This window comes from Saimiri boliviensis, chromosome 1 (assembly GCF_048565385.1).
Source record: "Saimiri boliviensis isolate mSaiBol1 chromosome 1, mSaiBol1.pri, whole genome shotgun sequence".
NCBI lineage: Eukaryota > Metazoa > Chordata > Mammalia > Primates > Cebidae > Saimiri > Saimiri boliviensis.
Window position 1 is genome coordinate 182,914,688 of NC_133449.1, and position 60,124 is coordinate 182,974,811.

Consider the following 60,124-nt stretch of genomic DNA (forward strand, 5'->3'; position numbering starts at 1 on the left):
TCTCCTTTGCCTGTGTTCTATGTTTATCTCTTTCTCTTATATCATTATTCTCTCCTTTTTTGTGTCTTTTTTATTTATAAAAATTTCCTCTTTCCACCTCTCACTTAAGACATTATTAGTTATATGCACTTGCCTTTTAAATAATTTTTTAGCTATATTTCCAACTTTTTACTGAGTCATCTCTCTTTTCAAGGCATTTTTTTCTCAATGGCCACATCTTTAGTGTCTCTCATTCTCTTTTATGTTGTTGTTTAAGTTTCATCATTTTTCAAATTTCTGTATCTCCATTTTAAATATTAGGTAGAAATTTTAATTTATTTTCATCTCCATTGGCATGCTTTCCCTGTCTGTAGAGAGGTTATTCTGCTCCTTATTCTTTTCTTTTTATAATTTTGCATAAGATGTTATTGTACCTCTAGCTAGCACTACCTTTGTGCTTTGTGCTTTAACTAGGATGACCTTTGTATCTTTGTGGCTACATGTTTTGAAACTTAGTTCTCTGCTACCTTCACTTATATCTGCATCCTTTTTTTTCTCCCTATTGTTTCTGTTCACCTTGATTTATATTGCATTTGTATCAGTTTCTTCTAAGTGTAGAGTTTTGTTTTGAAAGGAAACTTCTGTTTATTAATTTCAAGAGTTTATAAACCAGGTACCTCAAGAATAGTTAGACTTCATTGTAATTATAGCATGCTTGCATTCTCTTGCAAATTGAACCTTGTAGAATGTTGCCTCTCCCATCCCCAATTTTAACTTCTCTTCCCTTCTTGCCTCACTGTGCTTTCCAATGAGTACATCATGGCAATCTGATGCTTTTCCTATTTATAGGACCATTAGAAACCCAGTTGCCTTTCCTTCACTGTATTCTACTCAGATACTGATACACAGGACTGGGACAATGGTGGTTTGTCCCCATAATTTAGAGGGTCATCAGGATACCTTGTCATCTAGTTGTATTTTAGATATTGTCTGTGAGTCTTTAGTTTAGATGTTACTGTTCCTCTGTCTAGTTTTATGATGCAATATGGACAGAGTCAAAGTTATGCGGCCATCTTCCCAGAATACCAACCACAATTCTTACTGGAGAAACCTTAGGTGTATTCCTTTTAAGATTGGGAACACAATAGGAATGTGCTTGGTTACCACTACTGCTTATTGTAACTCTAGAAGTTATGACCAAAATATAAAGAAAATAAGTACAAAGTGTAAAAAAAAAAAGAAAAAATTTTTGGTAAACATGCCATCATCTACCTATAAAAATCCACAAGAATGAATAAAATGATTACTATAACTATTCAGATAGTTCAGCATGGCTGCCACATACTTACTGTAAAAATTTAAAACTTACAAAATCACAAAAGGCATATTAGAAAATTTAAAAGATAAACCACCACTTACAATTTAAAACTACATAGTACTTAGGAATTAATTTAACCAAGACTATGCAAGACTACTATGGAGAAAAAATAAAACTACAATGAAGAATATAAAGGTAACCTAACAAAAAGACAATTCATATTCTTGGATGAAATGACTAAATATTATAAAGATGATAATTATCTCCAAATTGATCCACATATTCAATGCAATACCAATCAAAATCAAAAAATGCCAGTTGCATTCTTTGAGGAATTGATAAAGTTTTAAAATTTTATAGGAGAATGAATGTTCACAAATATTTGGATAAATGATGAAAAAGAACACTTAAAAAAAAACTTGCCATACAAGTTTTTTTTTTTACAAGTACATCATCAGATATACAATGAAACAATTGTTAAAAAAGAAAAAGTGTGGTATGCACTTCAAGAACAGGCATGCATATAGACCAAAAAGCAACCAGATAGAATGCTCAGAATCAGACACAGATCTGCTCAGAGTCAGATCTAGCTATATACTCACTTTATTGCCAGTTTGGGTGGCATCACAAACCAAATAGAAGGGAACTCATTATTTTAGAATCAGTATGGGGAAAATTGAGTTATTACATGAAGAAAAACGAAGTAATTCTTGGACCAAAAGTGGTCATTGGGGTATTAAATATCTAAATATAAAAATAAAACTATCAAGTTAATAGGAGAAAATGTAGGAAAATATCTTTGTAACTTATAAGAAAAAAGAACTTTTTAAACAAAACCCAAAGATACAAACCATAAAGTAAAAAATTTATGCATTTGATTAAAGTAAAACTAAGGATCTCTAGTAAGTGAACAAAATCATGAATAAAGTTAACAGACCAAAACTGGGGGGAAGATATTTGCAAAATGTAAAATTAATGAGAGACCAATATGCAGAGTAGAAATTCTGTTAAGCAATTAGAAATCCTGCAAAGCAACTAAAAAAAGATAGGTTCCCCAGAATAAAATGGGCAGAGGATACAGCAAAGTGATTTACAAGAAAGAAAACCAAAAGACTAAGAAGCACATGAAGAAATATTCTACTTAATTAGTACTCATAGAAATGGAAATTAAACTAAAATGAAGTCAGATCTTCCCAACTTGATCTACTGATTCAATGCAATACCAACCAAAATCTCAGCAAGTTGGACAATCTGATTGTAAAATTTATATAGGGAGGCAAAAGACCCAGAATAGCCAACACAATATTGAAGAGAACAAAGTTGCTGGACTGACATTACCCAACTTAAAGGCTTAACTATAAATCTAACAGTAATCAAGACACTGTGGTATTGAAGAAAGAATAGACGGATCAATGAAACAGAATAGAGAGCCCAGAAATAGACCCAGATGAATATAGATAGTCAGCTGATCTTTGACAAAGGAGCAAAGGCATTCACTGGGGAAAAGATATTATTTTTCAAACAAATGGTGCTGGAACAACTGGATATTACATGCAAAAAAGAAAAAATGAATCTAGACACAGATTTCTATACCTTTCACAAAAATTAACACAAATTGGATTATAAACAGATATGTGAAATGCAAAACTATAAAAACTCCTGAAAGATAACATAGGAGAAAATATAAATTTGGTTTTTCTTTTTAGATACAACACCAAAGGCACAGTTCATGAAATAAATAATTGATAAACTAGACTTATTAAAATTAAAAACTTCTGCTCTGTGAAAGACACGGCCAAGAGAACTCAAAGACAAGCCACAGGCTAGGAGGAAGTATTTGCAAGACATATTTGATAAGGACTTGTTATCCAAAATATACAAAGAACTCTTAAATCTAAAATTAACTAAACAATTAAAAAAAAAAAGAAGAAGAAAATAAGAGGGGGATAAGGCCAAGATGGCTGATTAGAAGCAGCTGGGGTCCATGGCACTCAAACAGAGGAAGGCAAGGGCCAAGTGAATATGGCACCTTCAATCAAAATATTCAGGTACCCACTTGGGTCTAATCGGGGAAACAACTCAACCCACAGAGAATGAAGTAAAGCAGTGTGGGGCTATGGCACCAAGGGAACTCCCACCCCCAGCCAAGGGAAGTGGTGAGTGATCCCCAAAACCATGCTTCTCCCATGATCTTTGCAATCCATGGATCAGGACCCTTCATGGTCCCACCCCACTAGGGCCTTGGGTCCAACGCACAGAGCTATGTGAAGTCCAGCACAGCAGCTTCTCAGGAATGCACAGAGAGACCCAGGAGCTTTACATACTTCCGCCCTGGGATTCCTAGCAAGGATGTCTGCAGCTCAGACAAGGTGGGAAGTCATGCATACCCCTAGGAAGGAGGCTGAAATCAGGGGTCCAAACAAGGCCCCACTTCCAAGGTACCTCACAAGATAAGACCCACTGGCTTAGAATTACAGCCAGCAACCAGCAGCAGGGTAGAACCTGCCTGAGAAGGGATGGAGTCCCGGGAGGAGGGGTGGGCTGCCTTCTCTGCTGTTTGACCAACTCAGCTGTTCCAGCCTGAGGGCTTTAGAAAATCCAAATGGTTTAGGCAAGGAAGGGTCCCCACAGCACAGCACAGCTGATTTACCAGAATGTGGTCAGACTGCTTCCTGAAGCAGGACCCGATCCATTCACTGGGCCCAGCCTCCCAGCCAGGGACTCCAGCCACCCTGCCTGTAATCCATGAACAGAGCTCTGATCTCTCACTGAGATGAAGTGTGTGTGTGTGTGTGTGTGTGTGTGTGTGTGTGTGGTGAGAGGGGTGGGTCATCACCTTGTTTGTTTGGAGGATTCAGCCATTCCAGCCTGCATGCTTTGGAGAGTTCCAGCCAATGGGATCAGATGCTGTTCCCCAGTACAGCATGGCTGTTTTGTCCAGATGTGGCCAGGCTACTTCTTTAAGCAAGGCCCTGATCTATTTCTCCTCACAGGGCAGGTCCTCCCGGCCAGGGTCTCCAGCCACCACCACCTGTGTTCTATACAGTTTTAATGTCTCCCTGGATCAGAGTGCTGGTGGGGGGAGGTGTGGGGAAGCAGGGCAGGTTGCCACCTTGCCTATTCAGGCATCTCAGCTTGTCCAGTTTGTGGGCCTTGGAGAGCCCAGACTGATCGGGGACTAAAGGAATCCCCAACACAGCACAGCTGCTCTACCACAAAGTAGCCAGCCTGCTTCTCTAAGCGGGTCCTTGATCCTGTTCCTCCTAACAAGGTGAGACCTCCCAACTGGGGTCCCCGGCCACCTCCTACAGGTGCCTTCCAGTTGGCAACAGGTCAGTACCTGCCTGGGACAAAGCTTCCAGGGGAAAGGGCAACCTGCCATCTTTGCTGTTTTGAAGGCTTCACTGGTGATATCTCGTGGTATGGGAAAAACTAAGATGAACAGAGTCTGGAGCAGACCCACGTGACTGTTAAAAGAAAAACAAACAAGAAACAATAACAACAAAACACACACAAAAACCCCATCCAAAGGTCATCAGCCTCAAAGATCAAAGGTAGATAATCCCACAAAGATGAGAAAGAATCAGTGCAAAAGCAATGAAAACTCAAAACACTGGTGTGCCCTTTTTCCTCCAAATGACCACAGTACCTCTCCAGCAAGGGCTTAGAACCAGGTTGAGGCTGAGGTGGCCGAAATGACAGAATTAGGCTTCAGAATGTGGATGAAAACAAACTTTGCTGCACTAAAGGAGCATGTTGTAACCCAATGTAAAGAAGCTAAAACTCATGATAAAACAATGCAGGAGCTGACAGCCAAAATAGCCAGTTTAAAGAAAAATACAACCGACCTGATAGAGCTGAAAGATATACTACAAGAACTTCACAATGCAATCACAAGTATTAATAGCAAAATAGATCAAGTGGAAAAAAGAATCTCAGAGTCTGAAGACTATCTTTCTGAAATAAGACAGGCAGACAAGAAGAGAGAAAAAAGAATGAAAAGGAATGAACAACACTTCCAATAAATATGGGATTATGTAAAGAGACCAAATCTGTTACTGATTTGGGACCTGAAAGCGACAGAGAGAATGGAACCAGTTGGAAAACATATTTCATGATATTATCCAGGAAAACTTCCCCAACCTAGAAAACAGGCCAACATTTAAATTCAGGAAATGCAGAGAACCCCAGTAAGATACTCCATGAGAAGATCATCCCGAAACACATAATCCCAGATTCTCCAAGGTCAAAATGAAAGAAAAAATGTTAAGGGCAGCCAGAGAGAGGGGCCAGGTCACCTACAAAGGGAAGCCCATAAGACTAACAGCAGACCTCTCCATGGAAACCCGACAAACCAGAAGAGATTGGGAGCTAAGGTTCAACATTCTTAAAGAAAAGAATTTCCAACCCAGAATTTCCATATCTAGCCAAACTACGTTTCATAAGAAAGGAGAAATAAGATCCTTTTCAGACAAGCAAATGTGGAGGGAATTCTTTACGACCAGATCTGCCTTGCAAGAGCTCAAGAAGGAAGCATTAAATACAGAAAGGAAAGACTCTTACCAGCCACTACAAAAACACACTGAAGCATACAGACCAGTGACACCATGAAGCAACCACATAAACAAGTCTGCAAAATAACCAGCTAACATCATGATGACAGGATCAAATCCACATGTAACAATACTAACCTTAAATATGAATGAACTATATGCCCCAATTAAAAGACACAGAATGGCAAGCTGGAAAAAGAACCAAGACCCATCAGCATGACATCTTCAAGAGACTCACTTCCATGCAAAGACACACATAGGCTCATAATAAAGTGCCACTGCACTCCAACTCCATCAAAAAAAGAAAAGAAAAGAAAAAAGGAACTGGAGAATCAAGAGCAAATAAACCCCAAAGCTAGCAAAAGACAAGAAATAACCAAGATCAGAGCTGAACTTAAGAGATGAGACATGAAAAACCCTTCAAAAATTCAATAAATCCAAAAGCTGTTTTTTTGAAAAAATTAATAAAATAGAAAGACCACTAGCTAGACTAATAAAGAAAAAAGAAAGAAGATTCAAATAAATATATTCAGAAATGATAAGGAAGATATCACCACTGACTCCACAGAAATACACACAACCACCAATACTATAAGCACTTCTAGGCACAGAAACTAGAAAATATAGAAGAAATGGATACATTCCTCGACAGATACACCCTACCAAGACTGATGGAGGAAGAAATTGAATCCCTGAATAGACCAACAATGAGTTCTGAAATTGAGGCAGTAAAAAATAGCTTATCAACCAACAAAAAAAGCCCGGCACCAGAAAGATTCACAGCTAAATTTTACTAAATGTACAAAGAAGAGCAGATACATTCCTACTGAAATTATTCTAAAAAATTGAAATGGAGGTATTCTTCCCTAACTCATTCTCTGAGGCCAGCATCATCCTGATACCAAAACCTGGCATAGATACAACAAAAAAAGAATATTTCTAGCCAATATCCTTGATGAATATCCATGCAAAAATCCTCAACAAAATACTGGCAAACCAAGTCCCACCGCACATCAAAAAGCTTTTCCACCGCAATCAAGTAGACTTCATCCCTGGTATGCAAGGCTGGTTCAACATATGCAAATCAATAAATGTGATTCATCACATAAACAGAACTAAAGACAAAAACCACATGATTATCTCAATTGAAGCATAAAAATCCTTTGATAAAATTCAACATTGCTTCATGTTAAAAACTCTCAGTAAACTAGGTATTGAAGGAACATACTTCAAAGTAATAAGGGCCATCTGTGACAAGCTCATAGCCAATATCATACTAAATGAGCAAAAGCTGGAAACATTGTCCTTGAAAACTGGCATAAGACAAGTCTGCCCTCTCTTGCCACTACTATTCAACATAGTATTGGAAGTTCTGGCCAGAGCAATCAGGCAAGAGAAGGAAATAAAGCATATTCAAATAGGAGGAGAGAAAGTCAAACTACTGTTTTATAGACAACATGATCCTATATCTAGAAAACTCCATTGTCTCAGCCAAAAAGCTGCTCTTTTCTTTTTCTTTCTTTTTTTTTTTTTTTTTTTTTTTTTGTGTGTGTGTGTGTGTGTGTGTGTGTGAGACAGACTCTTGCTCTGTCATCCAGGCTGGAGTGCAGTGGTGTGACCTTGGCTCACTGCAATCTCTGCCTCCTGTGTTCAAGCAATTCTCCTGCCTCAGCCTCCCAAGTAGCTGAGATTACAGGCAGACACCACCATGCTGGCTAATTTTTGTGTTTTTAGTAGACATGGGGTTTCACCATGTTAGCCAGGCTGGTTTCGAACTCCTGACTGCAGATGATCCACATGCCTTGGCCTCCCAAAGTGCTGGGATTACAGGCATGAACCATGATGCCTGGCCTCAACCCAAAAGCTTAAGCTGATAAGCAACTTCAGCAAAGTCTCAGGATACAAAATCAATGTACAAAAATTGGTAGCATTCCTACACACCAATAATAGGCAAGCAGAGAGCCAAATCATAAAGTCCCATTTACAGTTGCCACAAAATGAATAAAATAATTAGGAATACAGCTAACAAGAGAAATGAAGGACCTCTTCAAGGAAAACTACAAACCACTGTTCAAAGAAATCAGGGATGACACAAACAAATGGAAAAACATTTGATGCTCATGGATAGGAAGAATCAATATCATAAAAATGGTCATACTGTCCAAAGCAATTGATAGATTTGATGCAATTTCTATTATACTATGATTGACAGCCATCACAGAATTAGAAAAAAAAAATTTTAAAATTCATATGGAACCAAAAAGAGTCCAAATAGCCATGGCAATTTTACTAAAAAGTACAAAGCTGGAGGCATCATGCTCACTGACTTCAAACTATTGGACAGGGCTACAGTAACCAAAGCAGCATGGTACTAGTACAAGAACAGACACATAGACCAATGGAACAGAATAGAGAACCCAGAAATAAGACCACACACCTATAACCATCTGATCTTTGACAAACCTGGCAAAAGCAATAGGAACGGATTCCCTATTTAATAAATGGTACTGTGAGAACTGCCTAGCCATATGCAGAAAATTAAAACTGGACCCCTTCCTTACACTGCATGCAAAAATCAACTCTAGATAGATTAAAGACTTAAATGTAAAATCTGAAACCTTAAAAATCCTAGAAGAAAACCTAGGCAATACCATTTAGGAAATAAGCACAGGCAAAGATTTCATGATAAAGACACCAAAAGCAATTACAACAAAAGCAAAAAGTGACAAATGGGATTTAATTAAACTTAAGAGTGTCTGCACAGCAAAAGAAACTTATCAACAGACTAAACAGACAACCTACAGAATGGGAGAAAATGTTTACCATCTGTGCATCTGACAAAGGTCTAATATCCAGCATTTATAGGGAACTTAAACAAATTTATGAGAAAAAAGAAGACCTTATTAAAAAGTGGGCAAAGGACATTAACAGACACTTCTCAAAAGAAGACATACAGGTGGCCAAAAAACATATGTAAAGAAGCTCACTATCACTGATCGTTGGAGAATTGCAAACAAAACCACAATGAGATACCATCCCATACCATTCAGAATGGCTACTATTAAAAAGTCAAAAAACAATAGAAGCTGGCAAGGTTGTAGAGAAAAAGGAACACTTTTACACTGTTGTATGAGTGTAAATTAATTCAACCAATGTGAAATACAGCGTGATGATTCCTTAAAGACCTAGAGACAGAAATATCATTCAACCACACAATCCCATCACTGGGTTATATACCCAAAGGAATATAAATCATTCTGTTCTAAAGATACATGCACACGTATATTCATTGCAGCACTATTCACAACAGCAAAGACATGGAATCAACCTAAAAGGCCGTCAATGATAGACCGAATGAAGAAAATGTGGTACATATACACCATGGAATACTATGCAGCCATAAAAAGAAATGAGATCCTGTCCTTTTCAGGAACATGGATGGAGCTGAAGGCCATTATTCTTAGCAAACTAACACAGAAGCAATAAATCAAATACCATGTGTTCTCACTTATAAGTGGGAGCTGAATGATGAGAAAACATAGAGGAGAACAACACACTCTAGAGCCTGCTAGAGGGTGGGAGGTTGGAGGAAGGAGAGGATGAGGAAGAATTAATGGATGCTGCACTTAATACCTGGGTGATGGGATGATCTGTGCAGCAAACCACCATAACACACATTTACCTATGTAACAAACCTGTACATCCTGTACATGTACCCCTGAACTTAAAAGTTGGAAATTTTAAAAAAGAAAGAAAATAACCAATAAGAAGCAATAAGAAAGCTAAACAATAAGAAAATAACCAAGCAGGCACAGTGGCTTACACCTGTAATCCCACCACTTTGAAAGGCCAAATTAGGAGGATGGCTTAAGTCCAGGAGTTTAAGCCTGCAGTGACCTATGATCATGCCACTGCACTCCAGTCTGTGTGACAGAGCAAGTTCCTGTCTCAAAACACACACACAAAAAAGAAAGAAAATAACCAACTTGATTTTAAAATGGGGCTTAGAGCAGTGGCTCATGCCTGTAATCCCAGTGTTTTGGAAAGCCAAGGTGGGCAGATTGCTTGAGGCCAGGAGTTCAACACCAGCCTGGCCAACATGGTGAAACCCCATCTCCAGTAAGAATACAAAACTAAGTGGGGCATGGTGGCCTGCACCTGTAGTCCCAGCTATTCTTGAGGCTGAGGTGGGACAATCACTCAAACCCAGAAGACAGAGATTGCAGCGAGCCATGATCACACCACTGCACTCTAGTGTGAGCAACAGAGTGAGACCCTGTCTCAAAAAAACATAAATAAATTAAAAATAAAAATGGGCAAAAGACCTGAACAGACACCTCACCAAAACATACACAGATGTCAAATGAGCATATGAAAATATATTTTATATGTCATTAAGGAAATACAAATTTAAATAATATTGAGATACCAGTATGTACCCATAAAAATGGCCAGAGTTCAGAACACTGGTAACACCAAATGCTGGGGAAGATGGAGGAACAGGAACTGGCATTGAGAATGCAAAATGGTATAGCCACTTTGGATGACAATTTGGCTCTTTCTTTAAAAACTAAACATACTCTTACTATGCAATGCAGCAATCATGTTCCCTGTTATTTATCCAAATGAGTTGAAAATTTATATCCACAGAAAACCCCATACACATATGTTTATAGCTGTTTTTTTCACAAGTGCCAAAACTTAGAAGCAAACATGACATCGTTCAGTAGGTAAATGGATAAATAAACTGTAGTATATCTGTTATGGTTTGGATATCATTTGTCCCCATCAAAACTCATGTTGAAATTTGATCCCCAATGTGGTGGTTTTGGAAGATGAGGCCTAGTGGGAGGTGTTTGAGTCATGGGGAAAATCCCTCATGAATGACTTAGTGCCATTCTCACAGGAGTGAGTGAGTTCTCATTCTAGTGAGACTGGGTTACTTCTCCAGGAATACATTAGTTCCCTCGAGAGTGGGTTGTTATGAAATCAGAAAGCCCCTCGATTCTCTCTCTTTGCATGTGCCCCTTCCTCTTTGAACTTTTCCACCGTGTTATGATGTGACATCCAAGTCCTCACCAGAAGCCAGGTTAGTGCCTTAAACTTCCCAGCCTGAAGAACTGTGAGCTAAATAAACCTCTTTTCTTTATACATTCTCAGTTATTCTGTTTTAGCAACACAAAATGGACTAAAACAACATCTAATTAAAGGAAAATTATTCAGCACTAAAAATAAAAAAAAAAGGAGCTCTCAAACCATAAAAGTTAATGGAGGAAACTCAAATGCATATTACTAAGTGAAAGAAGCCAATCTGAAGAGGCTGTATATACTGTATGATTCCAACCGAATAACATTTTGGAAAAAACAAACCTACAAAAACAGCAAAAAGATTAGTAATTGCCAGAGAATAAGGAGGCCAACCACAGAGAATTTTTAAGGCAATGAAACTATTGCGTATGATACTATAATGGTGAATACAGGTCATTGTACATTTGTCAAAACTTATAGAACATGCAACACCAAGAACAAACCCTAATGAAAACTACTGACTTTAGGTAATAATGATGTGTCAGTGCAGGTTCATCAGTTGTAACAAATGTACTATTCTGGTGCCAGATGTTGATTATGGGGGAGAACGGTGATGGGTGGGGGAAGCTATGAGAACTTTCTATGCCTTCTGCCCAATTTTACTACGAATCTGAAACAGCTCTAAAAACTAAATCTACTTAAAGAAACAAAAACAAAACAAATAAGGCATCACTTGACTCCTGTAATATGGGCAGATATTAGGAAGCTGGGAAATGCCAAGGGTCAGAGGAGAGGTGAGGATACCATGCACTGCTAGAGGGCGTGGAAAACAGCCCACATTCTGCATCACAATTTGTTACCTCTGTAGTGCCATTTAGTCAGATTGGGTGTGCATATATCTAGGACCCATTCCTGAGTACCTATTCCAAATGTGGTCTCTCACATCTAGAAAGGGCCGTCTGAGAAAACATACAATTCAATGCTGCTTGAAGAGACAGAGAGTCCAGGTCCATCTGGGTGTTCATTACCTGGTGTAGAGGAAGCGAAGGTGGATAGGTGAAATATGATGGTTGCAGAAGTTAAAAAGCCACAGATCTGATGTGCATATAGCAACATGTATGATATTAAAAACAGTGAAAAAGAAAGATATAGAATGAGATATAGAACACAGTACTATTAGAAGAAAATTTAAAATATATTTACAGCAAAGAATACATATAAATAAAAAAATCCTCATTAAATACATTGAAATCATATCTTATGATTTCAATTTCAAAACAGGAGCGAGGAATATCCATAGAAATTTTAATAAAGTTAAAAAAAAAAGTAGCAGCTTTGTGTGGACCAGCAGTAATCGTATACCATAAACTGAGGAGTGTGACTAATCAAAATCTCTATATGTAAGACAACTAATAGTTGATTGGTAGCTAGATATATATGATGGACAGATAGATAGAGATGATAGGTTAGATAGATATGATTAATAGAGATAAAGAAATCATTCTCTCTCCCACTGTGGCCACTGAAATACCAACACTACCATCACCAAACCCAGAAAGTTCTATTCTCAATTGATTTGACCTTGTTCTTATTACATAACTGTGAAACTCTTATTCAAAAACAAAATACTAAGGCTTCTTATTCAGAACATAAGGACAGTGCACCCAGTCTTCTAGATTCTAAAGCATCTTAGAGGGAAAGAGCAGCATGTGCAAATATATGGTGGCATAGAGGACACGTTTGGAGAACTACATTGAGCACATTTAGAATCCTGTGGCATCTGCAATTTAGAGTGAGAAAGGAGAGCTCTAGGAGATGAATCTACAGAGGGAAACAAGGTTAGATCAGTTCATAGACCATAGGTGAGGCTAAGGAGTTTAAACCTGGACCCGAGGTAAATGGGGAGTCATCAAAGAATATTAAGCAAAGAAGAGAGTGACCTGTTTACATTTGTATTTAGAAAGATCATTCTGACTGTAACATGAAGAGAAGGGGGACTGGAAGACGGAGCCAGTTAGAAGGATGTTGCAGTTGTCCATGCTAGGGCATTCATTAATTTAATAAGGGACCTTGGTAGCCTAACTGTCTTAGTAGGTTAGACATACAATTGTAAAGGCAAAGCACTAGACAAATGATTTCCACAGGTTCATTCCAGCTCCATGATTTTCAAATTCCACTTATGTTATACTCAATCAAAGATAGGAGTGATGAGGTATAAGCAGAAAAATTTTCAAATTTGCGATCAATATGCAGAACTCATGCTCAGCAGACAGAGGCATTAAAGGCTATGCATGATGCTGATTGCCTGGATAATTCTCTGTGATCAAGCACACTTTACAATTAATGATAAACTTTTGTGGTTCAGGTGAAATCTTCTGTTTTTAAAAGTTTTGATATTTGAAATTACATGGCAAAACTCTGTCAAATTTAATGCTGAATATTCTAAATAGAGGCAGAAGTATTTTAACTTCACAGGAGTCACTTCTGTGTCTCCCACCCTAAATAAGATTGGATTTGATAGGAAAATCTAGGGCATTGCTATGACAATTACCAGGCTTAATCTTAGTTCCACTTGGGCTTTATATAACTCCAATAAGACAAAAAGCAGAAGGCTATGAGGAGCAGAGTGGTGCTCACCTCTGCCTCTTGTTATTAGGGCATTTGAACTCCAGCAGTAACCCAACATGACAGTAAGCCACTGGTTCTCAACTCTGGCTGTATGTTAGAATCACCTGATGATGTTCAAAAAAAAAAAATCAGTGGTGCCTAGGCCCTATTCCTAGAATTTTTTTATTTAATTGGTCTGGAGTGAGAAGGTTTCAAAAGCTTCCCAGGTGATTTTAATGTGCAACCAGAGTTAAGAACCACCACTAGGTAATTATCACAGCAATTCTCAAGGTGCTACCCAGAAAGAACTGGAGGTTGGAAACATTCTCCAAGTCACTGCCAGCCTGGATCCTTGAATGTTTGGATTATTTCATGGGTTGGGCAAAAACATGGATTCATCGCATTAAAAACAAATCTGTTGTTGGGAGAAAATATTTGCAAACCATATAGCTGATACAGGGTTAATATCCAAAATATTTAGGGGATTCATAAACTCAATAGCAAAGAAACTTAAATACTCAGTTTTAAAATGGTCAAAGGACCTAAACAGACATTTTTCAAAGGAAATATACAAATGAACAATAGGTATATTTTTTAAATGTTCAGCATCACTAATCATTGGGGAAATGCAGATCAAAACCACAATGAGATATCATCTCACTCCAGTTAGAATGGCTGTTACCAAAAAGACAAAAATAACAAATGTTGGCAAAAATTTAGATAAAAGGGAACCCTTGTACACCATTAATGGGAGTATAAATTGGTGCCACCATTATGGAAAACATCATAGAGTCTTCTCCAAAACTCCAATTTGTGGAGTTTCCTCCAAAAATTAAAAATAAAACTACCATATGGATCCAGCAATCCAACTTCTGGTTATTGCATCCAAAAGAAATGAAATCATGATCTTGAAGAGATATGTGCACTTCAGTGTTCACTGCAGCATCATTCACAATAGTCAAGGCATGGAAACAATCTGAGTGTCTATCAACAAGTGAATAAAGAAAATGTGGTGCATATATACAATACAATATTATTCAGCCATAAAAGAGAAAATTCTGCCATTTGTGACAACATAAATGAACCTAGAGGACATTTATACTAAGCAAAATTAACCAGACACAGAAAGACATATACAGCATAGACTCACTTGTATGTGTGATATGGTTTGGATCTGTGTCCCTGCCCAAATCTAATGTTGAACTGTAATCCCCAGTGTTGGAGGTGGAGCCTGGTGGGAGATGACTGGATCATGGGGGTAGATTCTTCATGAACAGTGTAGCACCATCCCCTTGGTGCTGTTGTAATAGTAAGTTCTTGTGAGATCTGGTTGTTTAAAAGTGTGTAGCACCTCCCCACTCTCTCTCCTGTGCCTGCTCCTGCTTTGCCTTCTGCCATGAGTAAAAGCTTCCTGAGGCATCCCAAAAAGCAGAAGCCACTATGCTTCCTATACAGTCTGCAGAACCATGAGCCAATTAAACCTCTTTTCTTTATAAATTACTCAGTCTCAGGTATTTCTTTATAGCAGTGTGAGATCAGCATAATACAATGTGGAATCTAAACTAGTTAAACTCACAGAAACAGAGTAGAATGGTAGTTGCCCAGGGAGATATTCGTCAAAGGGTACAATCTTTCAGCTATAAGCTGAATAAGTTCTGAGGATCTCATGTACAGCCTAGTGACTGCATTTGTTTACTGGAAGTTTGCTAAGAGATCTCAAGCATTCTTACCACAAATACACACACACAATCATAACTATTGGGGTGATGGATAGTTGGGGTGATGGATGTGTTAACTCTATTATGGGAATCATTTCATAATGGGTATATATCTCAAGTTATCACATTCACACCTTGAATATATATTTGTATAAATTTTATTTTTTTATTATACCTTAATAAAGCTAGGGGGGCAAATAAAATAGATGAAATAAGACAACAAATCAGTTATATCATTGGTGACCCATCTACTTACTGGTTGGGTTTTGTTTTTTTTTTTTTTAATGGGGCAAGGGAAAGTAGGAAGAAGAGGAAGATAGAAAGGGAATGCAGAGATCCCACTGAGAGGGTTTTTATACAAGAGTCTGAGAACCTCTGGGCTCAAGAAGCAACTGATTCCAGGGCCAGAATGCAGTAGTTGCACAGGATACCACATGCTTTCTATCATCTGTTCAGAATACTTTGGGGTCTATCCAAAGAACAGTCTTCTATGTTATAATACAAAATTTTCAGATTTTTTTTAAAGATCATGAGTCACAGTATTGCCAAGTGACCTTCTGAGGTCTGCTGATATTTACATGGGTAGAATCTGATTTATGGTATATTTTCTTTTTCTAAGATTATAAAAAATAATAATTATTATTAAAAGGCTGTATTAGTTTCCTAGGACTTTGATAACAAAGTACTACAAACTGGGTGGCTTAAAACAACAGAAATGTATCATCTCACAGTGCTGGACACCAAAAGTCTGAAATCAAGATGTCAGTAGGTCCGTGCTCCTTCTGAAAGCTGTAGGGAAGTCCTTCATAGCTTCTGGTGTTTGCTGGCAATCTTTGGTGTTCTTGGCTTGTAGCAGCACAATTCCCTCCTCTGCCTTCATAATCACATTGCATTCTCTGGGTGTGTGTTTCTCTGGGTCTTCATATGGCTGTCTTCTCGTAAGGACACCAGTCATATTCGACTGGGGCCTGCCCTACTCCAGTATGATCTCATCCTAACTAATTATATTTGCAATAGCCTTATCACTAAATAAGTTCACATTCTGAGAAATTAGGAGTTCGGTCTTCAACATATCTTCTGGGAGGGCACAGTTCAACCCATAACAATATCTAACTAGATTATTTAGGGTTTTAAAAATATACAAAATCTAATTTTTTTACAGAACTGATTCATTAACCTCTGTAGGCTAAGGCAACTTTTTATAAAGCTATTTCACTTCCAATGCTATGTGCAAAAGATCCAAAGGCAAAATGAATCCCTATGTTAATAATAGAAATCCTTAGCTAAAATAGTATATCCTTGAGACTACTTTTCTATAATTTATCTTATTTTCATTTAAAGCAAAAGAGAAAATGAAGGGATTTCTCTTTCATCCAGCTCAAAATGTCAGAAACTTCTGGTTACTTTTTACCAAATTGTAGTTGAAAGTTTATCTTAAAATCTTGAGTCTTGTTAGAGAGGAGAATGGCTTTAGGGAATAGGAAAAGTCTCCATCTGTATTAGTGTGAAACATTAGAATCTAAAAAGACAGACCCTAAAATGCCTGTAATTTTTTAAAGCTTTTTGTTTTTGTAATTCGTAGAACAACTTGAACCAGAAAGACCTTGAGGACATAAAATATTATTCCTCAAGGTTTTTATTGGTAAAATGACTGAGATGGTTTTCTATGCTAATGAATGAAATTCTATCCTTCAATCTATTGAACATTTTAGAGTATCTTCTGGCTCTGTATATTTCAAACCTGGTCCTCTGTTACTGCTCAGATACTTCAGGTATGGGATGCTATAGGGCAGTACTTCTGGACCCACACCTTCAGGTCATGATGCCACAGTGGACAAAGGAAGATTCCTGGAATACATTTCCTCACCAAATGGCTGGGAACGGCGTAACTACACTTGGAAGCGGTTGTGATGCTCATAACTACAGTCTGCTAAATGCAAGCTAAAGGCATTCTTAGTTCAATTTCCTCTTCCTTGGATCCCAGAGATGCCCCTATTTGTTCTGCCCCCACCCAACAAAAGGGAAGTATGACACAGAGAAAGTCAGGCTGGAAAGAATCAGTGATCAGAACTAATAATGATGAAAATGTGTAATTATAATACAAATTTTACAAAAATAGAAGGAACCTGTGAACATATGTCTAGCATGTTTCCTGGGATGTTAGAAGGGGCCATGCAGATGCAGGACCCTGAAGGGTCAGTTGCATTGATTCCTCAGTAAATCCTTCTCTGAAGGTTCATTTTGTTGTAAAATCCTTTCTATTTCAGGAGCATTCCTGCTAGTTTTGTTCTCACATGATATGTGAACTGCCAGGTCAAAATTCTTTGTACAATAATCTTTTTAGATAGACATTCTATATCAGTTTTTATATTCTCTCCAAAGATTCCTAGTCTTTTTAACTTGTGTTTGTAGTTATTGTTTTTCTGTATTTTATTGTGCCTGCATATGCATGATCTATCATGGATTGTGAACTACTTGAAAACAAGAAAGATTCCTATCATGAAACTCAGTAGAATAGTACAGATAATCACAAGTTTCATAAATGTATTTGGACAAGGTAATGTTTGTGTGTGGTGTGGGGTGTGTGTGTGTGTGTGTGTATGTGCGTGTGTGTGTGTGTGTGTGTGTGTAAAACAGGGATCTGCTGTCAAAGCTTAACAAATTGTCCAAATCCATCTTCGTTGTGGGATCCAGAACTAGATACAGAACTCTGGCTAGGGTTTTTAAATTTTGTTGTATTTTATTTTTCTTTTGTGTTTACTATGCAAGTGTATATACATCTATATCAGTTAGAAATTGAGTTTAACTATGAGTAGTAGATACCTAAAAAAAACAAAAGAGTGGCTTAACTAAGATAGATTTCTTTCTTTCTCAGGTAGTAAGTCCAATGGTGAGTAGTTCAGGGTTGGCATACGAGCTCCATACTTCACCAAGAATCCAGGCTCCTTTCAGCTCTCTGTTCCAACAGTACTGGCTCTAATCCTCACACTTATAAGATGGTTGCTGGAGCATGAGCCCTTTGTAAGTTATCACATCTGCATTCTTGGCAGAAAGAAGGAGAAAAGAGGTGGGGAGGAAAACAACATGCTTCTTAGGGGCCTGTTTCTTTTTTAGGACTATTCCGGGAAGTTCTGCTAAACCACTTCTGCCATACCTTATTAGCCATCCCTAGCTGCAAGAAATGAGATGGTGGAAAATTTGGAAATGTGGTCCTTCACTGAACACATGTCTATCTAGAATGAAAATTGAGACTTTGACACCACAGAGAAGGATGGGTATTGGGTGGGTCTGCTGCAACATCCCGGGTTACTCTGGCCCTGAGCAGACTGTGGAGAGAGCATGGGCTGCTTCTTCCCTCTTCATTCAGAGGGAGCTCTGCTCCATAGAGAAGCCATCCTCCTGCTTCAAAATAGAGCCAGACGCTAAGCAATAAAGCAATAAATGATGAGAAATTCTAAATGCTCCCTTTCTGTATTAGGCCATTCTCGCATTGCTACAAAGATATACCCGGCTGGGCACAGTAGCTCAAGCCTGTAATCCCAGCACTTTGGGAGGCCGAGACCAAGGCAGGTGGATCACCTGAAGTCAGGAGATCAAAACCAACCTGGCCCACACGGTGAAACCCATCTCTACTAAAAATACAAAAACTAGCCATGCGTGGCAGCCTACGCCTGTACTCTCAGCTACTCGCGAGGCTCAGGCACCAGAATCACTTGAATCTGGAAAGTGAAGGTTGCAGCGAGTCAAGATGGCACCATTGCACTCCAGCTTGGGTGACAAGAGTGAGACTCTGTCTCAAAAAAAACCTGAGACTGGGTAATTTATAAAGAAAAAAGGTTTAATTGGATCTTGGTCCCGTAGGGTGTACAGGAACCATGATGCCATCATCTGCCCAGCTTCTAGGGAGGCCTTAGGAAACACAATCATAGCAGAAGGTGAAGGGGGAGCAGGCACATCAAATGGCTGGAGCAACAAGACAGAAAGAGAGAGATAGAGAGAGAGAGAGAGAGAGAGACAGAGAGAGAGAGAGAGACGGAGAGAGAGACGGAGAGAGAGAGACAGAGAGAGAGAGAGAGACAGAGAGACAGAAAGAGAGAGAGATGGAGAGAGAGAGACAGAGAGAGAGAGAGAGACAGAGAGACAGAAAGAGAGAGAGACAGAGAGAGACAGAGAGACAGAGAGAGACAGAGAGAGAGAGAGAGAGAGACAGAGACAGAGAGAGAGAGAGTGCTATACAGTTTTAAACAACCAGATCTCATGAGAACTCTATCTCAATCATGAGGACAGTACCAAGAGGGACAGTACTAAACCACTCGTGAGAAATCCACCATTCAACATGAGATTTGGTGGGGGCACAGATCCAAACCATATTTCCTTCCCAGCAATTTGTGTTTTAACCAGGAGCAAAGCCTTGAACTAGAGAAATAAAGTCACCTTCATATATATTTAAGTATCAATAAGTAAGATATGTGTGATTGGGTTTGATGGGAGGGAAAGGTTTTCTCTTGTCAAATCATACAGATGATGTTTCTGTTTTACTACTTCTTTTTTTCTTTTAATGTTCCTGTTTTCATTTCAGTGTGTCTCTGAGCACTAATGGTAAATGTTACCCACTATGAATGCTACCTTTTTTTCTTTTTATTTGCACATGGCTAGTCATTCTCCTGATCATAACTACGTAGTGCATATTTTCTCCCCAAAAATGGGTGAAAGTCTTTCTAATACTAATCATGCTCAGTGCTCATGGTTTTTATTGGACATTTAGCATTCACACAGCAGTTGAGGAGGCATGATGACAAAGTGCTTTTCATTTTGTGTTGTGGTTACTCAATAACAATCCTGCTTCAGCACACATTTATGCAGTACATGAGAGATGGTGGGTGACTTTTTATTCCACCACGTCTGTCAAGTGGGCATTAAGCAGAAAATGAGGTTTAGTTTTCCATGCTGCAATAAAACATATGCTTTAAAAAGGAATACAATTGTCTTTGAATTACTGTTGCTTCATTTTATGTACTGCAGGGTCTTCAGGCAAATATTTCTGCAAACAGTCTTTCAGAAAAGATGGAAATAACTGGCATTTGTAGAGCCTGTTCTGGTTTGTAAAGCATTTTTACATTCATTGTCAGAGCCTAATTTCTCTACTCTCAGATGCTAGCAAGCAGGGAACTGAGTTTCATAGTTTTGAGATGGCCTCTGGGACATAGCTTTTGATCTCCCTTACCTCTAGAATGGCTACCGGCAGTTTTAATAATGTCCTAAATCACAGGTTCCAGAAGTAATAGCAAACTTGCCATTACCTGATATTTTTCTACCCAAAAATAATGCTATTCTCTTTAAAGCAAATAGCTCTCTACAAGGGCAAGTCAGCAAGGAAATGATCATTACAGAACAGAGAGGGATGTCAGAGGGTAAGGATAATTCCTTTCCACCATATTTCATTCTTTCCTCTGTTTTTATTCCATGGTAGCCTGACTCAATATAATACTCTAGACCAACAAATGCACTTACGGTTCTTTGGGCCATCAGTAAATCAATCACCAAACCTTACAGTTGACAGAAACATAAAAGATTATTAAGACCAACCAGCCAGATGTGTACTAGTCACCTTAGAAAGTGGTAAATTTAATCTTCTAGAAGCAGTGAAAGGATCAGGAGTTCAGATTCCCAGGGACAATAAGCAGCCAAGGTCATAGTTAATAGGACCTGGTTCCAGCCCACCTCCCATCCCATCCTACCTTCTGAACATTTAAACACTCAGGCTATTATAATGCTCGAGCATCTCCTATCTTTAAAAAAAAGAAAAAGAAAATGAAATAAAATGAAATGATCGCTAAGATTCCATTCACTCAATCTGAAGCTCAATCACTTTCAAACCTTTCTCATCCAAAAATTTCCTTACAGCATCCCACAGTCACTGTCACCACTTCCTCCCTCCCATATAATCCTTGACCTGTTGATAGATACCTGGTCTATTCCCATCAGTGCTCTACAAGTACTCTCATCCTCATCTCCAATTAAATCCTATTGACAAACACAACGAACATTTTTCAGTCATTTAATTGCAAGGCTGTAGCATTTGGCATGTTGAATCCTCTTACTCGTTTGAGTGCTGTGACACTAGACTCCCCTGGCTTCCTCACGCCTCCCTCTGGTTTGCTCCAATGCCTTCTCAAGCTCCTTTTCCAGGTTCCCATCTTGGTTCCTGCTCCTTTCTCTCTACACCTCCCTAGGTTAGCTTACTCCTTTCCTGGTTTTCAGCGGCTACTTTTGTACTGATGCTTCTTTAATGTGCACCTCCTGCCAGATTTCTCCCCCAGCTGGACTCAGATATCACTTTTCTTTAAAAATGTACTTCCATTGTGCTGTTTAAATATATAGTCTTCTCTCAAACCAACTTCCTTCCCTACCCCATTTTTCACGTGATGTTTCTACCATCCACTCTTTCACCCAAGCTAAAGAGCCTAGAGGATCCTCTCTACTTTTCATCAACCTGACATTTCATCTACATATTTCTGGATTCATCTCTTCTCTTTATTCCTGAGATTATGTCTTTAGCTCATAACTCTGTCCCCTCTTGCCTGAACAACTGCCACGTCTCTGAACTGATTGCCATACTTGCATAGTTTCCTGCCAGGGTGCTTTATCTGAGATGAACATGTATGCACAGAGTAATATGCAAGATCCTTATGGTGGCACAAAGAGTCTCAGTGCTTTAATCCCAACCTTTTTTTTATCCAGTCTCACTATTCCATCCTATCAGTTATGTCCTTCATGCTCCAGGAAAATGGAGCTGCTCAGGACTTACTGTTGTGGTCTTCATCTATGTGCTTGGTGCTCTGCTTGGAACACTGTCCACCTTCTCTTTTCCCCTCTCCTTCATCTAGTTAAATAGCACAGACTTTAGAAATGAGTAGGGAAACCACCTCCAGGAAACCATTGCTGACACCCAAAGTAGGTTAGTTGCCTTTCCTGGGTGTCCTCATAATACGTCCTGCACATTTCTACCCCAGAACTTGACCTCTTTTAAAAATTGTTTGTGCACACAGGTGAATTTACTGTGAAACTAATGAAGATTTAGCGTCTTCACTTGCATAGACCCCTTCCAAGGCTCTTAGCTACATATATATAATTTTGCATTCTTCTTCTTAATGAGGGTCCCAAATTTGTACAAGCCATAGGTCCCTCAAAATTCAGATCCATCCCTTTTGAGGGTCTATTTATTTTCTAGTCAATAAATTCTATAAGGGTAGAGCCTATGTCTTATTTATCTTTGTATTCACTACACACATGAGGCAGTTAATAGTTGGTTGTTGAATGACTGCAGGACCTAAAAGTCTAATGCAAGATTGGAAATGAAGGAATGGGTGCAAGCTGTGGCAAATGTGGAAGCGGAAGTCCAGAGCAAGGAGTAGCCTGAGAACAGTCAGGAGAAGGACATTATCTAGAATGCCAGGGTCAGGGCAAGGCAGTGAATCAGACCTCACACAGGGAGTAAGGATCAGAAGCCAGGCAGGCAAACACAGGTCTGGAATGTGCAGTTACTGGTAGGCAGAGCAGAGGAGTAGGTCCAAGTCCACACCAAAGGTCAGGAACCAGAGGAGCAAGACAACGCTAGCAGGAACACAGAAACAAGGTGGCAACAATGAGTAAGTACTTCCTGCATGGTTCAGGGTTTTTCTATAGTTCTTTGGTTACACAAATCATCCCAGAAGGATAGCCCAGCAAAAGCAGGGCAAGGATTTATAACAACCAGCCAAGTGATGGGGCGTGAAGGGGACAAAGGATTCTGACTGCCAATGTGGTCCCCACTTGGATTGCTGTCCAGGGAATATCTACTTCCAAACCTGAGCACCTACCGAAAATTAAATGATGAAAATACTGCTGAGATCACAAAGCCCTCTTCTTCTTTTTTTTTTTAAAGGAATAAATAAAAATTCTGTTATCTATCCTGTTTTGAGGTATTCCTTTAAAGATTTGCTTTCAATGATGTGACAATAAATGATTATGTTGTAGTATGAAATCAGGACAGCAGTTATGTAAAGGAGGCCAAAATTGTTTCATTAAAATGCACGGAGAGAGAAGCGATGGATTATAGTATAGATCATGCTAGAGATGAGCAGATTACTGAGCACCAGGCACACAAGGGAGACAGATTAATGAAAAATAAATAAAGGATTTTCAGAAAAACAGCATGAAACTGAATACTGGTCTGCTGCATATCATAAAATATAAGCCTAAAGGTGAGTGGAATATCATTTTATTTGGAATGTGGAGTTGAAAGTTAATGTTATTTGCTTCTTTGCCTATTCTCCATTGCATTTGTTTATCTTTTAGATAATTAAAGATACTTTAAATAATAGGAAACATCAATATAGTGCAATATCTAATGCAAGCTGCTTACCCTGGAAAAATGTCAAGAGCATGGTACAGCTTTCTGAATGGTATGGATAATCACTGAAACTTGTAAATTAAAAAACTGACCCTTCTTGTCATGACTCTGTTATGTGAGTGAAGATCTTTTTTCTGAAGATCTTCATGGTTGTTACTATGAAGGGGAGGCCACTTAAAGTATTAGGAGGAGAATGAAATTTGGAGTCAGATGATGCAGGGTTCAGAAGCCAATGCTATTTTAACATTCATACTGTGTGATTAAAACAAATCACCAAGTGTCTTTGAGCTTCAGTTTTTGGAAGGAAAAAAATGACACCTGTCTTAATTAACTCAGAGTTTTCAGTGCATCTAAAGTGATATAAGAAAAAATAGCTTTTAAGAAGCTGTACAAACATAAATTGTAAACTATAGATAACAAACTCCATCTAGTTTCAGCTGGGTGTCAGTTTCACGCTAAGTGAAGAATAAGAAGGCACACAGCAACCACCAGAAAATCACACCCACCATATATGTGTCGATAATGACAATGTAAGACAGGTAGTGACTATTTTTTAAAATGGTATCAGTTTCTGATTATTTACTTAATCATTTTTAAATTAGGCTTATAATTTCTATAATGTATAAGGTTAAACAAGTCACCTCTTTTGAATTTAATAAGCTACATTATTTTTTATCATTATATATGCTTCTGAACATTTATATGCTTAATTAGAGGTTTAAAAGTTTTAAGGAAGGTAAAAATAGCTGGATTATATGCAGAAGCTCTGAAAAATGTAGAAAACTGGTTGCAACTGTAAGATGGAAATGAAACTCTGTGAAAATAAGCAATGAAAAGTGAGAATGATACTGTGACAATTCCCAGTACTGGAGCAGTCCTCCACGATTCATGGACCTCTTTCCCCGAGAGCAAACTTAGAAGAAGGAGGTTAATGAGAAGAACTACCCCTGTCATTGCTGCATTTGTCCTTGGGGCCACAGCTAGTAATCACATGTCCCTTCTCCACTCTCATTCTAACTTCCCCTCGCTCTCAGCTGTCACCTTTATAGGTCTTGGTGGCTTATCTGAAGGTAAGACCCAGATGTTTATTCCTGAGGGGCCTGAGCCACTGGTATTCATACCTTCTCAGGCCAGAGCAGGTACACATATCTGTTTACATTTATAATTGGGTAAGGAAGTACAAAGAGGTACCTAAGTACATAGTCTGCATTCCACATGTTTTCTTCCCATCTCCCACTGTGTAAAAGCAGCCCTACCTCCACCTGTTGATTAGGGACAATAACCCCTTCCAAAATAGTGACTTCTGCTTTGCCTCCTGGTTTCTAAACAGAGAGTCCAAAGGGCCAAGAACAATGAGAACTTGCAGTTCAATGGGATCCTTGCTGTGTCCCCAGCAAGAGTATGCCCACTCTGTGGACAAGGACCTCTAATCCTGCAAAGCCCAGAGTTGTAGGGATGAGAAGCAATGTTTCCTTAGGTGAGTACTGAGTGATGGTAACTGGGAACATTCCTGCTTCAACTCTTTGTGATATGGTTTGCCTATGTCTCCACCCAAATCTCATCTCAAATTGTCGTTCCTATAATCCCCACATGTTGTGGAAGGGACCTGGTGAGAGGTAATAGAATCATGGAGGTGGGTTTTTCCATGCTGTTCTCATGATAGTGAATAAGTCTCATAAGATCTCATGGTTTTCTAAAAGGCAGTTCTCCTGCACATGCGCTCTTGCCTGCTGCCATATGAGACATGCCTTTGTTCTTCCTTCACCTTCCACCATGATTGTGAGGCCTCCCCAGCCATGTGGAACTGTGAGTTCATTAAACCTCTTTTTCTTTATAAATTACCCCATCTCTGGTCTTTCTTCATAACAGTATGAGAAATTACAGTAAATTGGTACTAGATGCTGCTATAAGGATATCTGAAAATGTGGAAGTAACTTTGGAACTGAGTAACAGGCAGAGGTTGAACAGTTTGAAGGGCTCAGATGAAGACAGAAAAATGTGAGAACATTTGGAACTTCTGAGGTACGACAGCTCAGAAGACAGGAAGATGTGGGAAAGTTTGGAACCTCCTAAAGACTTGCTGAATGGCTTTGGCTTTGACCAAAATGCTGATATGATGTAGACAATAAGGTCCAGGCTGAGGTGGTCTCAGATGGAGATGAGGAACTTGTCGGAAACTGGAGTAAAAGTCATTCTTGCTATGCAAAGAAACTGATGGCATTTTGTCACTGCCCTAGAAATCTGTGGAACTTTGAAATCCAGAGAGATGATTTAGGGTATCTGGCAGAAGAAATTTCTAGCAGCAAAGCATTCAAGAGGAAGCAGAGCATAAAAGTTTGAAAACTTTGGAGCCTGATGATGCAGTAGAAAAGAAAATCTCATTTTATGGGGAGAAATTCAAGCCAGCTGCAGAAATTTGCATAAGTAACAAGGAGCCAAATGTTAATCACCAAGACAATGGGGAAAATACCTCCAGGGCATGTCAGAGACCTTCACAGCAGTCCTTCTCGTTGACAGGACTGAGGCCTAGAAGGAAAAAATGGTTTCCCTGGGCCAAGGCCAGGTACTCACTGCTGTGTGCAGCTTCAGGACTTAGTACTGTGCATCCCAGCTGCTCCAACCGTGACTTAAAGCAGCCAAAGTACGGCTCAGGCCCTTGTTTCAGAGGGTTCAAGTCCCAAGCCTTGGCAGCTTTCTTGTGGTATTGGTCCTGTTGGTGAACAGAAGACAAGAATTGAGGTTTGGGAACCTGCCTCAATGAATCTGCCTAGATTTCATGATGTAATAAAATGCCTGGGTGTCCAGGCAGAAGTTTGCTGCAGGGGCAGAGTCCTCCTGGAGAACTTCTTCTAGGGTGGTGCAGAAGGGAAATGTGGGGTTAGAGCCCCCACATAGAGTCTCCACTGGATCACTGCCTAGTGGAGCTATAAGAAAAGCACCACCATCATCTAGACCCCAGAATGGTAGATTGCCCAACAGTTTGCACTGTGCACCTGGAAAAGTCGCAGACACTCAATGCCAGCTGTGAAAGCAGCCAGAAGGGAGGCTGTACCCTGCAAAGCCACAGGGACAGAGCTTTCCAAGGCTATAGGAGTCAACCTCTTGCATCAGCATGACCTGGATGTGAGACATGGAGTCAAAGGAGATCATTTTGGAACTTAAAGGTTTAATTAATGCTCTATTGGATTTTGGACTTGCCTGGGGCCTGTAACCCCTTTGTTTTGACCAATTTCTCCCATTTGGAAAGGGTGTATTTACCCAATGCCTACACCCCCATTGTATCTAGGAAGTAACTAACTTGGTTTTTTGTTTTACAGTCTCATAAGCAGAAGGAATTTGCCTTGCCTCAAGTGAGACTTTGGACTTAGACTTTTGAGTTAATGCTGGAATTAGTTAATACTTTGGGAGATTGTTGGAAGGTCAGGATTGTGTTTTGAAATATGAAGACATGAAATTTGGGAGAGTCCAGAGGCAGAATGATATTGTTTGGCTGTGTCCCCACCCAAATCTCATTTTGAATTGTAGCTCCCATAATCTCCACATGTCATGAGAGGGACCTGCTTGGAGGTAATTGAATCATGGGGGTGGGTTTTTCCCATCCTGTTCTCATGATAGTGAATAAGTCTCAAGATATCTGATGGTTTTATAAAGGGCAGTTTTCCTGCACACACACTCTTGCCTGCCACCATGTAAGTCATGCCTTTGTTCCTCCTTCACCTCCCATCATGATTGTAAGGCATCCCCAGCCACGTGGAACTGTAAGTCCCCTAAACCTCTTTTTCTTTATAAGTAACCCAGTCTTGAATATTTCTTCATAGCAGTATGAGAATGGACTAATACACCTTGGTTTCAGGATCCATGTATTCTTGCTATTGGGGACATGGCATCAAATACAGGTGTCTAACTTGGTGCATATAATACTTCTGGAACAATGACATTTCTTCCTTGCATAGTATTGCCTTCAAAGCAGCACTTCATATGGGCCTTCAGTTTCTAAGCTCTACAAAGCCAATTCCTTTTACATCGTGCAATTTTTTTTGATATTTCCATTGGATTCCAGTGTCGTAAGCCTACTCTTACAATTCCTTAACTGTGAAGGTGGTCCCTGGAAAGATAGTATGTTGTGTAGAATTCCAGGCTTGTGAATCACCCATTGTAGAAACCCCTGGATCGTGTTGCTGACTAAGACCCTGAGGGAAGAAAAAGCAAACCCATACCAGGAACAGGCAGAATAAATATCTGATCCTGAGAAGACAAACCACAGATAGCTCTCAGGATAGAAGGGGTCCAATGTATCAAACTTGCCCCAACAAGCTGGTCTCCTTGAGGAATGGTGTCGTATCAGGTGTTCAGCATTGATCTATGTTCTGGCAATTTGGGCATTCAAACAATGGAGTGGCTAGGTAAGCTTTAGTAATTGGAAGCCCTATTTTTGGGCCCACGTGTAGCCTCTTTTTCCGCTACCATAGTCATTCCACTCATGTGCCCATTGAGCCACTTCCATGATGGACAATGACGGCATGAATTGGTTGAGTAATTTTGTCTATTTCAGGCGTCCCCAAACTTTTTACACAGGGGGCCAGTTCACTGTCCCTCAGACCGTTGGAGGGCTGCCACATACTGTGCTCCTCTCACTGACCACCAATGAAAGAGGTGCCCCTTCCTGAAGTGGGGCGGGGGCCAGATAAATGGCCTCAGGGGGCTGCATGCGGCCCGCGGGCCATAGTTTGGGGACGCCTGGTCTATTTGGTTGTTCAGGACTTTTCTATGATGGATGATTTCTGATGTGCATTAATGTGTGATATAAAAATCTTCACACTTGAGGCCCATCCCACATGTCCATCCATATGCCTCTACTCCCAGGCTTCTTCGTCTCTGATCTCCCAGTTGTTTGTCTTTTGTGCCCCTGACCAGCTATGGCCACTCTTCTTCCACATGTAGTGAATGCCTAGATGTACCACTTACAGCTTCACCCATTAGGAGGATTTCCATTCATTGTTGTCTTTCAAAGCCCCACTTTGATTGGTTGTAATGCAGGCACTATCCTTTTTTGGCTGCACTAATTTATTTGACCGACCCATCTGTAAACCAAGTTCAAGGTTTTTCATTCACTTTGAGATGACCATATAAGACCCTCTTATATGACCATAAATGTGAGCTTGGAGAGGGGTGCTAGTGCATTTATGATAGGTGAGAGCAGATCTGGGCCACCTGCTTATACAGCTGATTCATGCCCTTTGTCTCTGCATAGGCTGAATCTTAGATGCACAATTTCCATCTTAAGATGCATTGTTGCTGGCTCCTTGTGACTGCATAATGCATGGTCACTTGGTCCCATATAGTCAAGCATCCTATTTCAATCAGGACACTGTAATACACCAATGTCTTAGCTCATTTTATGCTGCTATAACAGAATATCTGAGACTGGGTAATTTATAAAGAACAGAGATGTATTTCTTACATTTGGGAGGTTTGGAAGTCCAAGATTGAAGGGCCTATATCTGGCAAGGACCTTCTTGCTGCATCCCATGGTGGAAATGGAAGGGCAAAAGAGCAAAGTCTTGTGCAAGAGAGCGAAAGGCACTGAATTCATCCTTTCATAAAAACCCACTCTCACAAAGCTAACCCACTCCTGATAATAATGACATTATGAGGGCATAGCCCTCATGACCTCATCACCTCATAAAGGTCCCACCTCTCAATGCTGTTGCACTGGGGACTTGGTTTCTAATGTGTAAACTTTGAGAGACACATTTAAACCACAGAAGCCAGAAACATTCTCAAAATAACTGTGTAATTTTCTACTGAGATGACATAGCCTTGCTACAGAATTCCAGGGCCCTTCATTGTGATTCTCCCTCCGAGTCTTGCCATAAATCTCATGCTGAATCTTTTCCTACCACCAACACCTCCAACTCCAGTGGCCATATGATATGGCCGCAGCAGTAGAGCTGCTTGCATCACACCCTGCATCTGCTGGCCTAGGGTGCTGGCCCATGGGCTAGAGCCGGAGTCTTATAAACTTTACTGAAACTATAGTTCCCTGAATCTTCATAAGGTTTATTTTTTAATCTTTGAAAAACGTGTTCTTAGCAAAAGCTCCCAACACACTAGCAACCTCTTGCTTGTCCTGCCAAAGCTGTATGATATTATCAGTATAATGAATCAATGTAACAAACCACAGGATGTTCAGGTGGTCCAGATATCTTCAGATTATACTATGATAAAAAGTTGGAGACTTAACATAGCCCTGGGGCAAAACTCTAGATAAATAATGTCCATTCCACAATCTAAACCATTTCTGATCCTCTTCTCTGGTTGCAATAGAAAATATTTCACCAAGTCAATGGCCATATACCATGTAGCTTAGGATTTATTAATCTACTCCAGTCATAAAAATATGACCAAAACAACAGCAGCGATTGGGGCTACTGTTTGATTGAATTTGTGCTAGTCTACAGTCTTTTTCCAGGATTCATTCAGGTTGAGCAGGACCCAGACTGGTGAATTAAATAGAGAAGATTGAGAGTATTACCCCTGTAGTATTTAGGCATTTAATGGTGGTAGTAATCTCCACTCTTCCCCAGGATGTGAAATTTGTTTTTATTTACACTGTTGGCCCTGGAGGTGGGGGAGTTTTAAAGGTTTCTACTTAACCTTTCCCAGCATGATAGTGCTTATCCCATAGCCAAAGATTCGATGTGGCAGTTACTCAGTTTATCAGTTCTGGTAATGTACTCAGACACCAGAGAAATAACCACTGGGCATGTCTGCAGACCCATAAGCCAGCTGGAAGCCAGACATTAACCAGCACTATAATTTCTGTCTCATTTCCCCCCACTCTAACAAGGTGGCCCACAATGATGCTTTGGAGCTCCGGTGACAATTTATACCTTGTTTACATAGACCTCAAAATGTTTGAGTATTCCTCTTTCCCTGGTGTACAGTCATCCAAGTAAATGGTCATGGGTCTTTTTGAAGAAGGACTAGAAGAGCCATCACAGCATATTCTGGCTACAGTATTGCAAGGTCCTTCCTGGGAGTCCAGCCACTCTTCAGTCAGTGAGCTCTAGCTTTGAAAACTGGCTAAGATCCAAGAGCAGAGGAAGAGCATTTTTATTGGAGAATCACCTTCATGCTCCTGCTGTTCTATTCTTGTCTTCTGATTAAAGATGTTCAGCAGCAGCTTTATTGGCTGCCTGTCTATGCTGTCCCTAAAGATACCCTGCTTTCTAAACTGTCTTCACAAACACCTGCATGTCAAGCCCCCTTGACTGCACCTTTAACCTTGCTAATCATTGTAGTCATTCTGAACTCCCAGCTTCAGGCAGTTAGATACCAACATCTGACCTCTCTTGAAGTCAAAGAAGGGATTATTCCCATGGTTGTTAACGAGCCCAGCCCTGGGACCCACCTGTCCTACCATCTACCCTGACCTGCAGAGAAGGCTCTCCACTGGGTTTAGAGAGGCTGGTGCCATCTCACTGGCACATTCCTGATGGCCATGGTGTGTGGTGTGCCCTCTAGACCCTCCCATGGACTCTAAGACTCCAGTAGGTCTTAGGGTCTCACTTAACATATTCATTCCATCTGGCCCATTTTCCTAAGTCTTCTCCTCTCTTTCTGTCAGAAAAACTCAGCTATTTTTCCTCTTCTTCTCATGGCCCATTGCTTCCTTCAGATTTCTAGGAGTCACCCTAACAGCAATTCTGCCCCATCTCCTAGGATCCTTGCCGGTGTGTTAAATTTCATGTCCTGAGAAAGTGCCCCCAAGTCAATGAATTCTGGTTTAAACAATCTTTTGTCCGGTCCCTTTAATGAAAGCCCCTCAGAATCCAGTCACAGTGATATTCCTCTGAATCCTGCTGGTACAGAACAGCCAATACTTGCAGCTCCTTCAGGGTATAATCTCTTTCCTCCCTTATCAGGCCTCCTATATCTCCAGCCAGGTTATGCTGGAATTTAGCCCAAGTTGTGAATCTAACAGCCAGGAGAGGAGATGGGGGCAAGTGCTAGTGTAACTAGGGAGGGATGGGCCACCCCTGTAGGCTCTGAGGATTCAAAGTTTCTGCAGAGCCACAATTCTTAGGGGCATTCATGCAAATGTCTCTATCCCGTATTTCAGGTTCCCACATTTTCCTAGTCAAAGACCTGAAGTTTACATAACAGACATGCCTTTGCTGAGCATTTAAATGCATCCCAAATTCTGAAATTCCATTGCATTCTGAGTCTGCCTCCTGGCTGTGCCCAAACTCCCACTAAAGTAAAGGGCCTCTTTGTAAACTACCAAGTCCTCTGGAGCTCAGATTTAGCCTTTAGCTCTTTGTTAACTGCCTCAGTTTCTCTTCAGTTGTCCTTCACTCCCAGAGGCATCATTACCACCAGCCAACCTCACTGTTATTGTAGACATCATTCCCTCATATCTTTCAAATACTTGAATCATCACACTGATAAAGGTGTTTTTCTCCACTGGGACATTTTCCCCAAATCATCACAGGAGAAATCTTCAGCAAGTGGACCATTACCTTGTGCCAGGGATTATCTATGTCCCATGTTCTATTCAGGCTGGGATCCTTCTTACCAACCAGGCAGTAAGGGAGCCAGTCCCCAAATCTTATCTTATTATTTCCTCACACCACTTCTGATACTACCTGTGTCAATTCAGATGCTCCAAGAAACAGACACCAAGACAGAATGAGATGCACAAGAGATTTATTAGAGACATGCCTGTGAAGGAGCAGGAGTAAATAGAGAGAACCTTCAGACAGCAGTGCATGTCTGACAACAGTGGAGAAAAACCGGGTAGGAAGAACATCAGATTGCAGGGCAGTGCTGAGAACAGCCAGGCCAACATGGAGACCCCAAGCAAGGGCTGCCCGTGAGGGGAGTCAGGCACCTGCCTGGCACCAGTAACTCTGCCATGCTCAATCATTGCTTGGGAGCAACCAGGGAAAGCATGGCCTCAATACAAATACCTTGGCAGATCTGAAAGTACAGCCACAGCTACTAGAAGCTGCATGCTGATTTTTCTCCTGCAGCAAGTTCACTCAAAGGGAGCTCCGAAAAGTGCTTCTCCATGGCACCACACACATGCAACAAAACACACATAGAATGGCATATTCGAGCAGGAGACTCAGCTATGAATGAGTCCTATTAATGCCTGTTATGTATTAATACGTATTAATAGGCATCAGAACTAATCACCACCTTGGAATGATTCACACTCTGTTCATGCAGGGCTAGATAAATAAAATCCTCAAGGATTCTAGCCTTGAATCTTAAGGGCTAGAAAATAAAATTGTTAAAAATGCAAATAATAATAAAAATTATGACTTCTCAGAATGGTATATGTTACACCAAATTATAGCTATTATTAAGAGTCAGTAAGGATGGCAATAGTGACAGTCGCCTTTTCTGATGAAGTCAAGATTAATTGGCAATAAATCTGCAAGAAGTGCTTCAATCAAATATGGAAGCAGCTCAGATCTGTACATTTTTTCTCATGTTTTCAAACATTGTTTGCCATGCCTTTGTTAAATGTATATTACATTTATTCCAAGGTACATCTTGTGAGAGGGGCATAAAGTAGCAATTTGCTAAAGATATGCACATGCAATGCTTTATCCTGTCTTTTAAATTTCTCATAGATCTTTTTCTTTCCCATTGAATACCTTCTTTTTTCTGCACCTGAAAGAATTTTAAAGCAGTTATAATATGGTTCTGGAAGAAGGTAATTACAGGTGTGATGTGAAGATTGTATCTTCATAGCAATAACCTGAAATGAGATGAGTTATCCATATTATCTGATCAATATAGGCAGACACGAATTCAAGCCTCAATTTGGATGTTGTTCTTTTTTAAATGAAAATGTCAGAATTAGGAGCCTTTTATTGTGGCTAATAAACCAGATAATCTACCTTAATTGTGTTGCTTTTACCTAGTCCCTATTGAGCTCTACTTTTTCCAAAGTCCTTGAGAATTTAATATCCATAATTTTCATTCAACACACATTTATTTGTTCTAATAATGATTTATAATAGCAACACTACCTTTTACTACCATCTTATATGTCCCAGAGACTATGTTCAGACTTGAATATAAAAAAATTAAGAGGGACCTTGTACTTGAGGACTCACAGCTAAACGGTAAGACAAATGTGTAAAGCCAATACTAAGGGTTTTACGGAGATAGGGACAAAGCACTCTGAGTATATACAGTAGGCACATGAATGGATACTCTCCCGTATGTTATTTCCTAAATAGCATATTGTCAGATCTTTAAAAATAAATCTCACACTTTTTTCCAGCACCTATACTAAACAATGCATCTAATATACGTTGAACATTTATAATAGGCATTATAATAGATTTTCTCTTTTTTTGGTCATTCCACCAATATTGTCAGGTTTGATCTTTGTTGATCATCTCTATCAGTAATATTCTTGAGGACCTAGAGAAAGAAACAAGAGGCCGGGTGTGGTGGCTCATGCCTATAATCCCGGCACTTTGGGAAGCCAAGGCAGGAGGATGGTTTGAGCTCAGGAGTTTGAGACCAGCCTGGGGAACATAGTGAGGCCCCATCTCTACAAAAAATTAAAAATTAGCTAGACATGCTGGTGTACATCTGTAAAATCCCAGCTACTTAAGAGGCTGAGGCGGGAAGATTGCTTGAGGAGGGAGGTTGAAACTGCAGTGAGCCATGATTGTGCAACTGCCTGGATGACGGAGCAAGACCCTGTCTCAAAAAGAAAAGAAAAAAAAGAACCCAAGAGATATTATATTTACTTCTTAGAGAAAAAAATACAAAAGAGCATTTAGTATGACTGAAATCTATTCAAGGTAGGATCAAAGTGTTCTGGGAGTCAAAGCAGAATGCCTCGGGGAGAGTTGCCCCTATCTTCTTCCAAATACTGGTTCATTCATTCTTTAAAAAAAAAAAAAATCAACTTTCATTTATTTTAAATATGGGAGTTAAAGGTGCAAGTTTGTTACATGGGTACATTGTACACAGGTAGTGTGCATAATACCCAATTAGTAGTTTTTTAACCCCTGCCTCCTCCTTTTTCCCTCCTGCCTCTAATATTCTGCAGTGTGTATTGTCCTAGTGTTTAAGTCCATATGTGCTCAATGTTTAGCTCCTAAATATAAGTGAGAACATGCAGTATTTGGTTTTCTGTTCCTGCATTAGTTCACTTAGGATTATGGCCTCCAGCTGCCTCTATGTTGCAGTAAAAGACCTGATTTCATCCTTCTATGGCTTCATAGTATTCCACGGTATACACATACCACATTTTCTTTAACCAATCCACCATTAATGGGCACCTAGGTTGATTCCATGTCTTTGATATGGTGAACAGCATGGCAATGAATATATGAGTACACTATGTCTTTTTGGTAAAATTATTTTCTTTTGGATATATATTCAGTCATGAGATTGCTGTGTTAAATCGTAGTTCTGTTTTAAATTCTTTGAGAAACCTCCAAATTGCTTTCCACAGTGGCTGAACTATTTATATTCCCACCAACAGTGTGTAAGTGGTTCCATTTCTCCTTAGCCTCACCAACATCTGTTGTTTGTTGACTTTTTAATAATAGTCTAACTGACTAGTATGAGATGGTATCTCATGTGGCTTTGAGTTGCAATCTTTTGATGATTAGCAATGTGGAGTAGTTTTTCATGTTTGTTGGCCCACTCATATGTCTTCTTTTGAGACGTGTCTGTTCATATCCTTCGCCCATTTTTTAATGGGATTATTTGTGTTTTGTTTGTTGATTTGTTTAAGGTCCTTATAGATTCCTGGATATTAGACCTTTGTTGGATGTATAGTTTGAAAATATTTTCTCACATTCTGTAGGTTGTCTCTTTACTCTGTTGCTGAGGGTTTGTTTTTTGTCTTTTGTTTTGTTTTGTTTTTTCTGTACAGAAGCTCTTTAGTTTAATTTAGGTCCCACTTGTCAATTTTTGTTTCTTGTTGCAGTTGCTTTTGAGGACTTAGCCATAAATTATTTGTGAAGGTTGATGTCAAGAAGGGTGTTTCCTCGGGTTTCTTCTAGAATTTTTATAATTTGTGGTTGTACACTTAAGTCACTATGCATTTTGAATTAATTGTTGTATATAATGAAAGGTAAGGATATAGTTTTATCCTTCTGCATATGACTAGCCGCTTATCCCAACAGCATTTATTGAATAGGGAGTCCTTTCTCCATTGCTGGTTTTTGTCAGCCTTGCTGAAGATTAGATGGTTGTAAGCATGTGGCTTTATTTCTGGGCTCACTATTCTGTTCCATTGGTCTGTGTGTCTACTTTTGTACCAGTACCATGCTGTTTTGGTTGCTATAACCTCATTCCACAGTTTGAAGTCAGGTAGTGTAATACCTCCAGCTTTATTCTTTTTGCTTAGGATTGCTTTAGGTATGTGGGCTCTTTTTTTGGTTCCATATGAATTTTAGAATAGTTTTTTCTAATTCCACGAACAATGATGTTGGTATTTTAACAATAATAGTGTTGAATCTGTTCTGGGCAGTATGTTGTGGGTAGCATGGTCATTTTAGTATTACTGTTTCTTCCAATCCAAGAACAAGGAACGTTTTTTCATTTATTTGTGTCATCTCTGATTTCTTTCACCAGTGTTTTATAGAGATCTTTTATCTCCTTAGTTAGCTGTACTCCTAGATATTTCATTTTCTTTGTGGCTATTCTAAATGAATTTATGTTCTTGATTTGATTCTCAGCCTGTACATTATTGGTATACAGAAATGCTTCTGATTTTTATATATTGATAGATTCATTTTGTCTCCTGAAACCTTACTAAAATAGCTTATCAGTTCTAGTAGCTTTTTGGTGGTCTTGGGTGTTTGTTTGTTTGTTTGTTTGAGTCGGAGTCTCACTTTGTCACCAGGCTGGAGTGCAGTGACATGAATTTAGCTCACTGCAACCTCTACCTCCCAGTTTAAGCAATTCTTCTGCCTTAGCCTCCTGCATAACTGGGACTACCAGTGCACACCACAATGCCCAGCTAATTTTTTTGTATTTTTAGTAGAGATGGGGTTTCACCATGTTAGCCAGGATGGTCTCGATCTCCTGACCTCATGATCTGCCTGTCTTGATCTTTAAGGTTTTCTAGGTGTAGAACTATATTGTGAGAAAAGAAAGATAGTTTCACTTCTCCTTTTCCTATTTGGATGCCTTTTATTTCTTTATCTTGCCTAATTGTTCTGGCTAGGACTTCCCATTCATTCATTTTTAAAAAAATATTTATTGAGTGCCTCATCTGTGTCAAGCACTGTGACAGGCACTGAGGACACAAACTAAGCAAAGCTGACAAAGACCCCCCCTTCATGGGGCTTTTTGTTTTGTAGAGCAGATAGGCAACAAACAAGTAAACATATTAAATGTATATTATGTCAGAGAGCAACAAATGTTGCAAAGAAAAAGAAAGCAAAGATAGAAAACAGAGAGTGCTGAGAGGCCAGAAGGATTAAACTTTTAACCAGGTTGGTGGAAGCAACCTTCCCTAAAAAGGTCACAGTAGTCAAAGACACAGTCAAAAGAATGAGCCATGCAAATATCTCAGACAAGAGTGTTCCAGGCAGATGGGAAAAAAAGGTCCTTAGAAGGGAGAGTACCCGGGGTATTGAGGGAACAACACGGGGGTCCATGAAGCAGGAGCAGAACATTGGAGGAGGGCAGGGAGAGATGAAACCAAAGGAGAAAGAGAGAGAGAGAGACTGAGAATTGACAGTGGGAATCCAGATGTGCTAGGCCCCAGAGACCCTTGTAGGAATCTTGGTTTTTACAATGAAAAAGATGGGGACCAGTAGAGAATTTGAAGTGGAGGAGTGACACGATTCAACCCACTTTTAAAAGGTTAACTGTGGCTACTCTGTGAAGAGAACTACAGAATAGGGCAGAAGCATGGTGATGGGGAGGAAGAGTGAAACATGGTCAATTCCACACAGATTTTGAAGGTGAAACCAACTGGGTATAAGATGGGAAAGAAGCCAACTATGACATTTGCAATTTTAGCCTGCCGAATTAGAAGACTGAAGTTGCCATTAACTGACCTGGAGAAGTCTACAGAAGGAGCTGGTTCAGGGAGGAGGATTAAGAGTTGTGCTTTGGGCCAGGTGCGGTGGCTCATGCTTGTAATCCCAGCACTTTGGGAGGCTGAGGTGGGAGGATTGCTTGAGTCCAGGAGTCTGAGACCAGCCTTGGCAACATGGCAAAACCCCCATCTCTACTAAGTACAAAAATTAGCTGGGCATGGTGATACCTGCCTGTAATCCCAGCTAGTTGGGAGGTTGAGGCACTGGAATCACTTGAACCTAGGAGGCAGAGTTTGCAGTGAGCCGAGATCATGCCACTGCACTCCACCCTGAGCAACAGACTCTGTCTCAAAAAAAAAAAAAAGAGAAGATTTGTGCTTTACACATAATATTGGATAGTATATTAGGATCCAAATGGAGATGTCAGGTGGTCAGTTGCCTATACAAGTCAGTAGTTTGGAAAGATGATGGTGTATTGAAAATAGTAAACTTACTTAAAATCATAGATGCTCTGCAAAATGTGAGACATCCTCTTGCCTTTAGACAGGATTATATCCGAACCTTTGTGAATGTTTAATAATTAATACCAGTCTTAATAGCATTTAACCTAACAGTTACTGTGTTACAATAATGTATTGAGCCGTATTTTTTTCTTCAGCAATATATCGAAGAAAACTCACTCACCCATCACATTATACCATCAGAAAGCTCTAAAAGATTCTCTTGGAGGGATCTTAGTATGGGACATTTTGATGCCTTTGAGCTCTTTTGGTGAACCTAAAAATAAACTCTTAAACACTTACTGTTTTACTATGAACTATATCCATATGAAATCCTACCTCTCTTCTTGAGTTTTAACCATTCCTGTCTCTATCTTTTGCATCAAAATACATTGCTTCCATTTGTTCTTTTTCTCTTTCAATGCATTGGGTAGATGGGGAGGGACAAGAGAAGCTCCCATCTGTACGATATGATGGTCTTTTAAACACCATCCATCTATCTTTGGGGTGAAACCATGACCGTACCTATAATTTGTCTCCATTAGTCCTTTTCTTTAGTCCAACAGTCATTTTTACCACCCTTGTCTATTCTTGTCAAATCCAATGGGTCACAGAATTCTGGGGAAAGTCTGGCCCAATTTCACAATAATTTGATTATTCTACAATTCTTACAAGTTCAGTTTTTCCTTTAATAAATACATTGATCTTTCTTCTATCTCTCTTAAAACTAGCACTGCCTTAGAGGAATGCTGCCTTTCAAGATATCCTTCTTTGCAAACATACTATTTTCCATTTATACTTAGAATTTTCATGTTCATTTTCCTCTTCTGTAATCTACTTTCCAGAATTTCCTTTCCTCCCTCCTATAATTAGTGCCACAAACCACTGGTAAAAGACCAACCTTATCAGAGAGAAGGAAGCCATAGGATCATATTGTGTGTCCTTGAAAGAAAATACTTCACCACATGAGTTTACATAGTCAAATAAGAAGTTGCATCCCACATTAGAAGATAAGAAACAATATGATTAGCAGCATGCTTTCTTTCCAAGCATTCATTTATTCAACAGTTATTTAAAGAACCGCTACTATATGCAAGATATGTGGACCCTGTAGAATATAGAGATGACTCTGGCACAAATCCTACCTTAAAGGAATTTATAGTCTAAAGGAAAGAAAGTAGGGCAGATCTTGTTAAATTGCAGTGGAGTACAGATTAGGCAGAGAGTTATGCCAACCAAAAGCCTAAAGGAGTACAGCAGGTAGGTGGCATTTGAATGGCTCTTGAAGAATAAGTGCGGCTTGGAGTGGGGTTTGAAGGCTATAATGAGGAGGAGGAAATTTCCAGAGGAGAGAGATGTGTGACCATAGGACAGCAAGCAAAAGGGAAATGAGTCCATGTAGGAAACCAAGAGTTACTCAGTCACGTACATGTAGGGGAGAAGGAGAAGATAAAGTGGGAAAGCCAGGTTAGAGCCAGGCCTTGCAATACTGAGAACTCCAGGAGGAAGAATTCAGGCTTCCTTTCTTAGACAGTAAGAATCTCCCAGGGGATTTTTGAGCAGAGAAAAAGCAGGATAAGAGCATTAACGTATAGGCTGAGTTGGAATGAGGCAATACTGGAAAAGGGAGGCCAATTTCAGGGTTTTTGTAATAATAGGCCAGGCCTTGATGAAGTAGTAGGATAGCAGGGCAGTAGAATTAGAGAGGAGAAGGAAGATTTCAAATGTTTCATAGATAGAATTGATAGAACTTGGCATCTGATTGACTAGGGAAGGTGTGGGGAAGAGAGGAGTCAGAGTTAACCCTGGGAGTTTGAGACTGGCTGATTGGGATAAAGAAATGAAGCTCCCAGGAAGGAATAAATGGAGAGGGAAAATGCCTGAGGGAGAGGTTGTAGGAAAATACCTGGTGACTGTTGCGAAAATAATATAGTCTTTCCAGAAAGAATTCAAAGCTGGAGGTACAAACAAATATGGAAATCATCTGCACAGATGTGACAACCAAAGTCACGACTTTGGATGAGATTTTTAATTGAAAAAGAACCACAATTACTGTCTTTACATCAGAAAGTCAAATGGTGTTTTGCTAATTATCCACTTAATTTGATGAATGTAGACAGCCAATATCACATCATTACAGCCTAGATACTTTGCAGACTGAATGGCCCAGTTTTGCAGTTCACATCAATCAAATTAAACAAATCATTGTCAGATCTGCCCTTGGCTTTGTGCTGTGTCAATACAGCCGGTGGGTACACACATAAATTGAAAACCTGAAAACCTGCTTCAAGATCCTCAAGGGCCAGTGCCAGATCTCTATACCTCGGGGAATCTCAATTCACACCTGAACATAATACCTTACACCAAGGCCCCCTATGCAGTTTACAGACCAATTTCATGAATAGCATATACTCTAAAGGCCAGGATAACACAATAGTTAGGTCTGTCTCCATTTTATAGCTGCAGAAACCTGAGGCTCAGAGAGGTTTCCAATTACCTAGGATTGTATGGTTAATAACAGATAAAGGCAGAAGTAGCAACCAAGGCTTCAGACTATTAGTAAATGACAGGGAGGAGTTTTTGTTTGTTTATTTTACTAAATGACACTATCTGGCCTTTGAAACAAAATGAATGTTATGCTCATTACTAATTAGCAAGCTGAATGGAACAAGAGTTTATCTGTGCCCATGGTCCACTTATTTTCCCTAATGGCCACTTATTTTGTCTTCTCTGGGTTATTTTACTGGAATTGATTGAGTGAATGGTATGTACGTGCACACACACACACACACACACACACACATAAACACGCACACACACACACACACTCCTTCTTCATTAATCTCAACTAGTAGGCCTACTTAGAAGGAAAGCTATATCTCTAATGATACTTACTGTCAAAACTATAGGCCCTATTCCTAGGTGTACTTTTTATAGTTCTTTGGCTGCAGGCAACCAATACCAGCAACCACATGTCCATGTATCACATTACACAAGACAAATCTGAAGTTTGCTGTAACTTTCACATCACCAAGGACATAACTTCTAAACCCAAAATCATCATATTGAATTTTAGACTTTAAAATGAAGGCCACTGCACTATACAGGAAAAAAAAAAATCTGTCCAAATGAGAATGGGAGTGTATTTTCCAGGTAGGATGGTGAGAGGAGCGAGAGAACAAGGAAAACCACTTTCTACTTTGATCTGTGTTTACAGGGCTTATAATAATTCTCCAAACTATGCTGGATCATAACATGTGAAGTTCATGACACCATACTTAGGATCAAATTTAAAAAAAAAGAATGATCAGAGAAAACCATTCTAATATACCTTTACTTCAGCATGTTCTGTTCTTCCATCAAGGTTGAAAAGGAGAACTCATAAGACATGTCTGACTTGTAACAAGGGCACTTGGCAAAGCTGAGCCCTAAGTGCTTCTGGGAAGTAGATGGAGGAAAGAGCCTGTCTCTCCTTCACCATTTAGGTCCACTTATTGCCACTGGAATTGAAAAATGTCCCAAACAAAAAGAAAAACTTGAAACATCATACTATTGGAATTCAGACAAAGACCACCAGGTCTGACGGCTGGAAGTCAGACCACAAAAAGAAGCAACCTGGCTTCTGAGAGAACATTTCAGCTAAAGCATAAGTTGATAGATGTCACAATCCAAGTTATTTTATATTTCCACACAGGAATTTCATAGTTGGTGACAATAATTGGTGAGACATCTCAAATTTTTCATGTATATGGAGTGCACAAAATCACCTGAAAGCAGAGGACTTAGAGATAGGGGTTTTGGTTGGAGAGAAACATGCTATGCATCCCAGTCCTCCTCCCTGTTCCTTCCTCCCCGAAGTATGGCAGGTAGGCAAAACCTGCCCCTCGTCTCAAGCCTGGTAGTGGTCAGGATTTCAAGACTGCAGTTTAGGGAGCATATAGGGTAGTGTCTCACTCTCACTTGAAAATTAAAATGAGCTAATGAATATGTCAAAGAATGAGTGGTTGTATTGGGCAGCCTATACTCTCGGAGTTTGTCAGGGAGAAAAATGGGTGAGGGTTTCCTATGGGCAGATGTGAGCCACATAAGAAAGATGAATGTGGGTCTCCTTTAGTCCTGTCCAAGGAAGCTTCCCAGAGGGGTAAACAGGCCCTCATGGAAAGAAGCTAAAGGTCTTGCCAGATATCTGGGGGTTGCAGAAGGAATAAGCAATCATCGTAATAAAGGCTTCACCTGAAGCAAGGGAGTTCTGGGGAACGGCCCTCACTGATCTCCAAAGGACCAAAGCTCTGATGAGATCATCAAACCTAAACACCTGCCAGGCCTATGGGCCACAAACCCATCTAAAGAGTTTCAGTCAAGTGAGAACTTTTCTGCTCTCCTTGTAATTCTTCTCCTCCCCTGGGGGATGGGGGCCAGCAAGGGAGGAAGAGGAGAGGCAGACACTGACTCCACCTCCCTTCTCCTACCTCTAGGCCTCCTCTTCCTGTGGCAGGGCTTAACTGGAGAAGGGGAGATTTTATTTTAAATCAAGTTTGGAGCATTGATATTCTATGCTGAATAAAGATCATATTTGGCAACCTAAAATTTTTACCCAGGGGTTGGGAAGACAAAATAAAATTGCTTCATGATTACACCCCACATCAATTACACACACTTGTCTTCCTATTTATCCGTTTGCATCCAGTGATTTGCATGGGTTTGAGGAGCCTCCTTAGATGGGGAAAAAAGAAAACCTAGAAACGTACTGAGACTGAGACATATGCAGCCACATGGGCCATATACAGCAGGTGGGTGGAAGTCAGATCGCAAGGGGGTTAGATTGTCATCCAGACATCAGTTGAAGTCCTCTTTGTCTGCAGAGAATTACATAAAATTGGCTGACACCCACCCGCATTCTATGGTTAATACAAACCCACTCTCCTTCTAAATATTTCTGCGAGTCCCCCCAAAGGCCCCTACCCATCCCATAGCTGTTCCATTTGCTCTGTATTCTAGCTACTCAGATTTGGAACTCAAAAGACTCTGTCCTTTGATATTCCAGAAACACCACTCACCACTCACACGGGCTCACTGCAGGCAATTACCTTTCAGCACAGAGCAAGCAGCTTAAAAACAGCAATGCAAACATCCTTGTCTTCGAACATTCCCTGGCCACTGGTGATGTCCAACTCGTGGAGTTCCCTACTCACTGACAGCCTTCCACTCTGTGGCTTAACCCCTCCTTCCTCCCACACCCTTGGCTTCACTTCTCTGCTCTTCTTCCCTGGAAAATCCTTGTTTACTTTTTATGCTGATTGGTTTAGCTATCTCTTTGTTTCAATGCCTCCTTCCAAATCATGCCCTAGGGGCCTCATCTTTGCTAAATAAAAGGCTATTTACTCCACAGAGAAATTACACTACTTCCTTACAGGCTGAAGCTGCCGCAGTCAGTCACTCGTAGTTTTAAATAGTAATTGCTTTATCTCTGCCATAAGACCCGAAACAGGGCTTGAAGTTGCAGCGCGGACGTAATTATGGCTACGGGATGTGGCAGGTTCCAGAACTCACTGCCACCCAAGGAGATTGACAGCATGTGTTTGTCCTGAGGAAAAGCAGGTTCTGTGTGTTAACTGAAAATATATTAAAATGCTGGAACTCTTTGGGCTCTGGTAAATTCATTACGGGTCCTTTGGCTTTTCCTGCATCCCACTCTTCCACCGGTACCTCTGTCTACACACACACACACACACACACACACACACACACTCTCTCTCCCTCTCTCTTTCATTCTCTTTCTGTCTCTCTCTCTCTCTGTCTCTCTCCCTCTGTCTCTCTCTGTCTCTGTCTCTCTCTCTCTCTCTGTCTCTCTCTGTCTCTGTCTCTCTGTCTCTCTGTCTCTCTCTCTGTCTCTGTCTCTGTCTCTCTCTGTCTCTCTCTCTCTGTCTCTCTCTTTCTGTCTCTCTGTCTCTGTCTCTCTCTCTGTCTCTCTCTCTGTCTCTCTCTGTCTCTCTCTGTCTCTCTCGTCTCTCTCTCTGTCTCTCTGTCTCTCTGTCTCTCTCTGTCTCTCTCTCTGTCTCTCCCTCTCTGTCTCTCTCTCTGTCTCTCTCTCTCTCTCTCTCTCTCTCTTTCTCTCTCTCACGCGTGCTACTGTCTCCCTAGAGCAGGGGTCCCCATACTTTTTACACAGGGGGCCAGTGCACTGTCCCTCAGACCATTGGAGGGCCGGACTATGCAAGGTGTGACACCCTTCACAGCCAGCACTGCTGCTTCCACTATCCCAGACAGCGGTGTACAGTGTCACAGGCCCAGCACCGCCTCCAGTGCTGTATACAGGGATGGCGGTGATCAGCCTGTGACGCTGTGTATACAGTGTCCTGGACATCTGCAGCAGCGGTGGGCCTCTTCTGCAGGAAGCCCACTGCTGCGTGTTTCCCCTATTATAAGACACCTCCTAAAAATAAGACAGCTCCCGTCTTTTGGGGATAAAATTAATATAAGACAGGGTCTTATAATAGGGGGAAACATGGTGTGTAGTAATGTGGGGGGAGACTTTTGGGCAAAGGGAGGTTATAGGGACCATTATGTTGTTGTACATTTGGGGGAGTATGGGGGCCACTGTACTGCGTAGTAATGGTTATAGTGCTTTGCCTTTCTTCCTACTTCTGCTGTTTTTTCACACTGCTTCCTGTGATGCGGGGCGCCGCAGCTGCAGACTGGATGTGCGTCATATGATGCGCTTCCGGAGCCGTGACGCTTGCGTCCTGCGTCACCAGAAGTAGTACTCTACGTGAGTGACGAAGTAGTACTGTACGTGAGCGATGCTGTGCTTTGTGGTGCTGCCACGTATAGTACTCCAGGAGCACAGGATGCGGATCACTGACCACCAATGAAAGAGGTGACCCTTCCTGAAGTGCGGCGGGGGCTGGACAAATGGCCTTAGAGGGCTGCATGCGGCCCACGGGCTGTAGTTTGAGGACCCCTGCCCTAGAAATAAGAGAGGGAGGGAGGGAGGGAGGGAGGGAGAAAAAACTTTCTCTTCATTCGGCAGCATCAGATGTAGTAGCCACCAAGTTCCCTGACCTTGGGGCACCACAGAGGTGTTATGATTCTTCAGGAGTGCTTTACCAGCACTCGCGCATACATAACAAAGACAAGAGGAGAGCGTTCTAGCACTTCATTATCTCTTGGAATTATTGGGCCTGGCTACTGTAGAGCTCTGGGCCTGCCATCTGTAGCTGAAAGAGCTCTGTCAGCAACCACTGTGGGACCAGACAACTTTGCTGTCACTTTCCCAACTGAGTGCAATATATATATATATATATATATATATATATATATATATATATATATATATAAAAGAAAAATCCTCCACTTTCACAAAAGCAACAATGGGGATCATAGGTCTGGAGGTGCAGCGTTTTAACTCCATTTTCCAAATGACATCATGTGTGGGAAATTCCATCTTCCCTAGCAGCAGCGGCAGCAACAACAGCAGCTCTGATAGGAGCAGCATGGCAAGCTGCCTGCAAAAGGATGTGGAGCTACACATCTGGGCTCAGCAAACTGATGAGGATAATTGTGGACCTATGCGAGCATCCCTTGGAGGGGGCTCTATAAAAGATTGGGCTTCCTTCAGTCAACAAGAAGCCGATCAAATGGAGTTTGCTCATTGCTATTGACTTTTGGGGTTTCATATATGACTGCATTTGCAATCAACAGCTGCTAAATCCGGAGACACTTGGATTACATAAGTATAAACAGCTTTTGTCTCTAAGTCTACCAAATTCACAGAAATACAACGGTGCACAGCTGCAGAATTGTTCTGTGACTTTAACCCATCCTACTGGCAATGTTTCCAGAATGCTACTAGGTAAGTTTCCAAACAGACTATTGGAAGAAGAATAGGTAATAATAACTGAACACCACCTATAAGTAATATGTTAAGCACTTTACCTGTCTTATCTCATTAAATCCCTATCATTGCCCTAAGAGGAAAATGTTATTTATCTCCATCTTAGGGATATGAAAAGAGGCTCAGAGACTTAAATAATTTAAGGTCAGGCAACCAATTAACATTATAACCACTTAATTGACGATATGAAAATAAATACGAAACTAGGACAACCTAAAGACTCTGGGACACACTTCTGATGCCCTTTATCTTAAGGTGAGCTCCTCACCCCTGGCTCTCAGTCCCTACCACTCACCCTGGCAAGGGTGGATGGGTCACAGAGCTTTGCTTCAGAGTTCTCATGTACCCACTCCTGTGGGCAAAATCCCTAGATGCAGAATTTGAGATGAGGATTCACGTGCAAGTGATTTAGTGAGAGAGTCCTCCCAGAGGTCACTGGTGAGTGAGTGAGGGAGGCAGGTCTGGGGAGGCCAGGGAATCAAGCGAAGTTGTGACCTCAGGTAAAGACTCAATCAGTAACCTCACCTGATCCCACAGGGGAGCTCCAAGATAGGGCATAAGTGACACCTCAGAGTTGCCCAACCAGAGGCTCTCTAGGAAACAAAGCCACAGGCACTGGCCACTGAAAGCAAATTTCACCAACCCCACTGGCACACGCAGTCAAAAGGGATTTGAGGAGTCTGGCTAGAATAACAACATTACTCACTGCACCCATTCAGCAGCAGAGCTGGCTCACAACCAGCTGCAATCCTTGAAAGCCATCCCATGAGAGCAGAATTAGAGGGAGTGCTTCCATAATTTGGGCTTCAGACTGACTGTGTATACCCAGGAAGAATAGAAAGACTTAGGGCAGCTTTTTGTTTATTGAAGCCGGTCTGTGATTGAGGAGCCCAGCATTTTCAGGTTTCTAGAAGGTGAATGAGTATGTAGTCAAAGAAGCAGCTTGATGAGACCAAAGAAGCTCTGGGTTTTAACCCAAAGATGAGGTGTGCTTCCCCACACATCCCCCACTGCCTGGCTCTGTGATCCTGAGCAAATCATTTAACTCACATGAGCCTCAAGTCCCTTAGCAGGAAAAGGAAGAAAATGTCTTCCATAGAGTTCACTGGGATAACCAAAGTTCACTGGGATAACCAAATGAGGTGATGTCTACGAAAGTGCTTTGTAAAGGGTCAACATGATATAAATATAAGTTAGTAGTAGAATTAGGTTGTGGTTGGATTAAACAGAACTGTATTTCCATTCAAATGGGCTGCATGTGGTTAGATACGAATGAACATGGTTAGATGTCAATTTGAGGGAGATGCAGTGTTTTATTATTCACATGCCTATTCCCTAACATCTCCATCATCCAGCTGAGGATTAGAAGGATTTGGAAAGAAAGCAGTCTTGAGCTTCAGGAAATCCCAGCTCACAATAACACAACCCAGCTACTCCCTCTGAAGGCTTGGGCCTCACTGTCTGCTCCACCCTGGAGGGTCCCACACCTCACACCTCTCACACATCCTATAGCCTTGGCTCTCCAGCTCTCTCTATACAATCTGCATTGAATTCTGCAGCACCCCAAGAGAATATAACATGATAAGCACGTCCTCATGAAGGCCAAATGACATAATGGAATAAACGTTCCGCCCTACAGAGCACAGCTTAACCCAAAGGAATAGCTCTCAAATATCAGTGGAAACTGGCTGCTGAGTATAGTGGGTAGATTTGAGCACCCAGGGCAATACTCTAGAAATCACACCAGAGACATCTTTTGGGTGAAATAAAGCTAGCATTGTTTGTGAGATGAATGTTCCTCTTCAGAGCAATTTCCAAGTGTAGAACACAAAGGGCCTCAATTCGTACAGAATATTTCTCAACTATCTCTTGGGCAAGTGAATAAAGAAAGAATAGACTTTGGGATCAGAACAATCTGAGTTTTACTCCTGGCTTCAGCATTTACCAGCTTTGTGACCTTGAGCATTATCTGAATCTCTGTGTTCTCATCTGTGAAATGGAGATGAGTACCTCCTCATGAGGTTACTGTAAAAATAAAGCACATGTTAACTGCTTAGCAGATATTCGACGAGTGTTAACAATAAAGTCAGTAATAATTTGTAAAGGAATTAATCCAATGCCTATGACATCATCAGACATTTTCATCATAATTATGCTCCTCATGGAGGATTTCAGTGGTTTGTACTTGGTGGGCATGCAGTAAATACTGGTTAAATTAATGAACACACTAATGGTTGTAGCCAGCCAGCTCGCTAACCCATAGAGAAAAGAGAACACCTCTGAATTTTCTTCCTGAAGAATCTCTTACATCCTAAACATCTTAAAAATAGCCCCTGTGCCTCTGCTCTGGTTCCTTGTGCCAGACTGTCCTCACAGCAGCTCCTCCCTCCTCAGCCGGGGATGAGCAGGGCCCCTGAACAATTGCTAGCACGTGCAGCCCTCCCAGGCAGGGGCTGGACCTGAGGCCATCGCCTTCAGCAGGGCTGCACATCACCAACTGCTTTGTTTGGGATCAGGGCAGAACGCGTTTTGATGTGGGTTTGTGCTAATTTACCTAACTCCAAAGCTAAACATCAGAAGTGGAAAGCCAGGCACAGTGGCTCACGTCTGTAATCCTAGCACTGAGGCTGAGGCGGGTGGATAACCTGACATCAGGAGTTTGAAACCAGCCTGGCCAACATGGCAAAGCCCCGTCTCTACCAAAAATATAAAAATTAGCCAGGCATGGTGGTGCGCACCTGTAGTCCCAGTTGCTTGGGAGGCTGAGGCAGGAGAATTGCTCGAACCTGGAAGGATGAGGTTGCATTGAGCCAAAATTGGGCCGACGCACTCCTACCTGGGTGACAGAGCAAGACTTTATCTCAAAAAAAAAAAAAAAAAAAAGTGTGCACACCACAGGATTGGTGTTTGTGTCTGAGATGACACCTACATTGACTTTATACAGAACACAGAGCCATTAGCTATCCAGACACCTCTCCATATCAATGGAAAAAGTACAGAAATGCAGGGCATCCACAGTACCACAGTGAGATATTTTCCAGCACTTTTTACAGCCATCTCCACAGCTGGTGGACATCCCTTTCTTTGTATATTTTGAAGGGAAACAAGAAGATGGGGCAGCCAATCCCAGAGAAAGCACTGTCTCCTTAAGTCAGGCCTGAAAATAACCAGAGGGAAGAATCCAGAGAGGAATAAGGGGCTTTAGGGGAGGGCTGGCTGACCGCTCATAAGGAGACTGGATTGACAGCATCCTATAGGATGCAAAAGAAAGAGTCTTACTGCCTGGAGTCAGGTTTCAAATAGATATCATGGGATAGGGCTAAGGAATCCTGCAAATGACAACCTCTTCAGGAAGAAAGGGAAAAAATAGTATTTACTAATTACCTACATGACAATAACAACTGTCATTAATTGAGAACATATGCCAGGCTCTATGCAAAAATCATCTCCTTTATCTGCATAATAAGCATGTAACAGGTATTACTTAAGTTTGCTAGGGCTGCCGTAACAAAATACCACAGACTGGGTGTCTTAAACAACATATGTGTGTTTTCTCACAGTTCTGAAGACTGAAGGTCCAAGATCAGGGTGCCAGCAAGGTTGGTTTTCTCTCTCCTCTCTCCCTGGCTTCTCTCCATGGCTTGTGGATGGCTGCCCTCTTTCTGACTCTTCACTTGGTGATCCCACTGTGAACATACATCCCTGATGTTTCCTGTGTGTCCACATTTCTTCTCTTATAAGCACAACAGTCAGACTGAATTAGGACCCAACCTAAAGACCTCACTGCAATTTAGTACACCTCTTTAAAAGGCCCTGTCTCCAACTACAGTCATTCTAAGGTACTGGGATTAGGGCTTCTATATATGAATTTTGGAGGGATGCAATTCACCCTTAGCAGGTACTATGATTCTCTTCTTACTGATAATGATTATAAGGTCTGTGGTGTGTAAATGCGAGTAAATGGTGAAGGCAGGATTTGAATTCAGGTCTGTTTTCTCCAGCACATGACATTGCCTCTAAAAGCTGATGAGCAATGCAAAGAAATGACGCTAAGAGTGACATACATATCAGTATTAATAAGCTACTGACACGGCTAGGTTTTGGTGTGTGGTTTACCTGGAAATCAGTTCTGAAATGCATACTAAGTGTAAGTCCTACAGTTGTAGATTAATTTACATCTTGTTCTTTTGTTATTATAGAAAATTTCTCTAAGCAATAGAAAAATCTGTAAGCCACCCCTGTATAGGCACATACCAGCCACCTCGACAGCTAGTGGACATCCCTTTCTTTGTAGATTCTGAAGGGAAAGAAGAAGGTGGGACAGCCAATCCCAAAGAAACCGCTGTCTCCTTAAGTCAGGCCTGAAAATAACCAGAGGGAAGAATCCAGACAGGAGCAAGGCTAATTATTTTAGGCATTGTTGAAATCTGTGATCCTAATTAACAGTGTGCACTGCCTATCCATAACATGAGCCCAGCATCTCTCACAGTTTGTAATCCATCTGGCTCTCCAGGTCCACATGCCAGATTTGGGTATGGCTGCCGTTCACACCGTCACCTCTCCTTCCGCATGAGGTGGGAGGAGGGATCGTGGTGGGTAATGAATCAATAACACTCAGCCAATTCCCTGGACTCAGTTGACATGCATGGCCAGTTTTCTCTTGTGATTAATTACACTCACTTTTGCAAGAGGATTAATTCACTTTTTAGAGAGCTTTTCTGATTTTCTGCTATTAAAAAGCCAATCTCAGCAATCCCTCTAGCTCAAAAGGAATAGGATCCAGTTCAGTGCGGGTAATCAAAATTGTCAGAATTCATGGCTTACCAGAGAGCATGGTTACAAATAGAAGGAAACATGTTTGTGGTAGCAGGGAGGGTTGCATGTGCATGTGTCTGTAGATTCATGTAATATGCATATACGTGAGCATAGGTATAAATCTTACACAATTACAATTTTTCTCATTAAGGTGACTATATGTCCCTTTTTTCATGGTTGCCACCTATTTCAAAAGCCTACTAAATTAAATGTACAAGCAAATCAGATACTGCACATTTTAGATAATAATACAGTCAAAAAGAGGAGCAGATAATTGGAGACATATTCACAATTAGATATAACTCTCTTCAAACAAAGAACGACCCCCAGTTAATTAATGTTTGTCAAGTACTTTAAAATCATGTAATTCAACATTCTAGACATTCCCACCTAAAGATAGCAAGACAAAGGGGATGGGGAAGCAGCTTAGACTGGCTCTGGGTCTTGTCTTGCTTAGTTATTCATCAGATTCACAAAGAGGGAGGGAAAAAACATATGCACACGAAGTAGCTGGAACTAAATTTCCTTAAAAGCTATTGCTCTGTCTCTTTCTCTCATTTTTCTTTATGAGTGAATGGGGAATAATTCTTCTGAGAAGCATTTCACAGGAGCACAAACATCAATTCTTAATTATTAATATCACGATTTGTTATTTATTGAACATCAACAGTGCATTAGATATTGTACAAAACACAAATAACTTCAAATCTTAAATCAAGATGGTTCATTTGGAAATGTGAGTCTTCGGCTGTTTTTCCGTTTTTGGTTTTGGTTTCTTGAATGGGTTCTTGGGCAGTGAGCTGGATAATGAGGTGCCACCTGCCTTGGAGGGAAGCATGTTCCTAGCACTTAGGCTTTATCACCCACAGCTTAGGTAAGAGCAGAGCACTTACCAGAGACTCAAAGACTCCAAGCTAGGGAATGGACACTGAAGGATGTCACATTTAGTAGTCTCCAAACTCAGCTGACCATGTCTCATCTTAGTACAGTATTTGAGTAGGCACCTTTTTATTTTTGTATATCCACTTGCAAGTTATGTACACATACTATGGTACTGACACATTATGAGCATTATAACACACCCACAATGATTTAAAAGATTACGTGAAGATAAACTATTTTACAACAATTTTTGTTTTATTGTATTTTGTACAAAGAGTTTTTTTGCTCTCATTAAAAAGCTGCCAGCACTGACAACATTTCTTTACTGAAAATAATGCAGTTGACTATGCTTCATTACAAAAAAAAGTCTTGGTTTAGTTCCTTGTGATAAATGAGTCTGAAAGTTTGGTGCGGACTTAATGGCTGTTATTGCTGAGAAAGATGCTTCTCCAAAATATGTTGATGCAAATGTGGGAAAGATGCATTGTTGGCTGGGCTTACTAAATCATGAAATTTATTTTTACTTGCATCCACCAATTATGAGAAAGTAATTTTTTTAAGTTTTCAAATGCATTTTATTTTTTCCTACTCTACCCTTTGTTCTTGCCAGCAAATTAGAACTTAATGTATTTTTACATGTTTAATAAATGGATTCTTCAAGATATCCTGAAACTCTTCACCTTAAAATCGGTTTTAAACTTTTATTACTACATTTTCTAAGTTTACAATGTTCTGATTGTTAAAGACTGTACACTTACACAGCTTTGGCAACAAAAATAACATTAACAATGGAAACATTTTCAACCATTATTTTCAAAAGGCTTTTACCATAGCACAGGTTTTTGGTTTTCTTTTTTCAAAAAGCAACTGATTTCTCACCTTAGAGAAGTAAATTAGTTTGTTTGACTGAGAAGGAGTCTTCCTTTAAACCCCACTCTTTCACTGATTAACTGAGTGATCTTGCGGAAGTCACTTTGTCTTTCTAAGTCTTGGCTTCCTCATCTGTAAAATGGAGTTAATGGTCCCTACTTTTTAAGACTATTGGTGAGTCAATGACTTAACCCACTTAAAGCAGAATGTGCCTGGTCCATGTATTTAAGTGGGACCATTAAGTGTGTTTATTTGTTCAAAATTGTCTAAGAAGCCTACTACTATCAGCCACTTATCACAGGAGGTCAGTGTACTTGCATGATCACACATGTCTCTTTTTAAAAGAAAAAAAAGTACAACTTTAAGTTAGACTATGCTTTATTTCACCCCAAGATAACCACAAACTTCTTTTTGACACAATTGTCATGTTTATTTCCCATTTCATTTAAGCTAGTGTAAAAATAATACTATTTGCAATTCTGTAATGTAAGATACATTTCTTTAACAGGGCACAGTTAAACTACAGATGTATAGAAACAAGTGAATATAAATGAACAAAGGAAGATCCTGCTGCAGCGTTCCATGTTGGAGGACTCCTGCTCTTGCTGCAGTGTCCTGTGTGACCTCTCAGACATGGCACGAGACTGTCTGATTCACTAGACATCAAATGTTAGTAAGCCAACTTTCTTTTTATGCTCTTAGATAGAATGCAAATATCAAGGGAATTTCATGTGCCTTCCACTGTGGAGTTCCCCACTCTGGTCTAGCAATTTCCTAACAAGGATTCTCTAGATACTACCAGAGCTACTAAATCAGACTCCTTAGGTGAGGTATCCTTCTCCACCAGCTCCCAGCCTGCTGGCGTCTGACAACTCGATGACACTAAGCTCCCCACATGGGTGGCTCCTTTACAGCAGCCTTGACAGGTGCTCTTCTTCCTGAACATTTCTGATGATGAAGAGCTTATTACCTTCCAGTGTGGTCCAGCTCATTTTTGGACTCCTGTAATTGCTAGAAACCATGTTCTTCTGCCTGCCTTCTAGCTCTACCCACTGGTATAAGCATTTTGCTCTCTGGTGTCACAAAGAATATGATTCACCATCTCTTCCCCTGTTCTCCCTCTCTCCTCTCTAGACCCTTAAATCAATTCCCAATTGACTTGGTTTCTAGAATGTTTCTCCCACCCCGATTCCCTTCCCCTGACTGATCCCTTCCTTGGAAATATTGCTTAATATCCTGTGTGTCATCAGGCCAGGGAAGAGCACTGTGGGTGTGTGGCTTCCTCTGATTGCTACTGCAATGGGACTGTTAATGCCAAAGAGATTCATCATCACCAGCTGAGATTTCCCTGCTCTCTCCAACTGGATGCTTCATATAGATGCAGCACATACATTCATGAATGGTAGAAATATCTTGCATAATTCAGTTGAAAGATTTTCAAACGCTCCATGATATGCCCTCTGTGTCTACACATACATAATATACTGGTTCATGATGCAAAGTCCTAAAGATATGACATTCTGAATTTTGTGTTTTTATCTTCATGTTGTTTCTTACCATTAAAAATATGAAATTGGGCAGGGCGTGGTGGCTCACGCTTGTAATCCCAGCAATTTGGGAGCCTGAGCCAGGCAGATCACTTGAGATCAGGAGTTTAAGACCAGCTTGGCCAACAATGGTGAAAGCCCATCTCTACTAAAAATACAAAATTAGGCAGGTATGGTGGGTGGTGCCTGTAATCCCAGCTACTCGGGAGGCTGAGGCAGGAGAATCGCTTGAACCCGGGAGGCAGAGGATGTAGTGAGTCGACCTCGTGCTACTGCACTCCAGCCTGGGCAACAGAGCAAGACTCCATCTCAAAAAAAAAATGGCATCAGGACAAACTGAACCTAAGATCATGTCAGTTGGTATCATGTAGGCCCACCTCTTCTGTGTGACTTTCAACAGGACACTTACTCTTTTTGTACCTCTCAACCCTTAACAAATAGAATGAGATTATTAGTTCCTAACCTCCTGACCTCAGAAAATTTTAGCAAGAATTAAATGAGTCACACATTGTGAAAATTTTTTACAATTGCTTTTAAAAATAGAATGTATATATTACTACCGTTATTATTACCATGTAAGCTGTGGGCACTTAATAAATATTAATGGGGAAATGAAACAGGTAAATGATAGAGAAAGGACTGAATAATAACAAGAAGGAAGATCAGAGCGAGATAAGACATAACATCAATTCAAACTCTTGGCACCTTAAGCCATTGTCTGTCGCTGGTGGCAGCACAGAAAGAATCACAGTACTTTAAGTCCAGGACAGTGTTTAAAGAATTCAGGGTTTACTTTCTGGCAAGGGATCATCTCACCCACGATTTCTAAAGCTCCATGCAGTTAATGAGGCATCTAGTAGCACCTGTTCAGAATTTACCCAGGAAGAAATGTAATGGGGAAGAGGCAGGAGCTAAGAGGCAAGGCTCACATTCATCAATACACATTGCTAGTCTTCGGAGGATAGCAAAATATTTAACTGCCGGGCAAGCAAATCCCATTTGACTGTTTAAGTAAGAGGTAATGATTAATATCAAGCTAAAGGTATGTGCCTTTCTACATTTTATTATATAAAATACACTAATGGCATATATATGAAATAAAATTGCATTTTCAACAAGTTTTTCATTCTCCCGTGAACGAAAAGTCACAGGATATTTGCTTCTATGCATTTAGTCATCCATCCATTTATTCAAACAAACATCTCTTAAGTGAATATTCTGTGCTCGGCTTTGTCCCAGGTATAGCAGAACTAAAAGATGAATAACCTTGTAGTCTGGCACAGGAGACACACACACATACACAGAGAGAGAGAGATTGATTTAAATGAACTATGATGTGATTGAACACAGACAGATGACTCAGGGTGCAGAGGGCCTTACAGATGATCTTCGAGCAGCAGGTCAGTCAGGACTCAGTTGCAGATCAGAGAAATCATTCTCGTAAGCTTAAGTAGAAAAGGATTTAATACAGGAAATTAGGTGCTAACAAAATCTTTGAAAGGTCAGGAAAAGCAGTCTCTGCAAAACCTGAGAAATGTGTCCTAGAACAATAATGCAGAACTGGACTCCCAAATGGAGCTGCCTTCTCTGCCATGTTCGGGAAGCTTGAAAATCAAAAGGCTGACAGTGCAACCATTGGCTCCAGGAATACACCTCATTTGCAATTCTTTATGGAGACATAAAGAATACAGTTGTTGGTTCCTGTTAGATCCTTGCTGGGGGGAAAAAATAAAGGCTAACAGACCACGCTGCTCTTACCATTTAACTCAGTTCCGAATTAAAGTCTCGTGTGAATGCATCTGATTAGCAGAGCCCTAAATCATATTTGGAATCTCTGCAGTACAGAAACCCCAGGAAGAAGGTTTGAGTAGCCACCAGTGAGCCTGTTTAGCTCACCAGGCTCAGCAGAAAATGTAAAGATGAAGCAATATTAGGGTAGAGAAGGGGAAAGGACTGAACTAAGAGGAACAGCATGTGCAAGATACTAACCAGTACTGGACCTATGCCCTTGATGAGTCACGAACAGAACCACGGAGAGCACTTGAAATGTCAAAATCTTTTTGGTCATCCTTATTACTGAGATTGTAATACTAACATCAAATCCATATGAGTGCTTTGGTACTGGAAATATGAACTCAGAGTCAAGAGACAGCAATGTAATGCTATTCCCGGCTCTGCCAGTAACAACGTCCCTTAGGAGGTCACTTAACATGTCTGGCTTCATTTTTCCCATCTGTAAGGTAGAAATAGTTTCCATTATTCTAACAGGAAGTAATAAGAAATAGAAACATCAAAACTCTTATCTTGGTGTGGTTATGCGCATCCTACTTAACGGAGGAAAGAGGGATCATCACGGTGTGTGCAGGGACTCCCTTTTGACTGATAAATTCCTTTCCTAATAATACAGTATTGCAGTTTTGTTAGGATAATGTTAGAACAGCGGCTACTCAATAAATGCTCATTGGTATGAGATTAAAATGTAATCATTCTGGAATTCAGTGTTCTTTGGAAATGCAGGACTTTTCCCAGCTTTCCTCTCATGATTTGTAGAAACCTGTAATTCCACAGCACGTGTTGACTGGCAAGGTAAATAAGTGAGAGAGCCAGAGCTTTGCATTGTTTGCTGGGCCTTGTGCTCAGCCAACATGAGGGCTTGGCAAGCAGAGTTGCCTTCCATTTCACAGATTTCATGAATATGTAATTCATCTAGTCACAACAGACGTATTTCATGCAGTTTGGAAAGCCACATGTTATTTCCCTGCTCTAATGGCCTCTTCTTCCCCTGCTTCGAAACAGAGAGGTTCAGCAGCTGTTGAAGGTCAAGCTACCACTGGATTACTGAGTTACAGCACACAGCAATGGTGGAGACCACGTGGCATTTAAATTACCTGCAAGAGTACAGGCAGCATGCCATGGCAACCTATCTTTAAACACCCTCTCTCTCTTTTCTCGAGACCAAGATGAAAGAGGAGTCCAAGCAAGCTATGAGAGATAATATACAATTAGATAAGCTTTTAAGACAGGCACTGGGCAGAGAAAATATGACACATGTAGTAAGGATTCCATTTAGTTAGATTTTCTCCCTTCTCATCTACACTTATGTGAGAATCAATGATGATCAGAAAAAAATAGTGCTAAACCAAGAAGCCACAAATAACCCTAGAATAAGACCTGATGGCAAAGAAACTGTGAGTGTCTTCAAGGTGACCATCTGGCTCATGATAGAGGAAGGAAACAGTAAGTCTGGGTTTTGATCTTCCCCAGATCTAGATGGAAGCAGCCCGTAACACGTGTCTCTGCTGTTTCTCCGTTTCCTCATTTTTGCTGTTTCTCCGTTTCCTCATTTTTGTATACAAACACACACACACACACACACACACACACACACACACACACGCCTGGGAAGAGAGAAAAATATCATAGAAATGCTCCATGTCCTAACCAATTAACAATTACAAAATGAGAAATGTGACTATATGATAATTGAATTGCCACCAGCAGTACAAGAGGACAAGGCCAGTTTCATGCGTTTCTTAGATTAACTTTCTTTTTGCTAACAGACTTATCCCTTACTCCTGTCTTGTCTCTTTAACTAATGTGAATAACTGATCACCACTTTCTAACATTCATACCAGTCTAAGTATTGGTATCCTTCAGTCTTCCTGCTTTTTCCACTCTTGGAAGCTACTGAGAAAGTAGCTACTACTCTTGATTTTAAAGAACCTGTTTAAATGTATTACCATTTCAAGAGATTTCTTCAGAATCCTGGCCAACTTTGACTTGCTCTTATTAAAAAATGGAAATGTTTAAAACTTAAGAATGCTTTATATCTGCAAGGTAATGAGCACCAATGTAGCTAGTTCAAGCTGAGATTTTCTTCTCGCTCTGTTTTAATCTTTCTAACATATGGTAACTATTTAGAGTTTACAGAGAGCTTTGAAAAGATGGTCTTGGGCTTGGGGTATGGTAAAAGCCAGGGTGCCGCAGAAGACTGGCACTTTTTATTCTGGCAGAATAACTGTCTTTAAAGGGTTATTGTGAGGACTAATAAGTGCAGAGCAGGAATTATGGAAACGAACCAGCCCTATACAGAACTAGAGAGCCTGACACTTGGCATAGGCCTTGGGTCAGAGAGAACTTCGGAGGCCATTCCTCTAGCATTCTCTGGGCCATCTCAGGACTCCTGAGACGTGAGGGCCTCTGTTGAGGACACCTTCCCTCAGCATGCAGGAATCACGCAGACATGACCTGGTTCAAGCGAGAAAACAGCTGGTTCTCAGAGGCTTAAGAGGATGACCGTGAGGTTCACCAACAGGACCCGACTTTTCTCAGCAGCCAGATAACACAGATTTCCCTGACATAATGCAGGAGAATGGATGGTTTAGCCATCCTTCAGGGGTAAAGTAGAGTGGTATCCACCCATTCTAACCACAATCCATGCAGAATGCACAAAGTGGGAGAAGACCCTAAAGGTTTCTTGCCTAAATATCCAAATACAGCCTCGTATTGTATTCACAGACTCTGGGTAGTTGCCCGCTTTTCATTTTACTTTGCCTGGGCAGCCTCAGTGCTCATGACACAAGTGAGATGTGAAAGATTCTACAGAGGCAGGATGTATTAGCCACCAATAATACCTTTGCCAACTGCAAATTTTCTCATTTTCCTTGAGCTGCTTACAGAACAAACAAAGAAACCCTGCTTTATTAATTATTCTAACCATTTGCCAATTACTTAGGTTTTAATGAGGGTTTGATATGCTTTAAAACCACATTTGTGTTAAATACCAATGTCACTGAAGCACAGAAATGAAGGAAAAGGCTGCAGCATAGGACTGTAGTTCATGGAGATGGTAGTTCTTCCCCCGCTTCAGGATATTTCACTCTGAGGACTTTAAGCTGTTATTAAGATTGTCTTCCCTTCCAGGCCTCAAGGATGGATTTAATTTTGTACAACTCTCTGACTTGATGGCTAATAGCAATAATGTTGAACACAAACATCTGGACTCACTGCAGGAAATCGTTTCCTTTATTTTGAGACTCAAACCACCAACCTGAGTGAATGGCATGGAAGAGCTTCAGTGCCTCAGCCACTGATCCGGAAATAAAACTTAACATCTTACTGAAGTAAGAAGAGAAACTGACAAGACCTGAAAACTGAACTTCAGGGAACAGTCTCCCACCATCAAAGTGATCATCTGTTTGGAATTTTTATATTTGGAAAATGGTAGGTGAAGAGATGCAGAATATGGGATTTGGGGTGTGTTTTTTTAAGTAATTCATAAGCACTCTAAAAATAGCTAAAACACTGTACTGTACCCTCAAAGGGCTGACAGCACCAAATGAAGAGGAAGATTTTTCATAACTATATTTGAAACCCTGGCCCTTGCCCAGCAAGGTGGAGATAAGGTTTCCAACCCCCGAGATTGTGCAAATTCAATATTTCTCTGAATATCTGGGAGACCAGGACACAGGCAAAGTGGTTTACAGTCACAGGATTACTTTTTCTCCCCCAGTTTTCCAACATCTATTGAATTGTTCTCTGGAGGTTTCCTACGATTGCATCCATTATGTCAGCGACGCTAACATGGAACCCCAGTCCTTCCTGTTAACCACACTTGTCCTCTGCCCCCTCATCTCCTCCATCAAAGCATCAACAAACACATGTGTAACAGAAATGTCACTGAAAAGGTGGGAGTCATCACTCTGGAGACATTTTGTAGGTAGTCACATCTTACACAGGAAGAAAGATACTTATTTGTTTTGGGATCAGATCTTTATTTTTATAATTTTAACTTTTATTTTTGACTCAGGGTGTACATGTGCAGGTTTTTTTACATGGGTATATTTTGTGACACAGAGGTTTGGAGTACAAATGATCCCATCACACAGGTAGTGAGTACAGTACCCAGTAGGTAGTTTTTCAACCCTTATCCACTCTCTCTCTCCCTGCTCTAATAGTTCCCAGAGTCTATTATTC

The 60,124-nt window shown here is 40.5% G+C and overlaps 1 long non-coding RNA gene across 1 annotated transcript; it reads left to right on the top strand.

Moving 5' to 3' along the window:
* The first annotated feature begins 24,934 nt into the window (after nucleotides 1-24,934).
* On the top strand, nucleotides 24,935-59,342 carry LOC141582729 (uncharacterized). The gene is made up of 3 exons (XR_012515608.1): nucleotides 24,935-25,072; nucleotides 53,110-53,270; nucleotides 59,072-59,342. It is a non-coding gene; the product is annotated as an uncharacterized LOC141582729 (long non-coding RNA).
* Nucleotides 59,343-60,124: the final 782 nt, after the last annotated feature.